Source organism: Chelon labrosus (assembly GCF_963514085.1).
Source record: "Chelon labrosus genome assembly, chromosome: 21".
Classification (NCBI taxonomy): Eukaryota; Metazoa; Chordata; class Actinopteri; order Mugiliformes; family Mugilidae; genus Chelon; species Chelon labrosus.
Genome location: NC_140354.1, coordinates 20,389,767 through 20,442,750, shown reverse-complemented (window position 1 = coordinate 20,442,750; position 52,984 = coordinate 20,389,767). Strand labels below are relative to the sequence as shown.

The following is a 52,984-nucleotide window of genomic DNA, read 5'->3' as shown; positions in this document are numbered from 1 at the left end:
TGTCTGGTAACATAATGTTGTTAGTGGGGGGGTCTTTGAGGGGAGGGGCCTCTGTGGATCATCCCACAGATACTTGATCAGTTTGGGATCTAGTAAATTTGGTGGCCAGGTCAACACCTTGTGCTGTTCTTCGTGTTTTTTTAAGTTGTTCCTAAAGTGTTTTTCATGTTTGCATCCTGCTGGGGATGGCTGCTGCCATCAAGGAGTGTCATTGCTATGGGGTGGGGGTGTCTGGTCTGGTCTAGGTGGGTGCTACATATCTAAGGGATCAAAAAGTGTCAATCAGCCATTTGATTAACTGCTGGTTTACCAGGAGTGGACCAGGCACCCCCACCCCTGCTGCGGTGGAGGTGCCTGGTCTGGTCTAGGTGGGTGCCACATGTCTAAGTAACATCCACACCAATGAATGCCAGGTCCAAAAGTTTCCCAGCAGAACACTGAATTGTCATAAGATGGTTTAAATGTTACTTACTTCTCCTGTTAGTGGTCATAATGTTGTGGCTGATCAGTAGAATGTTGTAGTTCCTCACAGTGACCACTAGGAGTCAGTGAAAACTCATGTTTGTAAAGATGCTTATTATTACTACCATTAGTAGTAGGAGTAGTATATTAACAATAGTTATAAGTAATTATCTTTTTGTAATCATTGAATTATAATTATTGTAATTAATTATATTGTTAATTAATATTAATAACAATCATCATCACTTTATATCTAAAATAAACTGTATATTTATATAACCGATTCAATTATAATACACTTTTGTCAATAATGATGAGGTGATATTTTATCGGTTTGGTGTTTTTACACATCATCTACACATTTCAAATAATAATTATACACTTATTAAACACGGTATAATTCCCACTGAGGACTTTAGAGGTGGAGTCTGTGAAGATTAATGATTCAGTTGCGTTTACATGAACCGGCTCCAACAGGTTAGACACCAGGACACATAACTATCCCTTAAAACATGTTTGTACTGAAGCTGCTTCCTGTCAAACGTTGAGTAATAACTATTCATGGTGGTGCAGCATCCATACAAATCCAGTCGGATCCAGTTTGAAATGAAAAGCAGATGGCCGGCCTCGGTTTATTACTGGTTGTTCACATCTTCACGTCCATGCTGCTTCAGACAATCATTTCCTTCATCAGCTCCACTGGGAACACGAGCGTCCAATCAGAGAAGTCCTCTCTAGTTAACGCCTGCTAACTGATCGATGCTCTGATGATGACAGATCCATCTAATGCTTCCTGTCAATCAGCCCCAGGAAGACACTTGAGTGGATTTAACTCCAGCAGAGACAAAAGCTGCGTTTCTCCGTGGGTTTGATTGCTGCGGCTCGGAGGTTTGGTCTGTATTTTTAGACGGGTGTTAGCGTGTCCCGAGGAACAAACAAATCTCTCCTGACTTCTGGTGCTAAAAATGTGACAAACCCTGTTGATGTTTTTGTTGAGTCCTCGGCTGAACCACCGCCGATAGAGGAGCTGCAGAGATGGAGTGGACAGAAATCTCCTGGGAACAGTTTTGATTAATAATTTTTTTATTTTCTTTTGTTCGTTTGTTTTCTTATTTTAGGTCAGAAAAGTCATCCAGCCTCTGTGGACATTTTAAATTTAAATAAGTGTTTGGTTTGGTCTTTAGTGGTGACGCTTCAAGGGATAATTTTAGGCTGCGTGAGGTTCTTATCATTACAAAAATGGATTTTATTAAATAAAACAATCAGCGTCAGTTTAAATATATGCTTTATTTAGACTATTAACCCCTCTTTATCTAGCTAACACATTGCTCTCTGCAAAACCACCAGACTCCATTAAGAAAATCCCAAATTTGACCTCACAGAGATCTTTGTTGCTGCTGTGTGTGACTTTGGTGCTTTAACATGTTAAATGTGAATCCTGACTAAACACGTTAACACACCAAAGTCACACAGTAACATAAACTATATATTTTTATCCAGTTTTATATATTTTACATATGTTATATATCTCCAATAATTTATACAGTATCTGTATATCTTATATCTGTATTTATAGCAGTATATTGTATATCAATAAAGATCAATAATCCATCCATCCTTCTATCTATCTATCTATCTATCTATCTATCTAGAAACTCCTGTTTTCTTCAATCTTAAATAGTCGTTTTTGTCAATGTACTCTGGCTCTGTAGAGAGTAAACTAAAGGCTTCGGTTCCCGGGTTGGAAAATGTTGTAAAGTGGTGACAACATATGTAAATATACTAATATATAAATTAGTTCCTGAGACGATGAGAAACAACTTGAACGCTGTTGCACAACTTGTTCTGCAACGTCTTGGGAAGTGGTTGACATCAGCTGTTAGAAATAAAACACTTGACCTCATGGTTACAATGTGGGAAGTCATTCACGTTAAAATATTTGGCGTTCATTGGGTAACATCGGTTGATAGCCGTGAGAACGAGGCTAACGGATTAGCATGCTAACAACCGAAATGGAAATGGAAGGTCAGTGGATTTGTGATGTAAATGTAGTTTCATTCACTTTCTGAGATAATTTCCAAATGAAATGAATCGAAAGACATCTTTACACCCACACACACAAAAAAAGCTGCAGATCATCCCACAAACAACTTAAACCTCCAAAACCCACAGAAAGACACAACGAAACTGATGTCGTAATGTTGTTCTGCAGCTTCCCTCCCTTCATGCCACACATTCCTTACTCAAATTTCCACAAAAACACTTCACGCAGCATCTTCTTGCCAGAGTGCGGACAGATGTTTTCCAGCACTGAGAGAATTTTCTCAGTCACACTAATAACCATTAAAATCCAAATTTAGACGTTTGTGTCAGCTTTGCAATGAGAGCACAATGTAAATCAGTTGCGAGAGTTACGAGATAGTCAGGAAATTATTTGGTTTTGTACTTCTATTTCTGTGTTCACTGACACAATTCATTCCTAAGCCCCCTACTCTATATTTAATGAGATAGTTCAGTTTGTTTAGCGTTGGGTTATATGAGCTATTTGGAGAAGCAGCACCGGCAAGAAAGCCGAGCTATGAACTGATGTAGTGCTCCTCTGATGGCGTCACTTATGGAGTTGGGAAGTTGTTTTTCCAACTTTGGTGCAATTGAGTTCAAGCAAGATGTATTGTCTTTGCAGAGAGCAATATAATGGTTTCAGTTTCCCATCAGAAAAATTTGTCTGACTGTCTTTACATTCACATTACAAGCTTTCCATTTCCGACATTAAGAACAGTTGTTAGCTAATCTGTTAGCCTCGTTCTCTCGCTGTTTTCTTCAATCTTAAATAATCGTTTTTGTCAATGGAGTCTGGTGGCTCTGAAGAGAGCAAACTAAACTCTTCGGTTCCCGGGTTGGAAAAGGTTGTAAAGTGGTATTAATATATGTAAATATACTAATATATAAGTTAGTTCCTGAGAAATTAGTGAGAAATAACTTGAACGCTGTTGCAAACAAGATAAAGTGGTGACAATATCCTAAATAAAGCATATTCAAACTGAAAATGACTGTTTTAGGTGAATCTTGTTTAAGTTTGCTAAAATAGATTTTTATGTTGACTCTGTCCACAATAGTTTGGTGCTGTTGTTCTCATCTCCTTCTCCAAACTGGAGGCGTTCTGACCACCAACTACTGTACAGGATTCACCCTGACTATGAATAAGTATTCAGAATTTCTTTTTGTGATTCAAAAACAATCGAGAACAAATGACAACAATATTGTTTTCATTTCCTTTCTTGTTTGTTTTTTAAAGTCCACAACTTTGGTGTCATTTGGAGTAATTCGGACAATATTTAGATCCGCGTATATCCATATAGTGGGAGTGACTGGGGCACCGAAGCGCAGCCTCTAAATAACGCATTATCTGCTGCGAAACTTGTTCATTTCACCAATATTTTGTCATGATACGCTAGTGCTATTCCCAGCTGAGTCCGGAGTTACCTGTTATCATCATCCAGGGTCTGTAGATTGACCTACTAACCTCTGACCTGGATGATGTCATCGGAGGCAGAGAGAGGAACAGCTGGCCAAAGAACAACAAACCGCTGCACGTCCACGAATAGGCAACAGGTAACTCCGGACTCAAAGGGGAATAGCACTAGCGTATCATGACAAAATATTGGTGAAATTAATGTGTTTCGCATCAGATAATGCGTTATTTAGAGGCTGCGTTTCGGTGCCCCAGTCACTCCCACTATATGGATATACGCGGATCTAAATATCATCCGAATGACTCCAAATGACGCCAAAGTTATATGGGTGAGTAAACGATCGTATTTTATGCCAGAAATAAGGTCCAGGTTGTAAAAAACGGTAATTCCCCTTTAATACGGACCTGATATTCTTTTCAGCTAGTCCTGATTTATTTTCGGTATGTGTTTTGGGCAAGCTTCACCTTGTAGCACCGCAGGGTTTAGCCTGAATCCTAAAAACACGTCTCAGCCCATAAATAGACTTTTAAATGTCTGTCCAAAAGTGAGAATTTGCCAAAAATATCCTCACGGCCAAGATCTAAAAGTACACAACGACTTGATTAATGGATATTGAGCTTTCGTTATGCTGAAACAGCTTTGCTTCACATTCTTCTGCTGACGGACGGTGTGAGAGGGGTTATAAAAATGTAATCTGCGGTCCAGCACAATAAACATGATTCTCCGGTGTATATTTTTACACAATCTCAACGTCCATTTCATCATCCCTGCTTCCTCTCTAAATGCTCTATAAAGAGTGGAGGGAGGTTTGTGTGGAGGAGAGGGTGTTTGCCGATTGACAGCTCCTGGGGGCAAAAAGGGGAGTTTAGTGCTTGTCTGCAGATATGAAGGAAGACATCTGGGGAGTGTCAGCCGTGGTGACGCTGCAGCCTTTTTCTGGCCTGGGTAATGGATGGGTTTGTCAGTCATCTGTCAGCATCTGACACACAAACACACACCGAGGCCTGTTTAGCAGCGCTGGCGATGTGTTCGCCTCAGTGTTTATATTGAAGGAGACAGTCGGTGCCATCAGGGGAGAATTCCTGGGGGAAAGTCCAAGTTTAGTCTTTGTCGCAGCTGTCACGGCTTCACCTAAATGGCTGCATGAGTCAACAAGCACACGGGACACGACGCACACAATGTCCGCTGCAGGTTTTTCAGGGTGGATGGCACATTAAGTCGCGACGAAAGCTCTGCGGTCGCAAGCTGCTCGATTTAGCACATCCCTGAAACAGACCACGAAATCAGGTTTCCTGTTTAATGATTCTCATTTAATTTATGGAAACAGAATTTCTAAAATACAAGACAAAGCATAAAATTTAGCATAACAAAAATAAATCCTCATACTAGATACCAGTGGTAGGTGGTCAATGACAGCAAAGCCTACTCTGCTGGACTAAACTTTATCAAAATCACTGATTTATATTTTAATGTTTTCCCGTTAATCTTATTAAATTATTGCCAACAGCCTATTCTTTTCATTTTATGACTTGTCTGTCTCTCAGCTGTGGTGATTCCTGCAGTGTAGCTTAGCATTAGAGCTTTTATCCAATCATATTTCAGCTGTCATGTGTTGCCGGAGTCAAACAAATCTGTCTGGGCCTTCACAATTAAAACTGAAACACATTGTAATGACGCTGTTCCTTTAACCAATCACATTTCAAGTTGGTATTCTTAGTCCTTCTCTGTGGCCTACAGTAGCATTGGCGTTTTCTCGTCCTCTGATTGGACGGTCAGAAAACCGCTGCGTTTAAGCCAAGCTAGCGGTTCGTGTTCATCTGTTGTGAGCAGCACAAGCAAAGTCCCCGTCCCTGTTAACATTTTGATAGCTATTTTTGATAGCTAGAGGAGAGGATATCAATTTGGTTGCAGATCTTATTAGAAAGACATTTTCACGGCGGACTTTGAAGGAAAAGCTGGATATTGTGAGGAAACGCCGCCCAACCCTGGAGCTAGCTCGCCACTGCTAGGTACGTAGGCTTCCCAACCAAAATTTCAACACCTCAAAGAGTGTGGCATCAAACCAGGGCACTACAAAACTGATTTGGTTGAAATATTCAATCAAAGTTTTCTACAATCTATTAAATTAGTCTTTGAGGTCCTGTTCAAATCTGATATAAACATCCATCCCAACTGATACGATTGCAAATGGAGAGCTTAGTCTCAGACACCCTTCAGACCTCGTATTAACATCCAACCTGGGCAAGCCAAACGCAGGTGATCAGCTTTAAGTACTCGATATTAAAATGCATCTCCACATGCGTCCCCAGTCGGCATTTTAGATCTAATCTCAGTTTGTCTGTCTGTAAATAACCAGCATCATCATGTGGTGAACAGAATATTGTAACAGCTTCTGTCTCTAATGGATCTCTGCCTACTGTTGTTTCAGAATAATGAACAGCTGGTTGTTGTGTGTTACTTTGGGATATGATAGATATTTTGGAACAAACTGTAAAACACACACATTAAGTTAGAATTTATTTATATAGAGAGATTATAATTGAACCCTGGGACATGATCACATCAATAATTAACCACATTAACCCTAACCTGATATGACAGAATCAGTGGACTCATTTTAGGCAATTTACAACAATTAGTTAATTCTTGATTTAATCATTATTGTGCTATTGTGTGCTCACACTACCAAATTAATGAATTAAGTCAAATCATCTTGGGTGTATTCACATCTGTACTTTAAAGCTGGCCACTTGTGTGATCCAATTACTCAAATAACCAGGTCTGAACAAGGCCTTAAACCACATCTGGAGCTGGTCCGGGCCACATTCCTTTGGTAATGTGAACACACAATGTGTCCTGGCCACACTGACATACCACCTACTGAGCTCGAGCAGAGTTTTGCCTCATTCGTTCAGAAAAAACACACATTACCTTAAAAAACGTCGGGTATCATCATTATACTTGACGGCGGTAACATTACTGTGGAAGTACAGACGCTTCCAGGGTTCAAGATCTAATCTGAGCTCACAAACATCAGGGCTAATCAGACATAATTAAATAAATGATAACCTAACGTGTGCTTCATGGTTCATTATGTTCCACAATTTGCATCATATCCCCGGGTCACTGCTCTCACATAACAAACAATGCTGTGTGTGGTTCTGAAACAACAGTAGGCGGCGCTATTTCGGAACCATTAACCCCCCAGAGTTTTCCCAAAATATGATACCCTCAAACAAAAGGAAATTCCAGACTCAAAATTTTCTTCATAGTTTCCTTTTGCTCCTGCCAATAAGAGTTGGTAGATTGCCAAAAGACACAGAAATGATCGGCCTCATTTACTCCACATTTTCTCAGGCATCTTACATCTTGATTTTGTGTTTTAATAGTTTTACGTCCATATTCCCTCATGCAATTCGTCCCCTAATAACCCAATGTTAGCCTCTTTCTCAAGTTTTCTTTAAAAATCATATTTAGAGACAGCTAAGACTGTGTGAGAGTTATAGCTCTGTGTCGTCTGGTTAAAAACGAAAAAGGCTTTGACCTGGTTTAATTGCTCTTGACACTCCAAAACACTCCCTACTGTGCGTCTCCTCCCACTCGGGTGGATTCAGTTTTACACAGAGCCGCCAAAATATCACACGGGCGTAAGGTGAGAAAGAGATCCGTGCGGAGGAAAAAGCCACTTAGTCCGTGCAAAGCGTCAAACATGCGTCACGCTAAGATGTGGAGAAAGCTGTGACTCAGTTCTTTTAGCGCGGAAAACACTTTCCGTGAGCCGGTCTCTCATATTTGTGACTTTTGGTGAACTGCATCGTGCAAACACTCCCTCGCCAGTTCATTAGGTACACCAGCAAACATGGAATCCATCTGATCTTCTTGAAGGTTCTGATTCAACTGTGGTATTATTTTGGAGGTTGTCATTTGTTGTATGGTTGAATTGTATCGTGTTATACATGTTCCTAATGTTTTGTGCCCTTGTAGTCACTGGATTAGGCTAAATAACAAACTCCATCCTCCAAAAATGATCATGAATTACCACCTTTTACCACCCGAACATACAGAACAGAACAAGATTTAGTGCAGGTCGGTTATATTATATATAATAAATATTGTATTCACTCGGTTTATCTGAGCACAGAGCAGGTTTATTCTCCTGGAGATATAATCTCTTCTACATCATTGAAATGGACAGAGGCATCCTGCGTTCCCCCCTGGCACAAGAAGGAAAAGACAGTGTGGGGTGGAGAAGGGCACAGCTCTCAGCTTTAATTAACCACAACTTGCTTCTCTTCTTTCTGACCCCTCCGTGATCCTCGCCGCTCTGAGAGAGAGGGTTCGTGTTTCCTGACTTCCCTTTGAATTCCACCAACAATGCACAGGTTTGTTTCAGGCTGACACAGCTGCTGCACACAACGTCTTCAAACTCTGAAACCATACAACACGTGTCTATACTCCAAAATAACTCACTTGTCTTCTGTGTAATATTACATTTGTTTAGTTGCGTATAAAGATGGAGAAACCCATAAGTCTTGGTCTGACTCCAACTAACTCTCAGCTTATTTTAAGACGATTAAAGAGGTTTAGCATGAGAAGAACTGAAGCTAAAGACAGTTAGCAACCTGTGTGGACGCCCACCTGTCGCTAAAAGAAGCAGCGCTCTCAATTTGTTTTCTAATATATGATTCAAAGATGTGAGTTATATCAAAACTCTCAACTATACAGTTGTCATAGGAGAAATTAGCTCTCGAGACCAAAACAATGGCTGTAAATGTGTTTATATCTGCTGTAAAGTCGGACATTTTAACCCTCTGAGGTCTATAAATTGGCCGTTTCTGACTACTTCTTGTTTACCTTTTGTATTTCATCTTAAATAACGTTTACCTCGCCTTGTTTGGTGTCATTCTTTTCAGCACAACCTCACATGTGTGACTTCACAGTTATTTTTTTCATTTTTGGACCTAAATCCATACTAAAAACATAAAATCAGAGTAGGAAAAAACACTTTTATAACTTAGAATGCAAAGCTAAACTGTAAATATCCAAAGCTTATGTAAAAATTTAGCAAACAACAAAGTTATTTAACTATTTACATTAAAATGCAGGAAATGCATCGGACATTTTTTGTACAACTATTTACAACCATGTGCAAATCTATCAGGCGTCACAATAAGTATGGAGTGACCCTCTTCCTTAGCAGGCATTGCCATATAATTTTGTGATTGGTTGATGTGATGCATTTTTCCACCAATGTGAAAGATGGTTTCAAGCACTTGAAGCCGGCTAGTGCTCTCCGCTTGCTAGCGTTTCTTCCTGCACTAAACGAGCAACAAACATGACGACAATATTCAGGAAAAAGCTAATTATTTTTAATAAGTCTAGTTTTACTTGGCCTATCAACACAATTTAAAAACTGGTATATAGTTTGAAGTTAGCACTTTCTACACAAGTTGAAATGGAGACTCGGTGAGACTGCGTCTTGCTGCTACATCATCTTAGACTGGTCTTGTGATTTGTCAACTCCAGAGAGTTAACATGGAGGTCAATGGAGACTGATTTGCTTTTGGAGCCTCTAGTGGACGTTAGAGGAACTGCAGTATTTGGTCACGCCCGCCTCATTGTCCAGGCCCAGAGGTTGCCGCTTGATGGTGATTGAATAAGTAAGTTAACATGCTAACGTGCTAAAGTGCAACGTTAAACATGCTACATAATGTTAGCGGTGTCGCTGTAAGCATGTTAGCATCCTGACGTTAGCTATTGTGTCAAAGAACTCACTCACACATTCATGCTACGTTGATACTACATCAATCTGTGACTTCATCAAGCAGTAAAACACGTTTCTGAAAGGCTAGCGATGTGTCTTTTTAGCTACAGGATCGTTGCAGCATAGCAGCTAGCTACAGATCGGACAGTAGCAAGCTTAGTGAACTCATATGTATCTTGAGCATGTCTGTAAAGGTTCTCAGTCGTTGAGGTCACCTAAAAACAAAAAACAAAGCTGAAACAAAGGCAGCTGGTCTTGGAAAGTTTCTCAAAGACTTAATTTCTTAAAGACTATAGTGGGTTTAAATAGGAACATCTGAGGGTGTTATCCGTCGGAAAACTCGGATACTTACCTGTAGTTGGAGGAAACTTTCTGGGGTATTTCTAATTATTATTAGGACGGTCTGCACAGTCGTAGGTTTTTGGGCTGCTTGTGGACGTCCGCTGAGGTTGAGCCTCGTGGACTCGTGGACCAGATTAAACAAATAATGATGCGGGAAGTCGACAAAGGAGGCAGAAAAAGGGCGAGGCAAAATCCCCCAAAACAAACCATGAAAATATACAACAGGCAAACTTAGAAGGGGTCAGGAACAGGTAGTGATCAAAACACAGAGACATGAGTCTTTGATTTTGGCAGCTGGATAGCGAACAACAAGAAGAGGGGATGAATTGGCCTTAAGTAGACATCTAAACGTTCATAAGGGAATTATTTTGCCATCTGTCTGGTGGACAGCTTGCACACAACATGTTTTTTAATGTTAAATAGATTACCGCATGTTTTTCTTTCTCATTTGCCCTAGATGAGTTCATTACAAATTGCATTCCTGGAAAATCCTACACTAACCTCACTGCCTTGTACCGGTTCCGTTAATAATGTTAACGACCTACACAATAATTAACCTCGCTCCAGCTACTACTTATTATACGCATTTCTCAGAGTGTGTGACAAAGACTGAGCAGGGTTGCCTCCGGCTAAAATTAGCATCTCGGAGGGGGGAATTAGCGGCATCTTACTCAACAATAGTGAATGTTTCATGAGTTGCATGTTCAGATTATAGGGCTCAGGATTGTCTTTATATGTTTAACAGCTGTTTAATTAGCATTTTAGCTTGAATAAAAGCTAATGAAACTGTCATACAACGTTGGCTGTTGACATCAGCGTCAAAGCAGTGTCGTCACGAGACTCTGCAGCAGATTTGAGGAAGAAAAGTTAAACATTAAATAGTTGGTGTGGATTTTATGCTGTTTCTTGGTATTTTAGTGAAAAGCTATGACCGACTCGTGTTCCTTGCACTCACAACCCGTACGCCGTGTTCCTTATAGCGATGGGGTTGAAGAGCAATAAAAAAACAAATCACTCAACGAAAAATGTGTCACAGATGCTCACTTCGCCATCCTCGCCGTCGCCTCACAGACTGACAGACAGTTTATTTAGAGAGGCTCACCGTCGTCGCACCTCGACAACGTGCCATCCATCTCATTGACTTCACAGTGTCAACAAACAAAAGCCAGGTGTGCCCAGTTTCCTGGTGTCTGATTTATGTCTTCCAAGAGAGCGCCTGAACATTTACGGCGGCATGTGTCCCACGCTCGGCTTTATCTTCCACTTAAAACGAATCAGAAGGATTTCCTGGAAGTGCAGCCGCGCCCCGGAGCCTTGCATGAACACCAATTTGACCTGGCATCCTTGTGCCGTCCAGGTTTATTTACTTGCGGCAGATAATTTATATGCTAGTTCTGCAATAGAGAGACGTATAAAAGATATAATAAAAAAAATACGTAACCCCGTAAAAAGCAAAGAAGCTCATTTGCACAAGAGACGCCTCAGATGCATCATCTGCAAGGACTTCAACTCTCGTTTCTTTCATGAGAACGAGCCTCAGTATCTCCGGGTCATAAATCCTAAACATTTAACAGTTTCTTTTTATCTTTAGTTTGTTCAACGATGGGTGTTGCTGGAAACAGCCGTACTTTCATCAAGGCAAATAGCTGCAAAAATGAAATAACTGTCCGTCAAAGACTTTAATGGGGTTTCCTTGAACAGACTGTTAGTTTTGTTTCACGGGAAAGCGTGGCACTTAGTCTTTGAGTTTTGAAGTGTTTTATCACATAAAGCAAAAGAAATGTAGTTTAGTCAGATAAAGCAAAAATACGAGAGAAAAAACTTAAAGGAAGAAGACGAGCTGCTTGGGTTGGCTAATGTCTGCTTTTGTGAATGGTTCACCCAACTGGGGCTATTCATTAATGCCTATATGAACAGATGCAGGGTGCTCGCCAGTGGGAGCCTGATGTATATTTGCTGATTTGGGTGTTTGTGGCTCAGGTTGATCTCCACTAAAGGTTAAGGGCTGTTGGAGGTTCATCCACTTGGAAAAACACTGAAGTTGCTCCCAATGGCAGACGAGCATCTTGCGTTGAAGCTCATTGAACATAAAACACGTTGAGTACCACTAAGGTGTAGAAATTATAAGTGCAGACTGTTTGCTAACTGTTTCGTCCAACCTTATTTATAACCGCTAATCCTGCAGAGGGTTGCTGGGGCGGGTGGAGTGCGTCCCAGCTGGCATTGGGTGAGGTGCACGCTAGACAAGTCATGGAAGCTGGAGCACCAAGATAACCCCCACATTGGCACAAAGAGAACATGCAAACATAGAAACACGATGTTACAGTGCTAACAACTGCACCACCATGCCGACCTATCTCATACATACGCTAAATAATTCCTCTACATCATGCATAGCACACATCTCCTCTTGACCAGTCTGGTGAGACCTCATATGCCTTTATCCTGCCCCTCAGAGACTGTGTAAATGACTGTTTAAATTTAAGTTGTGGGTTGAGGAAGAACACTGGGGACTGCAGGCCAACAGCAGTAAGCGTACCAGAACAACAAACCCATTCCAACTCCCAAGCGTTGCGGTTGGACTGCTTAAGGCTAATTCTGGCCTAAACTCAAACCCTGCCCTCTGGCCCGCAGATCCACACGGAATTGGGCGGATAAATTTAATACATAAACCCATGTGGACATGCAGATGCGGAGATCATTAATTGACCTAAGGAGGATGTTAGTGTGACCTTTGTAAGTAAAGCAGAATGTATTTTAACATATTTAGAATAATTTCTTCCCAGAAACAAATCACTGTCCCGAGAAAACGGAATTTCTCACGATGAGTTTGATTTCAAAACAGAAAAGTGGAAAGAGGAGTGGAATTGTGGCAGAGGGGCTGGCAGTCATTAGTTTTAGAGGAGTCGTGGGTGGTGCACAAGTAAAAATGTTAACCTCTTTATTATTCCCAAAACAATGGGAGACACTTGATAGATAAAACCTGTGAGACGAGGGTCATGTAAACGAGGTTAAGTTAGTCGAGTTACACGTTTCCTTAAAATGGAACATGAAAAGATGAGTGCACAAAATTCTTGGTGTGATAACATCAGCATGAATTGTGAGAACGTCGCTGCCAGGCAACTGTTGGTGTCTAGAAACTACAGTTAACAAGCTAACGACAACAACCTGGACCTTATTTCTGGCATAAAATTCAATCGTTTACTCACCCATATAACTTTGGTGTCATTAGGAGTCGTTTGGACGATATTTAGATCCAGTGGAGTGCCATGTATATCCATAAAGTGGGAGTGACTGGGGCACCGAAATGCAGCCTCTAAATAACGCATTATGTGCTGCCAAACTCATTCATTTCACCAATACTTTGTTATGATATGCTAGTGCTATTCCCTGTTGAGTCCGCAGCACTAACTTCACGGCAGTCACGTTTGAGAAGGCTTCACAAATGACCAAATATAATATTGCTTTAAAATGTAGCATATATAGCATTTACTTTTCCTTTACTTCTTTGCCAAAGACAGCTGTGTTTTGTTGTTTCTTCTGTCTACAAAAGCTAGCTCGACCACTGACTAGCTTCTGTAGCTAGCTAGGCTAAAGTTGGCTGGAAATTGGTGGAGTTACTCACACTGTTGGGATTACATGGGATGAAAATTGCTTCAGACCTTTAAAGAAAACGAAGACAAAACCTGACCGAGGTGTTAGCAGACATGTACAGTAGCCTACATCAAGTAGCTTTGTGGTGTTGTAATTTAGGGTCATTAAAGGGTCATCAATAAATTAAGCGAGGTAAATCATTCCTAGTTTTTTTTCTTTCTTGAGAATATTCACAAATAATCAAATTGAATATTGCTCAAAAGCTAGCTAGTCCACCAACTAGCTTGTGTTGATAGCTAGGCCACCAGCTAGCGTGTGTGGCTAGCTAGCTAGGCTAGGATATAGCTGGAGTTACTCTATCATTTGGGATGAACATGAAATATGTTTCAGACCTTTAAAAACCAAAGACAGAACCTGCCCGAATCGTTATCATACATGTGGTGTTGTGGTTTGGGTCATTTAGAGCGACAAGGAATTAAGAGAGATAAATCATTCCTAGTTTTTGTTGTTGAAAGTATTCACAAATTATCAAACTTAATATTGCTCACAAGTTAGCTAGCTTGTGTAGCTAGCTAGGCCGCCAGCTAGCTTGTGTAGCTAGCTAGGCCGCCAGCTAGCTTGTGAAGCTAGCTAGGCTAACATTGGGATTACGTGAGATGAAATATGTTTCAGACCCTTAAAAACCAAAGATAGAACCTGACCGAAGCATTAGCAAACATGTACAGTAGCCTACCTCAAATATAAGTATATAAGTAGTGATTTGTGGTGTTGTGGTTTAGGGTAATTTAGCACTACAATGAATTAAGCGAGGTAAATCATTCCAATGTTCGTTGTTGTTGTTGAAAATATTCACAAATTATCAAATTTAATATTGCTCATAAGATAGCTAGTCCATCGATTAGCTTGTGTTGCTAGCTAGGCCACCAGCTAGTGTGTGTAGCTAGCTAGGCCGATGTAGTTGGGATTACGTGACATGAAATATGTTTCAGACCTTTAAAAGCCAAAGACAAAACCTACTTTAAATGTTAGCAGACATGTACAGTACATTAAATATTAGCAGTGACTTGTGGTGTTTTGGTTTAAGGTCATTTAGTAAAAGAAAAGAAAATAAGAGAAGCAAATCATTCCTGACACTCTTGCCCAGATATAGAAACACATCTGAGGTTTGTTTGCATTTGATTATATTTCTTCATAAGTCACAGAGGTCATGTCCATGAGTGTGTATTTACTTTCATTATTTCATCCAGTAACAAAACAATACGTTTAATTTCCTCTGACCAAGTACATAGAAAAGTCTTAGCCTTTCATTGTTGATTTTTCTCAGAATCGTCCCAGAGTCCAAAAACAGTTCTCGTGTTATGTCTTCTATGCTTTGTTTGACGATAACACATTGTTTTTTTCCTCTTCTTTTAATATTTGACATTGACGTTTATGGAACAAAAGCAGCATGACCGCAAACACTGAGGTAAACAAAAGCTGCTGAAGTGTTTCTACCCCCACGGCCCGCCGCCAAAACAGGTTGTCAGTAAACACGCTTGGAATCAGGGCCGAGCAAGAAACTACAGTATATGTATTAAATGCAGCGGCGGTAGAAAGCCAGTAAATGATGGATGTTACAGATAGGAGTGGTGCGAGTTCATAGGCTTTATAGTGATAAGGTTGCTGCCATATTGATCTAATTTTAACTGAATTCACTTATAAACAACATCTTCTTAGCACGGACAAGAACAAGCATAAACTGAACGTCTGTCCAGATGTGCCAGATTTTATAGACCTTTTTTTGAAATGTCAAGTGAAGACGGGTCTTTTGGAAAATATTTACATCACATACTTTCAGTGCATAATGTTGTGGTGTTTTTAAAGAGTATCCAAAGTCTTCTGATTATCAGAAAAACTTCAGTGATTCATAAAGTGCAGAAAGCATGTTGCACCAAAAGAAATCTTAATGTTTATGGTCCTGGTTTTATATTATTCCTCATTCTATTAAAGTGAAACTACCTCAAAAACCAACAAAGCTTTTATAATAAACTGTTTTATACTGTACTGCGAACAATGAAACAATTAAGCAATTTCCTACTAGACAGCTCTGCAAAATCTCAGGCTTACTCACAGAGGAGGTATCCTGAGAAAAATATACCTTAACAGCCTCTTTTGCAGTTTGCATCCACTCCAGCAACAGCAACACTTCAGTTATGTAATTGATGGTCGGTGGCTAGTATAGCAACTGTGCAACATTCAACTACATCGTGTATAGACCTGATAAATCCATGTTCTGTTTAATTCTAAAATTTCCGTCTTTTTACCAGTTGTTTATGCAATTTGTTTTCTTAAACCAGCAGTTTATTGTGCTGGGTTCATGTTTTCATCTCTGGACTGATTCCCATACGTACCCCAAATTAAAGGGGAACTGCTGTTTTTTACAACCTGGACCTTATTTCTGGTATAAAATACGATTGTTTACTCACCCATATAACTTTTGTGTAATTCGTATTCCTTCGTCAAATATTTAGATCTGCGTATATGTAGTGGGAGTGACTGGGGCACCGAAACTCAGCCTCTAAATAACACATTATCTGCCGCGAAACTCATTCATTTCACCAATAAAGTCGTACGCTAGTGCTATTCCCTGTTGAGTCCGGAGTTACCTGTTATCTTGTCTTCTGACCTGGAAAATGTTGTTTCTGAGCGCCTGGTTTACCTGTAATTTGCTCCTGCTATGGTTCGTCCACAACCTCAGAGTTGGAAAAATATTCAGCCATGTTGCAAAAAAACTATGTCAGAAGATATAACACGTAACTCCGGACTCAACGGGGAATAGCACTAGCGTACCATAACACAATATTGGTGAAATGAACGAGTTTCGCAGCAGATAATGCGTTATTTAGAGGCTGTGTTTCGGTGCCCCAGTCACTCTCACTACTTGGATATACGCAGATCTAAATATCTCCCGATGGAATACAAATTACACAAAAGTTATATGGGTGAGTAAATGACCATATTTTATGCCAGAAATAAGGTCCACATTGTAAAAAACAGTAGTTCCCCTTTAAGGGCTAAAAAAAAGACCCTGAGAACTACGATCATTCCTTCAGTGTGCACACAAAAAAAGGAGGTACTTTCTCCGAAAGAGGAGCTACCAAAAATTATTGTTGTGGTCCAAAGAAATGTAGAATGTGAAAGAATAAACATCCACCGTGACATTTAGAAACTCTGCGAGTAGCGTTTTTAATTGACAAAAACTCTATAAGTCTACAAACAATGTTCGCGAATAGCTGGTGAACAGAATGGTTCATTTAGCAGAAGAAGAACCAGATATTTACCACAGGAGTTGGTGGAGACCAAAAACAGAGCTAAAAGTGAGTAAGTATTGGTCTTACGTTTAACAAGTGGTCATACATGTGGCCGCTTGGCAAACGTAAGACCAATACTTGGACTAATTGAATAATCATGTTGCTCTGTAGCTGCTAGGTGTTTAAAAAATCATCTGTTTCCTAACATGACCAAAAAAACAGCTGAAACAAGTGAACTTGAAGCAACTGGACTTGTAGCTTTTGTAGAAGCTACTCAGATCAGAGATGAAACATCTTCAAGAAACTCTACAAGTCCAGTTTCTCTTGATTCAGCTTGTTCTAACCCTAACCCTCTAACCCTAACCCTAACTGAGAACCTTCACAGACGTCTGTTAACGTTGTGTTCACAACAAAACCAGTTACTGATGGTTAGAGAGTTTGCCAGATTTATTTATTTCCTTTTGTTCACTTTGAAAAATGTTTGCTGTTCTTGCACAAATTCATTTTCACCACGTGGGTAAAGGTTACAGACATGAATACTGCCTTCAGTGTGCAATATATTAAAGAAAAACAATCCACAATTTGCACACTAGATTATGAACCTGGGAAACATGAAACAATAATAATAATAATAATAAAAATCCCACCACCACTAACAACAACAAGTAAAACGTCAGTCCACAGGGAAAACTCTAAACTGCTTGCTTTCATTTTGTTGGCATCAGCGTTTCAGATCTTTATTTAAATGTTTTGTTTCTGCAGAAAGTCATTTAATAGCCTGCTCTGGGGCTAAAATATACTTATTTACTCGGCTTTTGCAATAAAACAGCATTTTAAGTTCATTTACAAAAAATGTACTAAACGTGTTCATGTTGCGACGTTAACATTCAAGCGTTAAGCTGCCGTTTGTTTGGATCGACTGGAAATAAAATGCAATCTAAGACACTAATCTGCGTTTACACTGGTACATCTCAGCAGCAATAAACATAAACTCTCTGTTCATGGGATAGATGAGCACTTGAAACCGTTTCATGCAGGCACATGTCAGCAGCCCCACATGTAGGATCAATACAGTTGGAACGTGTATAAAATAATTCTTCCTTAATGTTTATAAGCTAACTATCATTTATTTTATATATGTCTGGGGAAAAAAAAAAAAAAAAAAAAAACTGAATTACCTATCGTTTCTAACACAAATAACAACAAATAAATCCACTTCACCTCTAAGGTATTTACATTTTCACAGGTCCTTTGAGCTTTTTTCAGTGAGCTCCGGCAAAAACATTGTTCATGTGGTCTTTGCTTAGCTTCAGTTCCAAGTATGGAGGTGCTGCAGTGTTGTCCAGAAAACTTCCTGGCAATGTTGCTGTCAAAGGTGATAGTCCAGCAATTATGTGCTCCTGTACTACGCCAGCTCCAGAAGTGTTTCAGGGAAAAGGTTTGAATCCAACCAGAGAAGAACACTCCTCGTTCATTCCCAGGGTGGCAAATACTGCTGTTTTGCCAAAACCTCTGTCGCACAAATAAGCATGTGGTCACTTTTGAAATCATCGCAACAGCAAAGAGATAAGACATCTGAGCTGACGTTGTTGGAAATAAAACTGCAGTTCGGACATCCAGTTTTTTGGAACGTGCACATCAGGCCTGGGTCGGACATGAAACCATAAATCACAGCCATGACACCACGTCCGAATGTTCTGTGCTACTCTTGTGAGACGATGGTGGATTTTTCCTAAATCTAGCCAAGTCAAAACGCTAAGTTCAAGTCCAAAAATATCCCGCATCCAGTAATAATCCTGTGTGAAACTCCGCCACCCCACAAAATCTGACGTCTGACGTCAAAATGTCCCTGTCCCAACTAAACCAAACTCAGTATACAAGTCATGAGCATCAATAATGTTTCAAAACACCTTCACAATAACCAACGGGACAAACTAAATACTGTAAATAAAAAGAATGTAAAAGTGAAGAACAGGCCGATCCCGAAGAAAGATGACTCACGTGGTAAGTTCAGCATATAATGCATTTCCATAGCACTAATTAATCACTCTGAGTTTCTCTTCCTTGAGGAATTGTTCCACTTTTCTGGAAATTAAGCTTCTTTTTCTTTCAGTGAATGTCAGAAGATCAATGTCTCTCTCATTATAGTCCATTAAAGCCACAGTGAGTTTAACATGAAGTGACTGAGTCGGTCATTAAAAACCAACTGAGTTCAACTCAACACTTTGTGCACAGATGTCCCTTAGTGCTGTGAAAATGTATATTTTGCTGAATTAATATTAAGAGCAAACGGGATCAAATTAAAACAAAAAAGAAATTTGAATAAAAGTCAAGGGTAAAGAAATATTACATTATTAACTATTAACTTTGTACAATGTGGTAAAACATAGAGAGAGCTGCAAGTTGCTGGTCCTCTCTGGAAATTCTTCAGTCTGTGAGGAATGATCAGCAATAAAGGCAGGAAAGTCAATAAAAAGCCTGGGGCTAAATTGTCCGAGTTCCATGTGACGGCGCATTTAGTTGGCGGCGCATCTACGGTGTGTCGGATTAAAAAACCCCCAGCGAACACTGGCCATTCGCCACATGGTTTGCAGTGAACGGCTCGCTGTCGGGGTTCCTAATAACCTCCTTCTGGACAGCCTGCGGAAACAATACCAGGCATTAGAGATGCAATAAAGACAGCGACAACAGAAAACTTTCAACGTAAGTTGTTGCTTTCATTTTCAATGACCCTGGAAATGTTATTACTGCGGGTTGAGTCAGTTCTTTCCCATCTGTTACATAAAGTGGGCTTTGCCTCTGGAGATATTTGAGCACTGTGGTGGTGGGGTTGGCACACTCACTTTCTGTTTATAATTTTATGATTTACTGATGTTTATCAGAATTGGAGACAATATAGGACAACATTTCCCCAAGAGGGGGTGATAATTGAGCATCACTTTTTACTGAGTCCTACATTACACTGAAGGGGTAAAGTTTTTCCACAAGCTTCCACAAATGATATCCGTGACACTGTGAATGTTTTCACGCATCTGCGGTGGTGGCATTACGACTTACGTACATTCTGTGGATTCTTGTGAATGCGATATATCAGGAATGCCTTGAGGGAATTTCTTAAAATTGGCCTCAACCATTCATTTGGATGCAGCAATGAACTGGTTATAATTTGGTGGTCAAAGGTCAATATATGAATCCTGTTTTGATGTCAGGAATGTCTCTTCAGGGAATTTTTTCAAATATGATTACGCACTGGTTATAATCAAAGGTCAAAAGTCATGACCCCAAAAAATGTTTCCTAATGTGATAATTTAGGAATGTCTTCAGATTAACTCCTGACAGTTTGATGGGCTGTCCGAGTTGTACGGGAGTAGAGACGGCTGCGTTGCTTTGAGATGACGTTTGTTGAAGGCAATCCAAAAACAGCAACACTCAGGTAGGCTTCTACTTTTTCACTGTAAATGTCTGCAGTCTGAACTTTGGTGGCATCTAGTTCACGTGTTAAAGACTGAGATGGTCTAGAAGGGCCATGTGCTTTGAAATCTTTATATTAGCACCAATGTCTCACAGCAAGGAGGTTCTGTGTTCTAATCCATCAGCTGACCGGGGCCTTTCAGTGTGGAGTTTACATGACCTTCATCTGCCTGCGAGAGTTCTGTCCAGGTAGTCCAGCTTTCTCCCACCTGCCAGAGACATGCTGGTTAGGTTCATTGGTGATTCTAAATTGGCTGTAGGTGTGAGTGTGAATGGTTTTCTGTCTCTCTGTGTTAGCCCTGAGATAGATTTTTAGATTACGGTTGGACTCTGGACTGGTATTGAACCAGAAAATAGTGTAAAATGATTTGGCTGAAATAACTTGAGAAACGAGGATCCTTTTTAGAGTTCCTGGCCCATTCATGGTACGAGAAATAGTAATTATCCAATCCAAACTAACTCTTACCCCAAAAAGGGACATCTGGACTGGACAGAACGAGTTTCGTTCCATCCAATTTTTCAGTTCTAAACGACTGGTGGGGAGTTGGGGTTTAAATAGGATCATCTGTGGGTGCTGCCAATCAGAAACTCATATGACTTGGGTCTATTAACAACCAAATACTTATTTACTTTTCCTTCCCTTTCTTTAGGGAAATCCATTTGCCCTTGTTTCAGATTTTTGGATATATCCAAAAAACTAGGGGACCTGGACTTGTTGAGCCTCTTTCTTTGCCACTCATTCAAGTAGCTTCTTCGGTCCAGTTACCCTTGTGTGGAGGGGGCGTGGTGCATCAGCTGCAGGAGAGAGGTGTGGAGAGGGCTCATGAGAGCAGCACCAGGTGAGAGTGATAAGTCTAACAGGATGCAGGTGTGCCAATCACTCTCACCTGGTGCTGCTCTCATGAGCCCTCTCCACACCTATCTCCTGCAGCTGATTCACCACGCCCCCTCCACATCTTGTTTAATTGTTTTTCGATATACCATGACCTGGATGACTGAGAACCTCCAGATACTCTTTATGCAATATGTCTGTGAAGGTTCTCAATCATCCAAGTCATGGTATATCCAACAAAGGTTCAAAAAAGGCAACTGGACTTGTAGAGTTTTTTGAGAAGAAGCTACTCGGTTGAGTGGTGAAACGTCTTCTCAAGTAGCTTCTTCAAGAAGCTACCCGGATGAGTGGTGAAACGTCTTCTCAAAAAACTCTACAAGTCCAGTTGCCTTTTTTGAACCTTTGTTGGATATACCATGACCTGGATGACTGAGAACCTCCAAATACTCTTTATGCAATATGAACACTAGATGTTGGTTTACCTTGGTATCCTTCTGTCTACCGCCTTTTGGGTCTGTGGTGATAACGCTGTTTGTAGGTTTGTAGAAGCAGAGCGCCTTCTGGAAGCTCTGCTTGAAGTTCTCGGACAGGAAGCCGTAGAGGATGGGGTTGGCGCAGGAGTTGACGTATGTGAGGATGACCAGGGAGAAGTAGATGGCGGCGCTGTTCTCGGGGATGGTGTGCACCAGGTTGACGATGTTGGTGGTGAAGAAGGGCAGCCAACACAGCACAAACACCAACACGATGATCACCACCATGCGCGTCACCTTGCGCTCTGACTTGCGCCGCTTGGTCAGGCCCGCACGTACGCCGGCTGACCTCACCTGGAAGCGAGACGATTGAGTTAAAGGTTTATAATGACGTAGGAAGAGCAAGAAAGCAGAAGAGAGAGCAAGAAAAGAGAGCAGAAATTAAATCTGTCCCATTACCTTGATGACAATGACCAGGTAGCAGAGGCAGATGACGACCAGAGGACCAAAGAAGCCCATGATACACGTGTAGAGGATGAAGACAATGGACCACAGATTTTTTGGGTCAGGCCAGCTCATGTTACAGGTGTTGAAATCCTCCTGTACATGCGAGAAGATGGTGACTGGCAGCACCATCAGAAAGGACACGACCCACACAACGCCGCTGAGAATCTTGGCCACCCGAGGCTTCCGCCATTTCGCACTGCGGATGGGATAAACCACGGCGAGGAAGCGGTCAATGCTCATCAAGGTCAGCGAGAAGGTGGAAGCAAACTGGCTCATGCTGTCGGCCGTCATGCAGACCTTGCAGAAGAAATTTCCGTACGGCCAGTAGTAGAGAGCGCTGTTGGTCCCGAGGAAGGGGATTCCCAGGATGTAGAGCTCATCCGCCACGGCCAGGTTGAGGATGTACAGGTTAGTCACCGTCTTCATCTTGGCGTAGCGGACCACCACGTAGATGGCCAGTGAGTTGCCCAGAAAGCCGACGACGAAGACGATGGTGTAGATGACTGCAGTGACCCAGCTGAAGGGTATCTGCGGGGGTATGTCGGACGTGTTGTTGCTGTTGGTGGTGGGGTCGATCTGGGAGGAAGACACGGTGACATTCTCAAATGGCCAGTTGTCCATGTTGGAGGACCTCCGTTGGGATTACAGCAGAAAATAGCTCTTGAGAGAAAAAGACACGTGCACAATTATTATACATAATGCTTAACTACAACTAATGCTAAAGAGAAAAACAACAGTTTAATATTCTGTGAATTCCCACTTCAGAGAATCCGTGCTAAGTCTAACTTCTGCACTCGGCAACATACAGTAAAGGGTGCTGTCTGGGCAGGATGCCCATATTTACCAGGAGAGAAGAGAAACTTTCCACTGAATTGCCTGGGCATGTGGCCAATGAGCCATTTCTCTTAATGGGAAACAGCTCTTTAGATGAGAATGACATTAGTTAACAAGTGTATTGTCACCGTATTGGGATCAGATGTCCATTACGGAGGGAGAGCGAAATCAGGCCGAGGGGTACGAAGCTCAAGATTTGGAGTGTTACAGGAGCGTGAAGCGTGATGAAGAGGAGCTTTGGGGAAAACATTTAAAAGATGTATTCAGACTGAGCTAAACATTCTGTCATAAAATCAAATAATTTGTGTTACTTGTCCATTAAAATGAGTACGAGTGCTGAGCATAGAATCTACTGAAAGGATAAAACTCCATCGTCAAGTCAGATGAGCATACACAAAATAAAAGTAGACATTCATAACGCAAGTATCCACATCAAATTTTACTTAAAACTGATGGTATTTGTCAATTTTAAGACATTTATCTCAATGAGGGCACAACGCCTGAATAGTCCTCTTTGCTTCATAAACACTGCATCTGTTTAAGAGTTAATAATTTGCATTCTGTGCATGAATTTGAAAGAAAACAAGAAATATCACGATGTTTAAGGCAGACGAGGCAAAGCGACGGGACCTGGAGAGTGTCTGGACTTTGGAGGCATCTATTCTGGCAGTTTATCAGCTGAGCGGTGGTTGGTGTAGTATTATGACCTGTTCATTTGTTATCGTAACTTCCCAAAAGCATGCATCTACTGTATTCAACTGTGCATGCACGGGAATGAGATGTTATAAATATGGGAATAACGAAGAGAAATGTTTGTCTGTAGTTTAATGGATAACATGCAGAAGACAAATATGTGTTCAGTCTGTTTGCAAGGAGGATAAAATCATAAAGCATTTATTTAGGAGATTATAATTTGCATTCTGCACTTTAATTTGAAAGAAAGAGTCAAAGTCCTTGACATATATTTAGTTTTGTATTTTATAATGAACCTCAAAACTGTATAAAGATCCCAAATCCACCAAACAGTGTATTATGCGTTTTCCTGGCTGATGGCTAATAATTGTCCTCGCCCGGTGCTTTGTGGGTGACCTAAAATAATAAATAATAGTCTCATAAGTGTCAGTTGCCGCAGGCTGCATCTCGAGGCGGCGAAAATGTGTTGCACAAATACATGGTTTGACGTGAGGAGTCACTGAACCGCGCTCCAAAACACGGGAGTGACGCGCAGCCCGCAGCTTGTTGTTGAGGAAACAAACACCAGTGTCCCCTTCAAGATGCATCCAGCGTGACATTTTTATCCTACAAACTTTAACAGAAACCCGTAGCCCACAGTCACGAGAGGCATTTTACGAGTTCACGTGAATTAAATTTGATTTTAATAAATAAAACATCAAGTCTCGTTTTTGGAAAGCTTTCAGTGCATTTTCAGGACAAATACTACAATAAACTGATTAAAATGCAGTTTACAAGTTTTATTTATGCTATTTGGAAAAGGTGGATTTAATTTACCTGTGCGCTCCTGTGCGCAAATCCACTATCCACCGAAGCGATGCGCGTCTCCGGAGTCCGTGCGCTTTTGGAAACGTTCACTTTCTCCGCTCTTTTCTCCCGCTGTCTGAAAGAGGAACCTCCTCACGGTTGTCTTCTCTTCATCTCGAGGCATTTTCCTCCATCCGAGAGTCAGAAATTAACTTGTGCCGTTGATTTTGCAAAAAAAATATAAAATGATAAAGAAAACTCGTGCGCATGAGGAGACGCCTCCCTGAGCTGATGGGAAGTCACTCGCGGGGGCTCGAGTATTTATGTGGGAGACGTCATCCCGCCTTTGGATCTGAAAGTCCCACCCATGGGTGGTTTTAAATCACCTCACAGCTCAGACCGGTTGTAGCTGCACTTTTCTTTTTTTTTTCCTTTGGCGCATCAGAGGCTTTTATATCCAGCCTTCCATCGGTCGTGATGCTTCTTTCCTCCTATGCCAGACTAGAACCGAGACGGAGCGATCCCCAGATCCAGACTGCAGAATAAATGACCTTGGCCTCAGGCACCTGATACACGCAGGGGAATAAGGGTGGAATGGAGGTCTGATGGTAATTGTCTGGGAAGGCTGCCTAGTTTCCAACCATTAGGTTCATGTTGCTGTCAACCGTTGGTGTGAAACACTCCGGTTATGTCATGTCACCGGTGGCTGCCTTCACACAGACGCTAGTGTTTCTCTTCTAATCAGAATAAAAATACCTCTTGATAGCACCTGGATCAGAACAGACTGATCGATCAGATGTAGAGAGGCGGTAGAACCCTAAAAAAGTGTTTGGGAAAAGATGAACCAAGATGAAATCCATGCACCTTTGGGTCCTGTGGGCCTTTGAGGGGAGGGATCATCCCACAGATAATTGATCAGTTTGGGGTCTAGTGAATCTGGAGACCAGGTCAACACTTAAGGGGATTTAAGCGGTATTTATTGAAAAAGGTCAATTAAGTAGAACTGGAATCAAGGCGAAAAGTATGCAAACCTTTTTTTTGTGTGTGTGTCTGTGTCAGGCTGCATCCTGCTGGGGATGGCTGCTGCTATCAAGGAGTGTCATTGCTATGGGGGGGGGGGGGGGGGGGGGGGTGCCTGGTCTGGTCTAGGTGGATGCTACATGTCTAAGTAACATCCACACCAATGAATGCCAGGTCCAGAAGTTTCCCAGCAGAACACTGTATTGTCACAAGATGGTTTAAATGTTATTGACGTCTCCTGTCTGTGGTCATAATGTTGTGGCTGGTTGGTGTACAGCTTGTATCGGCGAGCTCTCAGAACTGTAGCAGCATGCGACACAACACAGTCGTTGGCAAGGAAGCAATTAACGTCGAGCCGTATCAGAATTTATCTCAGATTTCACTGTGAATATAATTAGTGAACGGTGAAGGAACCCAGAGAGGAACGTTCTTCTCTGGAGCTTTAATCCAATCACCACCAGGCTTCACCTCTTTGCTCGACTGGATATCAGAACGAAGCTAATGGAGTTTCTGAAATTGGGTTATGGATCAATACGTGATACCTATATTGATCCACATCTTGCAACTACAATTAAAGTATAAACTCCTTAAACCTCCTTTAAAGGCTCTAGACCTGGATTATTCTTTACATAGTGACCCATGGGGTTTACTGAAGAGGCATCTCCAACCCCAACTTAAACATTAACACGGACACTAAATAAAACAATCTAATCCGATGTGCACAGATCAGCCACAACATTATGACCACTGACAGGAGAAGTGAATAACATTGACCATCTTGTGACAGTTCAGTGTTCTGCTGGGAAACTTCTGGACCTGGCATTCATTGGTGTGGATGTTACTTAGACATGTAGCACCCACCTAGACCAGACCAGACCACCCCCACCCCATAGCAATGACACTCCTTGATGGCAGCAGCCATCCCCAGCAGGATGCAGCAACAAAAACTTTAGGCTTTAGGAACAACTAAAAAAAACATGAAGAACAGCACAAGGTGTTGACCTGGCCTCCAAATTCACTAGATCCCAAACTGATCAAGTATCTGTGGGATGATCCACAGAGGCCCCTCCCCTCAAAGGCCCCCCCACTAACAACATTATGTTACTAGACACCACAGGACACCCTCAGAAGGCCCATGTCCATTCTCTGATGAGTCACCACAAGGGAGACCTGCACAATATTAGGAAGGTGGTCATAATGTTATTCCTGATCAGTGTAGCTGTACCCAGATCTTATTTTAAATTATTGGGGGAGTTAATATTCTGCTTTGCATTAATTGTCTATGGATGTCATTGTTGCTTTCAGACTTTAGATGAGTCATTCTGGCCTTTTTCTGCATCGAGGTTCGTATCAGAGCGGCGTCAGTCACTGTCCATCTGTGGCTGACGACCAAAACGCTGCCAGGGATCGATCGCCGTTTGTAACCCAGAGGAGCTCTCGACCCGGCTGGATCAATACCTCTGATTGTGAAGAGGAGGCCGAGGTTCGTGTGTGTGTTTGTGTAGAGACGAAGGCCAGAGCGGCGACTGTTTGGCTGTTTGGGTTGAGGGTCAGAAGATACGAAAAGACTTCAAGGACAGAAGATCATACTTATATGATGAAGCTTTGATTGAATCTTCTCGCTCTGATGCCTCACAGCAAGAAGGTTCTGGGTTCAAATCCGTCTGGGGCCTTTCTGTGTGGAGTTTGCATGTTCTCCCTGTGTCTGCGTGGGTTCTCTCCAGGTACTCCAGCTTCCTCCCACCGTCGAAAGACATGCTGGTTAGGTTCGTTGGTGATTCTAAATTGAATGGTTGTAAATGGTTCTCTCTGAGTTAGCCATGTAATAGACTGCATACCTGTCCAGGGTGTACCCCACCTCTCGCCCCAATGACAGCTGGGATAGGCTCCAGCAAAATACAAAGAAAAGCCGTCACTGAGAAGTGGTTTAAACCAGACCCGCCCCTCTTTGAGTTGGGTTGGTAGAAAATAATAATAATGAAACCTTCACAATGGAAAGAATCACTTTCTCCAAGAAGTTGCAGGAAACTAAATTTGATGAAATTTGGAGGAAGTGGAAGAAATATATTTACCCCATATTTATTTACCTTTACCTTTTACGCTTTTAATGTATAAAATGAAAGAATTAAAAAGAATAAATGATGGGAAATGATTGATTACCAGGAAATCTGATGCCGTTGAGCTGTGTCTCTGGACAGACTCCAGATGGTGCTGTTGACTAAAGTGGACTTGCAGTGACATGTCCTAGATTTAAGGATGCGGGGACATCAGTTAACAAGCTAACAGTGTGTTGTTGGTTTTTTTTTGTGGGTGTGTGGGTGTGTGTTTGACATATTTCTTTCGATGCTTTGACCACAGAGAACAAACATTTTTTTTAAAAAACGAGCTGCCAGGTTTGAGTCTGGATCCAAAATGTCAGAGTGGATGAGTGAAAGCGACTCAAATGTCAGTGTCTGCATGTTTAAAAGTCGAGTGAATGAGTTCTTAGAAATGTTTAGTACCGACGAGATTAATGCAGAACCTTTAAAAATTATGCAGTTTTAGTTTTTTTGCAGGTTTAGTTGAATTAAATAAGATGCAGTTGATCTTAACAGCTTTAGGGATTAGTGTCTGGATGCAGGAACATAAATGGTTTAAAAAACTCGCTGATTTATGAGCGTCAGAGTTTCCAAAGAACATCGAAAAAAGCGCACAACTCGTTCTCTGTCATTGCTGGAGAAGAAACGGCAGCCACAGAGAGGTTACAGGCATCAACATCATCGGCCGCCAACAATACGTCGCCCAAACACACACGTACATTATTAGCATGATTAAATCTTCCAGCTGGGCCCCGCTGTTTGCGCAGGGATAACTTTATTAGACTAATATGATTGTTGCTGGGTTGACATAGGTCTGGATTTTTGACTTTAAATCTCCGCCAGGCTGCTGTCAGAGCTCTAAAGTCAAACCTCATCCATTTGTTGTAAATATTTCAAACTTTAAAGCAAATACAGGTAGATTCCATCCTGGAAGCCAGAACGACTATGAATTATTTTGTGGAGGAAAGTTCAAGCTCAAGTTGAAGTGATTATGCTCCAGCAAAGATCTGCCGGGCCAATTAAACCTTTGGGGTCGGGGCTTAATGTAATGATGGAAAGAACAAAATGGCTCTTATTGGTTGGAGGACTATCCATCAGTTGAAACCCGACCCATAATAAAATCCAATAAAAACACGTCTATTTCTGTTGTAAAGTTGGATATTTTAATTTGAGGGTTCTATAGTGACCAAGTGGTCATTTGAGGAACTGCAGCTCCTTTTTTTTTTCTTTTTTTTTTTTTTTACCTACATTCATTCATTCATCTTCTGTAAATGCTTGTCCTGTGAAGGGTGGAGCCTATCCCAGCTGTCACTGGGCTAGAGGCGGGGTACAAGAATCACCAATGAAACTTGCTAGCTAACAGGGAGAACATGCAAACTCCACACTGAAAGGCCCCAGTCGGCCCATGGATTAGAACCCAGAACCTTCTTGCTGTGAGGCATCAGTGCTAACCACCACACCCCTGCCTTTGTACCTGCATGTTAACTTTTCAGAAGTTGCAGTTCCCACTTATCGCCATAGGTGTCGCCAGATCTGAGATATGTGAGACTGGCACCTTAACCCTTTATAGGGAACTCATTGAAATACAGGGAAATTCTAAATTTCAACATTTTCAAGTGAAATGTTTCAAAATTTTAATTTTGATGGAGAAAATCAAGATTAATGTAGTTACCATATATGGTTCCTTGTCCTTAAGTGGTAAACAAATGTAAACATGTATTTAGACCATTAGAACATAAGTGCGGATTCAGGCACTTTTCAACATTATCACATTAGACAACATAAGGGCACTTCTTGTTCGTGGTACTTAATAAAGCAGTTACACTCAACGTTCATGCAGAGGTGAACCTAGACCACATTTGACCCTGATTTAACCTGAGAATGTTTCCTTGATCTTTGCTGATTGGCTGAGTGAAAACCACATGCTTCTAAACCTCACTGAGAGGCACAAACAGAATTTAGTTACCAAATATGGTTCCTTGCCCCATAAAGGGTTAAGACTAGTACATGGTTTCCATAAGGGATGTCTCAATCAGGTTTTTTTGACCCCCGATCCAATACCGATCCAATTCTTAAATAACAAAATTTCATAAAGGCCTTTCTTTTATCTTATCGTTTTGTTTTTTTGTGGGGGTTTTTCCTACTACCACCTCATGAAACATCCACATAGCATAATTTACAAATTGCTGTCTGACTTCTTCTTCCACAGAGCAGACGTGTTTAGTCACCTGATTTTAGCAGCTTTGACATTAGCCGACCACCGCTAAAGCAGAAGAAGATGTTATGACGTTACAGGGACGTGGTTTTGGTTTATGTTCCCCTTGTGTCTGCGTGGGTTCTCTCCAGGTACTCCAGCTTCCTCTTACCGTCCAACGACATTCTTGTTAGATTCATTGGTGATTCTAAATTGAATGGTTGTCTGTCTCTCTGTGTTAGCCCTGTGATAGACTGGAGACCTGTCCAGGGTGTACCCCACCTCTCGCCCCCTGAATTCATTTTGCAGAAAATTAATGAATGAAAGGATCAGGCAAGACTGAAGCCTGAAACTGATATGATCCGATAATTTAAATAAAATGCCTGGATCAGCCCAGACACCGATCGGGACATCCCTAGTTTCCTTTCTTGAGATTCTGCACAGACTAGTCTGCATGTGTGAAGCAGCATGTGTCTGCTCACATATACCCCAAGTCCTAGAAGAGTGTGCAACTTGCAGAAGCCGCTGCTGGATTTGTTCCAGGTTTATTAAGGTTTATAGATCTAAAATGTAGCAGTGGATGCAAATTAAAGGCAGCGGTTTATAGGAAGGAGGCGTCATCTCATATCTCGTGTCGTTTTCCGCTGACAGTTTGGAAATAGTGGCACCTAACTGGTGATGACTCACGGTCCTCCAGCCCAACGAGGGGGTTGAGCTTCTCTGATTGCTGCTGCACAGTCAAATCAAAGGTCACTAATAAGAGGAGAAGATAATGACGATAAAAAAACAAAGGAAGAGCAAGTGTGAGTCCAAGTGACTCATACGCTATTGGGCTTACAGCTGTAGTTATCTGTTGTTTACGCTGCGGTGGATCGCAGCGTTCAGCCAAGGATCAAACTAGAATGACAGGAGTGAGGAAAGACCTCATCTCCTCAGATAGAAGTCAATTATATTATTAAATCAGTATTATAAAATCAGTCGTGTGAGTTTGTTGACATTGTAAAGTGACATAATGTCAGCGGTCAAAGCATTATTGATCTAAAATAAGATGCTAAAATAAGTAAGAAAGTAATTGTAAATATATTATAATATTAATATTATAAATATATTTAAATTAAATAATGAAAGTCAAATAATTTAATGATGGTTAAAAAACTAAAACAGACAATAAAATATTCCAAAAAAAACAATATATATGTTTGCATATATATATTAAATGTGTGCATATCAATTTCTCTCCTTATCCTAGTTAATGTAATAAAAATCTATATATTTAAAAATCATATTATATCAATTGTATATATATATTATTATTATATATATATATACAAAATTATTAAAAATATTTTAAAAATCATATTTAATATAAAAAATAAGTTTTTAATTATTTAAAATAAATATATACATATATATGTATACATTGTGCGCATAATTTTCTCTTCTTATTCTAGTTAATGACTTGAGATTGTCGACTGGCGTTCCTGCTGCGTTTTAAAAAGAGGGTGGAGAAACAGAGCTGCTCCTTCCTCCCACCATTTCTCATCATCAGTCTTGGACATACTTCTCTACAGGTTGTTCTGAACACATGAAATCCTCTATTATTCTCCAACTGCTGCTGCTGCCCAGATTTTCATTATTTCTCTTCACTGCAAATCAAAGCAAACCTTGTCTTTTGCAAAATGCCGTCCAGTCTGACATAAATATTCTGCTTTAATGTCTTTTAACAGACCTGACATGAGAAGGAAAGCAGCATTTCCACGCTTCAGTTGCTCTGTTTGACCCTCGTTCACTCACACAGATTGGTCTACCAGGCAGGACAATAGCGGCCGGATTACATGTGAGATTCGGGTGACGTCCTTTTAAGTTTCCAATCGGCTAAAAAAGTAAAGAATTAAACTGAGGTCGTGCTTTTGAGCTTTCCGCAGCATAACCGAGGAAGAAAGGACGGTGGATGGGAAAAACAGAAAGATAACACCTTTTGGACGAATCCAACTCCAGATGTTGCAGCTGCTTGTGGATTAAAAGATTTTCTTTTTCACTTTTCCCACGCCGTCAGGAATCCTCCCTCTGGTTCCTTCCAGGCCCATCTCACCTTCCATCAGCTGATGTGTTTGTTAGCGCTGTGCAATTTAATTTATTACAAAAACCAATAGTGTGTAACATGAGCGCCCTCTACTGGGCCCTTACAAACTTGGGTGGGAAACCCCATATACTGTTACCAGTTTTAAATTTCAATAAACTCTGCTGAAAATATGCAAATAAATTTGTTTTTCCTCCTTAAAATGTTATACCTACATGCAGAATATTAACTAGCACTTCCAAACTAACAATTTCATGTTCAGCTGTTGTATTTAGCTCACCGTGTTTTACGCGAACCTGCTAGCTTGACTGTAGCCACCACACTTATTGCTAACTGTCAGTTAGCTCAAATTCTTCCTTTTTGTGTTTTAGTGTTTAGTAACGCGGAGCTAATTGTCTTTTGTCGTATTTAACTAATGAGCTCACCACCTTTTTCGTGAACTTTTAGCTGTAATTGCTAACCGGCAGTAAGCAATTACAGCCTTTAGTATCCTTTAGTATTCTGTACCGTGGACCTTATTAGCACTCGTGGTAAATGGTGAGTTTGAGCCAAAGATAGCATCTTTTTGGTTTGATTTATTACCCAAAGCAAGAGAAAGTACAAACCCGCTAAATTACCTCCTCTAAAGCTCTAATATATCTTGTTTTGGAAGCTACAGATGATGTTTTGAGTATCAGCATAGCTAGCAAATATCTCCCGATAGTATAACGGCTGTCAGAGCTAAAACTTCTGGCTAACCACTTGAAAGGCAAAAATGGAGTTAGAGTTGAGAGATTACGTCTGCAGCTGCACAGTTTGTGCTTACTTAGAGGTGTAAAACCATTACAACGACTTTGTTAAAAGTATTAGCTTGACAAACGCGACATGCTAGCTAGTTTGCTTTCAGGATACGCCTCTTTTGCTCTCCAAACAAACCTGCATACAACAAAAAAATAAATAAATTAACTGAATAGAAACAGAAACCAGAAAGCTTCTTGTACAAAAATAATCTTTAGAATATTTGTGTGGAAAATGTTGACATTCACCATAATCTCATGCTTTCATTACGTCTTTACATTTTCTACATTAACTTACACAGTCATTAGCGTGCTAACTCTAGATGCCAACACATGCCTGGCAGCAGTGTTCTCCAGAGTTACAGCTAATGTTACTGCTTGAACGTCAAAAAGTTTGTGTACACAATGACATAACCACAAACTCATCAGTTCCATTCGATGGTATTACTTACAAACGTAAAACAACATTTTGTGACTGCGGCCAGACTATTTCTTCTTTTGATATATTTTCTGTACAATAAATTAAATTATTATATATTATAGTATTAGCCAAATGGTAGCATGAATATGAAAACACATGTAGACTCTCTTGCCACATGACCCAACATAATAAACTACAGTAGGAGCTCTGTGTTATTGGTTGTTTGATCAGTCTCTCCATCCAAAGTTCTACCTCCCGGCTATGTTTACCTTTTATTACACCTCTAATCATTAACTGTAACTATGACCAGCTCCTCGTTTGTGACTGTGCTAGCACTGGCAGAAAATATCCAAAAAGCATGATTGAAAAACATGACATGTTTTGTTCTCAGTTTATAGATGATAGCAGCATCTCACTCGCTGCTGGTAAAGAATACAAGGCGTACAGCGTAGATGGAGTCCAGGGTGTAAATGATAAAGTTGAAGACAGTCATGACGGTGACTACCAGCAGCTTATCGTGGCAGGGTTTGTCACAACCAGTTGATTTCCTGTAGTTTGGATTGAAGCTATACAGTGGCCAGATCACCATGGCTGTCATATACACCACCGCTGCCAAGATGTTATAGACGATCACAAGCTTGTCAAAGGGGAACGGAAACGACATGGTCAGCTGTACAAGGGTGAGCAGGATTATGACGAGGGAGAAGATGAAACACAAAGAGTACACGGACACACACCAGGACAACGCAGGAATGCCAACGTAATGCTTTGTATCCAGGGAGATGAAGATGAGGCAGGCGATGAAGGTCTCCAGCATCTTCATTATGCCGGGCACCGTGGAGAGGAAGCCAATGGTTTCCCCTCTCGGACGAAGGCGGTTTAAGACCACTTCGCCTATGTACACGCCAAAACAAACCCAAGACACCACGGAGGCGCTGATCTGCCTGGGGCAGGGGGAGCAGGGGCGGAAGCTGTGGTAGAAGCTGGGGTAGATGATGGAGGCCGACAGGTACATGAGGCCCGCCAACATTGCAAAGGCAGTGGTGAAGTCATCCCATGCGAACGGCACTTTAGAGCTGAGAGTGGTGAATTCCAGGATGAGGATGAGGAGGGTGGAGAAGCAGCAGAAGCACCAAGTGAACATGCACCACGCCCAGTAGGAAGACGGAACATGTCCCACCGATGCCACCAGGCTAAAACACAAACAAGACAGGACGACCTCTATAACTCGCAGGATGCCCAGAGGTTGGATGAGGGCTCGTAAGTCCACATTAATCATGTCTGCACCTTAAAAGAAATGTCCTGTTCAGTCTCCAAGTCATTGAATCTCAAACCAGAGCCGGTTGCATAAATCCATGTGAAAGCCCAAACGGTCGTGTTCCTCCAAACCGAAACACAAATGTAGTAGTGTGTTCAAACAGAGCACCTTGGGCTTATCTGTGCTGTTTATGGCCCCCTTGTCTCACTCCAATTGGACACTGCTCTGACGTTATCGCGTTCACCTCGTAACACTGACTGGACTCTGGTCCTTGGCGCAAGGGCAGTTCACTTCAGCAGCTATTGTCTAACACGGTGATGGAATTTAGGTCATATCCTCTACAGCAGATTGATTTTATCTTGTCCTTGTGTTTACTTGATTTATTGTCTGTGGGTACATTTATTTTTTTATTACAGCTCTAATCATTAACTGTAACTATCACCAGCTCCTTGTTTGTGACTGTGCTAGCATTGGCAGAAAATATACAGAAAGTATGATTAAAAAACATGACATGTTTTGTCCTCAGTGTATAGACGATAGCAAAAGCAGCATCTCACTCACTGCTAGTAAAGAATAAAAGGCGTACGGCGTAGATGGAGTCCAGGGTGTAAACGATAAAGTTGAAGACAGTCATGACGGTGACTACCACCTGCTTGTGACAGGGTTTGTCACAAATGACTCGTATGCTGTAGGTTGGACTGAAGCTATACAGTGGCCAGATCACCATGGCTGTCATATACACCACCGCTGCCAAGATGTTATAGACGATCACAATCTTGTCAAAGGAAACATTGAGGTCAGCTGTACGAGGCTGAGCAGGATTACGACGAGGGTGAAGATGAAACACAAAGAGTACACAGACACACACCAGGACAGTGCCGGGAAGCCGACGTAAAGCGTCGTCTCCAGGGACATGAAGATGAGGCAGGCGATGAAGGTCTCCAGCCTTTTCATTATGCCGGGCACCGTGGAGAGGAAGCCAATGATTTCCTCTCTCGGACGAAGGTGGTTTAAGACCACTTTGCCTGTGTACACGCCGAAACAAACCCAGGACACCACAGAGGCGCCGATCTGCCTGGGGCAGGTGGAGTAAGCGTAGAAGCTGGGGTAGATGATGGAGGCCTACAGGTACAGGTATGAGGCCTGCCAGCATCGCAAAGGCAGTGGTGAAGTCAACCCATGCGAACGGCACTTTAGAGCTGAGAGTGGTGAACTCCAGGATGAGGATGAGGAGGGTGAAGAAGCAGCAGAAGCACCAAGAGAACATGCACCACGCCCAGTAGGAAGATGTCCCACCGATGCCACCAGGCTAAAACACAAACAAGACAGGACGACCTCTATGACTCGCAGGACCCCACAGGCTGGATGAGGGTTCGTAAGTCCACAAGAACCATGGCTACACCTTTAAAGAAATGTCCTGTTCAGTCTCCAAGTCAGTCTTCTGCACTACTCGTATCCTTCTGTGCAGCAAAGCCTTGAATCTCAAACCGGATCTGGTTGAGGAAATCCATGTAAAAGCCCAAACAGTTGTGTTCCTTTTAACCGAAACACAAACACACAGCACTTATCTGTGCTGATTATGGCCTAATTATCTCACTCCGATTGGACACCGTCCTGACGTGTTCACTTCATAACACTGACTGGACTCTGGTCCTCGGCGCAAGCACAGTTCACTTCAGCAGCTATTGTCCAACACGGTGATGGGATGTAGGTCACATCCTCCGGGGGAGCTGTGGAGTAGTGGTTAGAGGTGCCGCTTGTGACCAAGGGGTCCCAGGTTCAGCTCCTGCTGTTTCCATGTCTGAATTCAATTAAGGGTTACTTGACTTATTGTTTCTGGGTTGACAAAGGCTAGAGCTTAGAAATGCTAAATTATGTCATTAATCATATATATCTTTACCAATAGTTCCTGGCTTCACAGAAGGCTGATGCAAACCATTTAACACCAACAAATAACGAAAAAGCAAATAGATTTAAAAGTGAAAACCCAAACACCTATAAACAAAATAGATGGACAATTCTCATTGTCATTTATCTTTTTTATTTCTTGGTTCTTGTCTTTGTAAACTCAACTACTGATAAAAGGTTACGCAAAAGAACCAAGTACGCTGGTATTTATTGCAGATATAATTAAGATACGCAAACCTGGTTTTAATGTTGACCAATTACCACTTTCACTTTTGCAAAGGAAGACTGAATGGACGAATGTGTGAGACGTTTTCTTTTAGTCAGTAATCGATAAACGCATTTTTTGTGACAGTGAGAGCTGGAAGAAGTCTTCAATTGACTTGTTATATTCAAACAAAATCCAAAAATGTTCACTGTAATAAAACGCTAAGAACAGGTGCAAATCTGCTCATCCGAGAAGCTGCAACCAGAGAATATTTGATGTTTTTATTGTATTTGCTTAAAAAAATAAAATAAAATTAAACTAAATTAAAAAGGAATATATTCAATGTGGAATCTCTTCTGCAGCTTTGATCACCATCAGAATGAAACTCTAAATGATACTCTTCAATCATTACCACAAAAGAATACGGTGTCTAAAGGTACACATTAACTACATCTCCCAGAATGCAACGTCCACTCGCAGGTGGCAATTGTGGTATGTTTGCCTTGAGATTACAGTCTTGATAAAAACCGATTGCACCACCTGCAGCTACATCGGACCACTTTTAATTGTAGGTGGATTTGGTGCTACGTTGCGTTTTCAACTCCGACAAACTGATTGGTCGAGCAAAGTTTGTGATTTATTTGAGTGTAATGGATTCGGAAATCTCTTTCACAAGTAATTGCTTTAATTTAATGTATTTACCTGTCATTTTTTCACCTCTCTTTCAGTCCTTGATAAATATGGGTGTGTTCTTAAACGCTAAAGCTTCTGTGTGTTTTGAAGAATGTACACTCTGACACACCTTTGCAAACACCCTTTGAGAATGAAATGGCATTTAACAACTGGACAGGCTATTGATTCAAGACTCTTTCAGGCATTCACTCAGTAGTAAGTTGTTAATGATGATGGTGGCAAAACAACCAGACGATAGACATCCAACACTCTTAATACTTTTTATTTATTCTTCACATAATGAAATGGGGAAGAATCAACACTAAATCAGTTCTGACTCGGTTGTATTGTGTAAAAATAAGAGAAATAAGAAGGGTCGGCTGTAAATCAAAGAGCAAGAAGGTTGAAAAGGGGAAGTAAATTTGGTTTTGCAAATATAAAATGCACCATAAGTTGTTGGGACCATCCTAAAAAACAACTTTGAAACAAACTGTGTTCAAAAAATACTTCAAAGACGAGACTGATTTTATGAACCTACGCCCTGCTGACGAAGAAGACCAGCCTACAAGAATAAACCGTATCCACAATGTAAGCAACAAGGTTGAACGCGGTCATGAAAGAGATAACGGCCAACTTGTTCCAGGCACATTGAAAGTGGCCTGAGCAGAGGTTTGGTCTGGGATTGTCTTTGAAGCTGTAGAACGGCCAGATCACCACAGCCGTGAGGTACATCAGCACCGCCAGAACATTGCAGGCCGTCAGGATTTTGTCAAACGGCGCGGGAAATAAAGTCAGCAAGCGGAAGATGGTGAAAATGATGATGACGATGGCGAAGATGAAGCAAATGGAGTAAACGGCGACACACCACTGGAGCCCTGGAACTTGCGAGTACGGGTTGTAGTCCAGGCAGATGAAGATGATGCAGGCCACAAAGGCCTCCAGGACCTTGAGGAGGCCCGGGACCGTGGACAGAAATCCGCTGATTTCTCCAGGTTTGGCTCGGGTCAGCCCGACCTCGACGGCATACAGGACGAAGGCCACGAAGGACGTAACCGTTGCAGCGATCTGTTTGCTGCAGGAGGAGCAGGTGAAGAGGACGGCATAGATGATGGAGCTAGCCAGCACCTGGAAAAGAGTCAGGATTGTTTTTTCTTCCACAAATGAACCATAAGTTCTAGATACGACTCCAACACCATGTAGTATAACCAGTGTTATATGTTGATTATTTTTATAATTTCTTACCTAGGCTAGGCCTCTTTTAGTTCTACTTTAGGCAGCTGCCAGTGTGCTGACAAACAGCAGCAGCATCTATACACCAAAACAAATGATACGCACCATTAACGTAGCCAGCATAGCAAACGCGGTGGTGAAATCATCCCAGGAGATAAGGCTCTTTGGGCTGAGCTCGAGGAATTCCAGGAAGAGTATGATCAAGGTGACGCAGAAGCAGAAGCACCAGGTGAACATGCACCACGTCCAGAAGGAGTCGGTGCTGTGGCCCACTGATGCCACCAGGCTGAAGGAGATACAGGTGAAGATCACCTCCAGGATCCTCACAATCCCCACCGGCGATATCAGTGTCCCGAAGTTCAGTGTAACCATGATGATTTAGATGCTGGGGTCAGTTTTACTGCAGTTCCAAGTGTCTCCCTCCTACGCTCCGATGCCTTTACCAGCTCCTCTACCCTTGATGATGTTGGTTTTCAGCCTCCTCCTCCTTTTGCCGTCGTCCGAATGTGACAGACCCAGAAAGCAAGGTGAATGTGCTGCCTCTGGCCACTCCCTCGTTCCCACCTGTTAGGACTGCACCAGGGCGTGACCAGATTCCAGTGATTGGTGGTCAGGGACCAGTAAAGCCTTCTTTGCTGGCCTTCATCAAAATCACTGATTTATATTTTAATATTTTCCCATTAATCTTATTAAATTATTCCCAATGGCCTATTCGTTTCATTTTATGCTTGTCTGTCTCTCAGCTGCAGTGCTTCTGCCAGGGTAACCTAGCATTAGAGCTTTTATCTGATCATATTTCAGCCATTGAGAACTCTGAATTGTTTCAGGTGAGTAAAAAGAATTATATTTTTATTTTTACTTTTATTTATATTTTCTGCCATTTTATTGGGTCAACATTGATGCTTCTGCTGGATTTTGGTCTACGGTCCAAAGTCCTGCATGATGTTGATGGTTTTTATAGCAGTGGCATCATAACGATTCAAATAAGGTTGGAGGTCATTGAAAGCCTAGGTACCGCCCCTGCCAGGGTATATACATCATGTGTAGGGGGGGCACCTGCTTATCAGCTGAGTAATAGGCTTGGTCAGTACAAGTAATTTAGATATTATTACAGCAATTAGGGCACAACAGGAACTACGCCTTCACACTCTGACCCTGTATTTGCTCACTTAGCGGCCGGCCCACCCATCACTGGTCTGAATCTGTTAATGTGTTACGAGAGGCTTAGGAGGAACTTGGTTGTGTCCCTACAGAAGCACATAATAATGAGCTGAACACGGAGGGAGAGTAATAGTTTTATCTTAACTGAACATATCCTTTAATATCCTTTAACAACAAGCGCTAGTAAATACTTCATTCAATAGACATTAGTGAGCAGTTTTATAAATGTAGGTGTAAATGATTCATTCTTAATTCATTAGCATCTCTGTAACGCGTGTTTAATAACTGTATTTTCATAGATAGATAGATAGATAGATTGATAGATAGATAGATAGATAGATAGATGTACAGGCACCATACATAATATATAACAAAAAAAACTTAAATAAACAATAAAAAATAGAAAAAGAAAAAGAAAAATCTATACACAATATTTACAAGAATTATAAAATAAGTGAATATTAAAAATTGAATTGCAATGAAATTAAATGACTTTACAACCAATAACCAAACCAATATATTAAATATTAAAGTATGTACAAACAAATTTTTAAGGGGTTCATAAGATCCTTTAGACAATGTAAGAAAACGATTAATAAACAATTTAAATGTACATTTATACACCTTATTATTTACACATGTGCTAATAGTAACTAACTGCGTCAGTAAATATGTATTCTTACTCTAATTAATGATTAATTCAGGTAGTTATAAACCACTATTTTTTTGTGAGCTCATCTAAAGCGAGGGCGATCTATGTCTGAGACTAAAAAGCTCGGTTGTTTTCTCGACATGTTGTCTCAAGAAGACAACACAGGGTGATATTTATTTCTAACTCTACAAAAACATCTGCAGTCTAGTAAAATCACCGTGAACTCCCACATGATGAATTAAAGTATTTAGGACCACGCGTACTAATGTCTATTAATGTAGGAGCGACGCTTTATAAATGATGGATGTGTTGAAGTGTTTACTTGTGCTTCATAGTGTGCAGTTTATTATTGTTACCAATGATGTACGAGCACATGTCCTCTTCTTTCTTTTCTGTGGCACCGAGCTCTTGTCCTCTGATTTCTTATCTACTACTAGTCATGCAATTCTGTGCTATTACTGTATAGCATGTTAACTGCTGTGTGTCCATCTCTCCCCTCCCCGATCCCATCCTCCCCTCCTCCTCCCTCTTCTTGTGAGTGTCAACCTGCCCAGTGTTCATGGCCTCCTTGCAAAGTTATCCACTCCCTACCTGAATGAACAATTCTCCAACCTGCCTATGATTCCTCCTATATTCTCAAACTGTCATGTAACATCATCAGCTGTATCTTGTATTTGTATCATGATCAGATTCTACATGTACGCTTTAGACAGATGTATGTTTATCTCATTTCTCCTGCTGTTCTCTTCTCTTTCTTTTCTGTCTCGACCCGGCCGGCCTTAGGCAGATGGGTCCCTCCATATGAGCTTAAGGTTCTGCTCAAGGTTTCTTCCTGTTAAAAGGGAGTTTTTCCTTGCCACCGTCGCCTTCAGGCTTGCTCTGGGGGTTTCAGACTTTGTAAAGCGCCTTAAGACAATTTATATTGTTATTGATGCTATATCAGTAAAACTGAATTGAATTGAATGTAAGTGATAAATTTTTGTGCACTCGATGACGTGAGTCCTAAACTCTCACGGTTTATCTCACGGAAGCAACATTATACATAAATCATAGTCAACACAGTGTACGATAATTACATTAACAATATTATTATTAATTTTATTAGACTGCGTTCCCAAAGTAGCCCTGACATGGACTTCACCTGGAAAGCGTAAACAAGGAAAAAAACCACCTGGCGGAAAACTGTGACCTCAGATCTGAAGACGGCAAACCTATCGTGGGGCGAGGCACAGCATGCTGCACCAGATAGGACCAAATGGGAGTGGCAGCCTTATGTTCCACCGGGAACAAAGAGGATTATGTAAGTAACTACTACCTCACTGTCTTGTCCAATACATTTTATAGTCTTAGCAATTATTTATTTGTAGAGTTTCCTCCACCACACTGTACATACAGAATGTCTTTATATTTCTATTTTTCTCTATGTTTCAGTGTTGTTATTTTTTCAATGGTTGAACACGCATTGGCTTTTATTTTGAGTGTTTGACTGTGAGTTTAGCATTTATTGGAAATCAAAAATCAAAGACGAGCTGAGCATCATCGTCTGCCTGATAAGGTGGAGCTAGAGCGGATCTAAGGAAGGCGAGGCATGTTGTTGGCAGACAGCTAGCGACCTCTAGCTGCCTGTTCAGCGTTGACGGTTTTACACCCAGTTGGGAAGTTTAGGTGTGGTTTGGGATGATTTTGTCGGTTATTCTACTTTTTTAAAGCTGGTTTAAAGCAAAACCAAAGTGCATTTACTCTTTCCAAGAGTGTGTTCGAGTAGAGAAACTCCATTTACCCATAGTAGTTGTGCTGGTTGGCTGCTGTAGTTTGTTTCTGGATTGGTTCTTTGCTTCGACTGCATTGTTTGTTTGTTTTTTATGACAGGCTGCTCTTGTGTAAATTATCTTGGTGGTTAAAGTACTGAACTAAATATCCATTTACTACTTCTGCAGTTTTTGAACAACTTCTGTGCTGGAAACCATCAGTTGCATCTGGCAACACTGAGCGTGTTCCTATGTTTGCTGGTGAGTATTTGCATGTGTTTTTGTCTATTTACATGTGTTTTTGTCTATTTGCATGTATTTTCTTGAGTCGCAGCTCGCTGAGCTCTCTTGGCCACGGTGGTTTCCAACTGCTCAGAGCGTAACCTTCATGGAAATCTAAATCTATATGTGCAGCGCTGCCATTTGCATCTGCTCCAGAGAGTCTTTGCAGAGTTCTAGTTTTGAAACACTACCAGACCAATCAACAATCACATGAAGCTAACTGCGACTGATCAAATATTGGCGCTGCTGTCATTTTCAAGTCAGAAAGTTGATGGATCTCGTCTCTAATCGATTACATCAGTGCGTCGTCGCAGACAAAATCTGCAGAAACCTCTAAATCTAATGGCAGAGGTGGCACATTCTCTATTCACATCCAGATACACCGCCAAGCCAAAAATAAGACAAAAAAGTTGCTACTTTTATTTAACTAAGCAAATAGGTACGAGCCTCCTATTGGATAATTACTGCATGGGTGATTATCTTTCAGCTGGCAACAAGTTATTTAAGCCCAACTGATGCAATGAGTAGCTTCTCATTTCTTAAACAACCATGTCTAAAGACACATCCTGTGGTCGTGGAAAAGATGTTAGTCTGTTTGAGAAGGGTCAAATCATTGGCATGCATCAAGCAGAGAAAACATCTAAGGAGATTGAAGAAACTACTAAAACTGGGTTAAGAACTGTCCAACGCATTATTAAAAACTGGAAGGATAGTGGAGAACCATCGCATCAGATGAAGTGATGCACCCATCATGCCTAGTGTCTACTGTACAAGCCTGTGGGGGCAGTGCTATGATCTGGGGTTGCTGCAGTTGCTCAGGTCTAGGTTCAGCAACATTATGTTGCCCAAAGAATGAGGTCAGCTGACTACCTGAATATACTGAATGACCAGGTTATTCCATCAATGGATCATATTCCAAGATGACAATGTCAGGATTCATGGGGTTCAGATTGTGAAAGAGTGGTTCAGGGAGCATGAGACATCATGTTCACACATGGATTGGCCACCACAGAGTCCAGACCTTAACCCCGTTGAGAATCTTTGGGATGTGCTGGAGAAGGCTTTGTGCAATGGTCAGACTCTCCCATCATCAATACAAGATCTTGGTGAAAAATGAATGCAACACTAGATGGAAATAAATCTGGTGACATTGTAGAAGCTTATCGGAACAATGCCACAGAGAATGTGTGCTGTAATCAATGCTAAAGGAGGTCCAACGAAATATTAGAGTGTGGGACCTTTTATTTGGCCAGGCGGTGTATATGTTTATAGAGGTTATATTATCAGCAACTTACGTATATTACCATTATCACGGGAATGCCTCCAAAAACAGTCAAATACATAAACACTGCATTACACTCATAGTGGAGTTACTGGCACAACAGAGTCACAGAGCCATTTCTGTGGCTTTAGATTCATTTTACTAACTTTAATTAAACAAATAATTTCATCTTAATACAAAACAAAAATATTCAAAAGACAATATAAACAGTAATGCTTGGTGAGAAAAGGCTAGTTCTAGGAAATGTGGCTCATGTTGGAGCAGGATGATGCACGGCCGACACGATTGCCTGAAAAAAGTGATTACATCCACGTTTGTTGGTTCGTGTCCCTTGTTTAATAAATTACAAACATTTGGCGTCCCGTCATGCACAATGTGTTTTTACGTATTTTCATATTAAAGAGGGAAAGAGGCAAGCTGAAGGCGAGTGGAATGAAAGCGGTTTGTAATGTGTATATATATTTATATATATTTGGTGTCACAAGAATTTTCTGTGGCAAGTAAAGCTATTAAGATAAACATGTTTCCAGGATAGTTTCACATTCGCTTGTACACGTGGACGAGATTGCCGCAGGATGGACAGCGGTGCTCCACGTCTTTACAGGAGTCCAAGCAGAATGGGATACAACAGCAAAGGAAACATCTGCAGGTAGGTGGAGACAAAAAGGGTTTCAGGTAACGTTTGTCTACTACTATAACAGCTTCAGGTCTTTAGTTTCCATTAAAATACTCATTTAAAGTATTTTTTTTTTTACCCAAAGAAGGTGAGGCCTCCGCAGATGGCCCATGTCAACAGGCCTGGTGTGTACTCTGTGATGGTTGTCACTGTTTGGTGGCAGTGGGGGCACACCGTTTGTCCAGGGGCCTCCCCTAGTGTCGGCGTTATCACCACGTGAGTCACTGAGGATGAGAAAATGGACAACATATTATAAATTCACTCAGCTTGTAGCTACGGTAAACCCACTTATCAGTATTTGAGCACCGATGCCTTGACGGGAAATGAAAACCACCCTAGTTGTGTTTGGTTTCACGTGAAATCCTGATCTGTGGTGGAATGTGTGAAGGTTCTCAGTCATCCAAGACTAAAAACAAGTTTTCTTGAAGTTTTTTAAGTTTTCTTGAAGGTGTTTCATCCAAGTTTTCAGTTTTAAAAGACTGGTGGGGAGTTTAGGTTTTAATAGGAACATCTGTAAGTGGTGTCAACCTGAAACTCACAAGACTAGGATCTGGTAACAGCCACAAACAGAAGATATTGTTCAGATTATCCTGGGTCGTTAATCCACCTGTCATGCCTCAAAATAGCTTCAGATGTGAATGGTTATCTGGGATAGACTGGCGACCCGTCCTCTCGCCCAATGACAGCTGGGATAGGAGGTTACAGAAACTTAATGAATGAATGTTCTTCATAGGACATCCTGACCTCTGGTGGACGCACGCAGACCCATTAAACCTCAATCATCTCAATCATAAAAATCATCATTATTACAGGTGAGTATCTGCTTGTTTCCGGACTCTAGTCGTGATACATTCAGGTGGACAACACCTACAGATGTTCCTCGACTCACCACCTGTCATTTCCAGCTGAAGACTTAGCTTTGCTTTTTTAGATAGTCTGACAGTTATTTCCTCATATGACATCCTGACCTCTGGGTGGACACACACAGACACATTAAACCTCAAATATCCGTTAAGGTTCTCAGTTATCCAGGTCATGGTATGTCCAAAAAACAAAAGCTGAAAGAAGCTTTTTCAGTTCTAGAAACACTGGTGGGGAGTTGGAGTTGGGAGTTGACAGCCAGAATCTAAAGATTATCCTGGGTGATTAATCTAAAAACGGCTTCAGTTGTAGGTGAACTGTCTCCCTGTGAAATGTGTTGAGCTTTGCACTTAGGACTTAGGCATCAGTTATCACAGGCGACTGTAGTCGTGATACTTTCAGGTGGAAAACACCTACAGATGTCCCTATTAAACCCCACCTGTCATTTACAGCTTGAAGGACATGTCCCAAGGTGCCTTTGCTTTAAGCTTTGTGTTTTTTAGATAGTCTGACATTGTGATTAAACCTCAAATATCTGTGAAGGTTCTCAGTCGTCCAGGTCATGGTACATCCACAACACAAAAGCTGAAAGAAGCTTTGTCAGTTCTAGAAACACTGGTGGGGAGTTGGAGTTTAAATAGGAAAATCTGTGGGTGTTGTCCACATGCAAATTGCTCGACTAGAATTCAGACCAGCTTGGGTCGTGTCCTGTGGTTCTCTAACAAACGGAAGAACTCAAGGCGTGAACGAGGCTGAAAATGCTTGGGGACAGATGTTGAGACTGTTAATGGCCAACAGATAGTTTGTTGTCCTCAAAAGAGTGTCCCCACATGTCCTACATGAGTATCTGGTTGGTTACTCAAAGTTAACAAACAAAGTTAAAAGAAGAGTATCCTGCCAGATGTGACCATAAGATGTCGCCTTGTGTCCTTCTTTTAACTTTGTTTTTTGGATCGTTGGCGCAACATGTGGCTTTGTCACAATTCACAATCAGCAGTGGGAGTTCTTTGTACAGATGCATGTTTGTGTGTAAAAACAAATCTGGAACGAGGGCATCGTGACTTGTTGGGTTTCTCAAAGTCTTCAGTTCTAAGAGACTGGAAGAGAGTTCGGGGGTTTTGATAGGAACATCTATGAGTATCTAGGATCCGTTAACGACCAGATACTCACCTGATGGTGATGGTTTGAAAGGGGAGTAAAGGATGACATCTATGTTATGATCTTGTTATTGTCCAGAGACTCCAGCCTCCACCATTCAAACCCCAAATCCCCACCAGTCTCTCAGAACGGAAGACTTGGGTGAAACGTCCTCCAGAAAACCGACAAGTCATGATCCAGCCCCGTTTTTAGACACAAACAGGCATCTATACAAAGCACTCCCACCGCTGACTGTGAATTACTAGGCCACATGTTGTGCCAGCTATTTCTGCCGCTGCCAGATGTGACCATTAGACATCGTCTGCTGTCTGCAATGACACCGACTGGGCGAGGCTGCCAATAAATGCAGCCGCTGTAATCTGACGAGGGTCATCTGTAACGAGAGCTTTATGTTTCCATTAGCTAGTCTATGGTCTCTGTCAGGGGGTTTAAATTACAGAGGAGGCCAAATGCATTAGCGGCTGTGGAAGTAATAATGGTAAAGTGTAGGAAGAGCTCAGACTGTGGCGTCAAACTGTCACTGGTGACGAATGTGAGAATAACACGTCCTTCATGTGAGAGCCTTGCAGTCCGTCTGAGCTGCATCTATCACAGAAATGTTGCAGCAAAGCACAAAATGTGGCTGTACACAGAACGGACGCTAAACAATAGCTTCTTGTCAAGCAACAAATGGACCTATTCTTCTATTCTGTTCACCGGCAGACCAGAATTTTTTTTTTTTTTACCCACTGACCGCAATTCCTTTCTCTTTGCAAAAATGGAACGGAAACAGTATCTGGTCACAGATGTGCGAATTCAGCTTTAACATGTGATATCTTGTGAGCGATGGTTTCGACAATGCATGCATCACATATAGAATATAGCCTCACCTGTGACAGGTGCAACCTGGCCTGGAGGAACACCTGCAAGAGGAAACATACAACTAATCATAACAGGGAAGGATCTTTGCATCAAACTTTGCATGAAAAAAAGCACCCATCATTTCCATGGGGAGCAGAAAAGTGGCACAAAGACTTAAGCAGTGAGAACAGACCTCCTTGGTATCCAGGAGCTGGTCCAGGGTTAAAGCCCGGCGGAGGGTACATCCCAGGAGGAGGTGCTGCAGGATTGTAGGGCTGCTGAGCGGCCATCCCCATCTGAGGTGGTATACCTCCATACTGCATGGGCGGGCCAGGGTATGGTGGAGCTGGGCCTTGCGCTGGCATTCCTTTTTCCATCTTCAAAAGTTTTTACTGTGTGGGAGAAATCATTGTGTTGAAGTTAATCGACCTTTTCGGGTGGATCTAGCAGACAGTTTTGCAGAAGGACTGGTTTTGCAATTTACAGCCTAAAACGTCCACCTGCAAGTCATAAAGCCACTTTATTCATCTTTACACCTTAAATCAAACAGGTTGCTTTGCATGCCCTTTTCATTACCTTTCATTCCCTTCCTTGTTAACAGACCAGTCACATGGAAGTTTGTGAATTTTTTTTTGCATTATCATTAACCTCTGTGAAGGCGCTCTGTCATCTAAAAAAAAACCCAAGCTGAGCAGCAACTTGATTTAGTGGCTAAACTTGTTCTTGTTTCAGCTTGTTTGGTTTTTTTTGACATATGAGGTGAGAGAGAACAAAACTTTAGAGTGAAACAAAAAAAAGTCCCACAAAATAAATTGGAAAACCACAGTTCACAGCTTGAACAAGACACAAATTGTGCAGCCAATTTAATAAATAAAGTTTTAGGTTTGGGTGTCAACAAATATTATAAATATGCAGAAGGGCTAATGGAAGTGAGTGCTTTATCAAATGCAAATTACCCTATTGCCATATTTGTATGTTGATGCCTGATATGTAAAGTAACCTAAAAATACATCAAGTGGAAAAATAACATAAAACAAGAGGTTTTACAGACGAATGTGGAGGCAAAAATAAGTTTAGAGCAAGCTTTTTCCAGACAATCATATCTGCTTATTTACTGATTTACGTAGGAGGAAGTGAAGAAATAACACATCCCCAGGGGCCCCCTAAATACAGAATCGCATCCTGTTTTCAAACCGACACACCTGTGTATTCATGGTCCTATATCACGACGCTGAAGGAAAAGAAAGTGATATAATTTTTAGTTCTGTGTCAACTGTGTCATTCTGATGCACGTCCAACCGCTTCCTCGTAGGGAGGAGCTGGTTAACACCAGCAGCAAGCTTCTTTACCAGGTGGTCAGCTGCATGTCACATGGTACGTGCAAAAACGACGAAATGAGGGTAGAGAAAGTAGCCCACAACAGAAAAATAGCAGACACTAAACAATGACCAGAAACCTGTTCTGCTTCCCCTGCAGTGTCAGTTTTCTGTAACTTAATACGTTTAAACGTAAAGCACCCAGAGTTTTGCATATATTGCATTTCATGGTTGTTAGTCACTTAAAGGCACTTCCACTTCGAGGGGGGGCTGAATTATTTCCTGTGTGAAAGATCAAGACTCAAGATTTGTCCAATATTCCATTTGTGCTTTAATGACTAGAACAAGAACATTGTGAAAAATAACCTTTAGTAAAGACAAGTAAGCTAATGTTTGTACCACTGTTGGTAGTCGTAGTTTTATCTGCAATGGTGTGTCATGATTTACAGACGATCTTATGTTTTATATGTATGATCTGAAATCCTAAGATATATTAAAAGTAAGAAGTTTGTGAAAGCATGAGTCTAAAAGTTAAAGATAAAGTTTTGTCAAGACAGTCCAATATAAGTAAAACTTGGTTTTTACCTCTTTACGGCTGTTGGTAGTTTTATCTGCAGCGGAGTGTCATGATTTACAGACGATCTTACATTTTTTATGTGAAATGCGTGAGTCCAAAGGTTTAATTATATAATTTCATCAAGAAAGGGACTGTCCAATATAAGTAAATATTTGTTTTTACCACTTTATGGCTGTTGGTAGGCTAAGTTTTATCTGCAACAGTGCATCATGATTTACAGACGATCTTAGGTTTCATATGTACAATCTGAAACAGACAAATTTAAAGTAAGAAGTTTGTGAAAGCATGAGTCCAAAAGTTAAAGATAAACTTTTGTCATGACAGTCTGATATAAGTTAATCTTGGTTTGTACAGCTTTGCGGTTGTTGGTAGGCGTAGTTTTATCTGCAGCGGTGTGTCATGTGTGTCAGACGATCTTGTGTTTTATATGTACTATCTGAAATGCTAAGATGTATTAAAAGTAAGAAGTTTGTGAAAGCATGAGTCTAAAAGTTAAAGATAAAGTTTTGTCAAGACAGTCCAATATAAGTAAAACTTGGTTTTTACCTCTTTACGGCTGTTGGTAGTTTTATCTCCAGCGGTGTGTCATGATTTAGAGACGGTCTTACGTTTTATATCTGAAATGCGTGAGTCCAAAGGTTTAAATATATAATTTCATCAAGAAAGGGACCATCCAATATAACTAAATATTTGTTTGTACCACTTTATGGCTGTTGGTACGCCAAGTTTTATCTGCAACAGTGCATCATGATTTATATGTACAATCTGAAACAGACAAATTTAAAGTAAGAAGTTTGTGAAAGCATGAGTCCAAAAGTTGAAGATAAACTTTTGTCATGACAGTCTGATATAAGTTAATCTTGGTGTGTACAGCTTTGCGGTTGTTGGTAGGCGTAGTTTTATCTACAGCAGTGTGTCATGTGTGTCAGACGATCTTATGTTTTATATCTGAAATGCATGAGTCCAAAGGTTTAAATATAAAATTTCATCAAGAAAGGGATCGTCCAATATAACTAAATGTTTGTTTTTACCACTTTACGGCTGTTGGTAGGCAAAGTTTTATTTGCTACGGTGTCATGATTTTATACGTACGATCTGAGTCCAAAGGTTTAAATATAAAATTTGGTCCAGAATGGGATAGTCCAATATAAGTTAATCTTTGTTTTCGCCACTTTATGGGCTGTTGGTAGCCATAGATTTATCTGCAACGGTGTGTCGTGTTTTACAGACGATCTTATGTTTTATATGTGCAATCTGAAATGCTGAGACGAATTAAAAGTAAGTATGTTTGTGAAAGCATGAGTCCAAAAGTTAAAGATAAACTTTTGTCAAGACAGTCCAATATAAGTAAATCATGGTTTTTACCTCTTTACAGCTGTTGGTAGTTTTATCTGCAATGGTGTGTCAGATGATCTTATGTTTTATATCTGAAATGCATGAGTCCAAAGGTTTAAAAATAAAATTTCCTCAAGAACGGGACAGCACAATATAAGTTAATCTTTCTTTTCACCACTTTACGGCTGTTGGTAGCCGTAGTTTTCCCTATCTGTCTGAACACTAAACTGGAAATAACGCTGCAGACAAATAGAACAGACGATTTCATGTTTTACATGTAGAATCTGAAATGCTAAAACCCCCAAGAGGAAAAGTTAGAAGTTGCGCAAGTGGACCATTTTACGGGATTAGTTATTTGCCAACTCTGACATTGCATATATTGTAGATATTATAAGCCTTAATGCTGTTAACATGAAAGTACTCCCAGTGAGGCTTTGGCAGATAAGTGGGTCACCGTATCAAATCATAAAAGTTGCTTTAATTGCCTGCTTCCAGAAAGCATGAGTCCAGTACAAAAAAATTATCTTCAGTTAGAAGCAGTCTTTATAAGTAAACAATTCCAAGTTTTTTACCATTTTACGGCTGCTGGTAGTTGCAGTTTTTTCTGCAGCGGTGTCGTGTTTTACGGATGATCTCATGTTTTATATGTAGGATCTGAAATGCTAAAACCCCCAAGAGTCAAAGTTAGAAGTTGTGTGAGTGGGCCAATTTCCTGGATTAGTCATTTGCCAACCTTGACACTGCATATATTATAGATATCATAGGCCTTAATGCTGTTAACCGAAAGTACTCCGAGGGCTAAAGACGCTTGGTCAGATAAGTAGGTCATCATATCATATCGCAAGTTGCTTTAATTGCCTGTTTCCAGAAAGTATGATCTACAGATTGGCATTGGAGACAGTCTAAGTCCAAGTTTTAACCACTTTACGGCTGCTGGTAGTTAGTTAGCTGCGTCATGTTTTACTGACAATCTTGTGTTTTATATGTAGGATCTGAAATGCTAAAACCCCCAAGAGTAAACGTAAGAAGTGGCATGAATATTGAAACACACTGGAAGTAATTTCCTGTGTTGCTCATTTGTTCAGTGGGCGAGGAGTGTATTTACTTTCTCAAAGCTCTTCAATAAATGTTTAGTTTGTCGTGACGTGAATCACAAGTACTTTCTTAGTCTTTACATCTGTGTTACGTAGATGAACGTGGAGCCACAGCAGCCTGCCCCGGTCCTTTTTGCTTTTTCTTTCCCTTTTAACTCGGCCATCTTGATATAAATCCATCCTAAATCAATTCAGAGCAGAAGCAGCAGCAGCAGGCTTCATGCACTGGTGTAGGAGTCTGATTAAGCAGAACCACTGCCACTCCCTGTTTAACATAGTGGCTTTACAGGTCGTACAAGACCACAAACATCTGAACAAAAACAACCTTTTAGTCATGTAGCTGCTATTCTGGCATTTCGCAAAAAGAATAAATAACAGAAAAAAATGTAAATTACCACTGACCTGTGTGTGACTTTCGATTCACAAGAAGACAAGAGAGTTTTTTTCCCCTGGAGCTGGCTGGCCCAGACTGATGAGAAAACACAGTGGAGGCTGTGATAAGGAAGAACACGCTGTTAGACACAGCGGCTATAAATGGTTGTAAAAGTTACACAGCTAAAAAAAAAAAAAAAAAAATGGTGTGTATTCCTTACAGCAGCACTGGAGTGACTGAAGGTCCTTATCTGTTGTTATGCAACCCCACTCCCTTCTCTCCTCCCATTACACCATGTGACTGGGTGGAGGTTAGGTTAAAAAAAAAGGTTAAAACTATTTGTTTCAATGATGGCTTGTACGTCTAATAGCAGTATGACCACAAAACGTATAACAGTACAAAAGAGAAAGAGAAAAAGAGGGAGAGTTTATTTGCTAAGAATAAACTTCCTCATTGATCACTTTGTCCACAGAGTTGCACTGAAGAGCAACAGTGCCGTGACTCAGACTTTTAACTGCCAACGTATTCTTTTTTTTAATTCCCGTCAGCCCAGTACTGGTTTCCTGCGTGGGCTGCAGCCACTAATGAAAAGCATGTGAGACTATAAACAATAGACCCTCCCCCCCCCCCCCCCTTTGTTTACATTCCATCTGTAATACGACCTGGGAGTGACCATACTATACTACACTTATTTTGTAGTATTTATACTTAAATACGTGCTTTATACCATATTTATATTATGTATATGTAGTATATATACTGTAATGTAAAATGCAGTCATTTGAGATGCCCCACCTCCCATTCTCTCTCCAAGACCCTTTCGAGTCTTTCATCATTTGCAAGTCGATGATGTCAAGACCCACAATACCAGCAGAAGACAAAGGAGTGTGAAACCTAGGAGGCATTTCCTCGGGTATAAATGTCTGTGTTTTTCCTTCACCATTACCGTTTGGGTAGGGGCTGACCTTTTCTTGCCATGACAGGAAACTTGTCGGCCGGCAGAAGTTTCTATTTCATTATTCACCAACAGCAAATAGCAAAGAATTTCCACAACAATACATAAATACTTGCTTTATATTATATTTATATTATGTATATGTAGTATATATACATAAATACTTGCTTTATACTATACCTATATTACTTATATATAGTATTTATACTTAAATACTTGCTTTATACCATGCTTATATTACTTATATATAATATATATACATATGATATAATGATATAACCGCGGTTATATGAGCCAAAACTTTGGCCGGCCAT

At 41.0% G+C, this 52,984-nt stretch overlaps 4 protein-coding genes and 1 pseudogene across 10 annotated transcripts; all 5 read right to left on the bottom strand.

Moving 5' to 3' along the window:
• Positions 1-15,907: 15,907 nt before the first annotated feature.
• On the bottom strand, positions 15,908-24,785 carry LOC311506721 (somatostatin receptor type 5-like). Of its 3 annotated transcripts, XM_084570793.1 has the most exons (5): positions 24,549-24,567; positions 23,168-23,274; positions 22,158-22,865; positions 21,711-22,052; positions 15,908-19,565 (listed from the first exon to the last, which is right to left on the bottom strand). In XM_084570793.1, exons 3-5 carry the CDS (start codon positions 22,824-22,826, stop codon positions 19,473-19,475), a joined length of 1,104 nt encoding a protein of 367 aa, XP_084426919.1. In that variant the 5' UTR covers positions 22,827-22,865; positions 23,168-23,274; positions 24,549-24,567; the 3' UTR covers positions 15,908-19,472. The 3 variants fall into 3 exon arrangements, with proteins under 3 accessions (XP_084426919.1, XP_084426918.1, XP_084426920.1); XM_084570792.1 differs by lacking the exon at positions 23,168-23,274 and having other exon boundaries at positions 24,549-24,785; XM_084570794.1 differs by lacking the exons at positions 23,168-23,274; positions 24,549-24,567 and having other exon boundaries at positions 22,158-22,891.
• Positions 24,786-33,286: 8,501 nt separating this feature from the next.
• On the bottom strand, positions 33,287-34,366 carry LOC311507191 (myeloid-associated differentiation marker-like; the record flags this gene model as incomplete). The annotated part of the gene is made up of 1 exon (XM_084571448.1): positions 33,287-34,366. The coding sequence occupies one exon, from the start codon at positions 34,364-34,366 to the stop codon at positions 33,500-33,502; it is 867 nt and encodes a 288-aa protein (XP_084427574.1). The 3' UTR covers positions 33,287-33,499.
• Positions 34,367-34,898: 532 nt separating this feature from the next.
• LOC311506734 (myeloid-associated differentiation marker homolog) lies at positions 34,899-35,856 on the bottom strand (annotated as a pseudogene). The gene is made up of 2 exons: positions 35,834-35,856; positions 34,899-35,654 (listed from the first exon to the last, which is right to left on the bottom strand). The product of its transcript is annotated as a myeloid-associated differentiation marker homolog (transcript).
• A 1,408-nt stretch (positions 35,857-37,264) lies between these two features.
• LOC311507192 (myeloid-associated differentiation marker homolog) lies at positions 37,265-38,732 on the bottom strand (the record flags this gene model as incomplete). Its single annotated transcript, XM_084571449.1, has 2 exons — positions 37,265-38,255; positions 38,466-38,732. The coding sequence occupies 2 exons, from the start codon at positions 38,730-38,732 to the stop codon at positions 37,665-37,667; spliced, it is 858 nt and encodes a 285-aa protein (XP_084427575.1). The 3' UTR covers positions 37,265-37,664.
• Positions 38,733-43,617: 4,885 nt separating this feature from the next.
• Positions 43,618-51,946, bottom strand: LOC311507143 (lipopolysaccharide-induced tumor necrosis factor-alpha factor homolog). 4 transcript variants are annotated; one of them, XM_084571382.1, is made up of 7 exons: positions 51,745-51,946; positions 50,279-50,340; positions 49,460-49,530; positions 47,214-47,412; positions 47,050-47,082; positions 44,241-44,385; positions 43,618-44,128 (listed from the first exon to the last, which is right to left on the bottom strand). In XM_084571382.1, the coding sequence occupies exons 4-7, from the start codon at positions 47,395-47,397 to the stop codon at positions 44,023-44,025; spliced, it is 468 nt and encodes a 155-aa protein (XP_084427508.1). In that variant the 5' UTR covers positions 47,398-47,412; positions 49,460-49,530; positions 50,279-50,340; positions 51,745-51,946; the 3' UTR covers positions 43,618-44,022. The 4 variants fall into 4 exon arrangements, with proteins under 4 accessions (XP_084427508.1, XP_084427507.1, XP_084427506.1 ...); XM_084571381.1 differs by lacking the exon at positions 49,460-49,530; XM_084571380.1 differs by lacking the exons at positions 49,460-49,530; positions 50,279-50,340.
• Between the last annotated feature and the right edge of the window lie 1,038 nt (positions 51,947-52,984).

Excerpts from the sequence above, each read along its gene's own strand:
- LOC311506721 (XM_084570792.1), bottom strand. The coding sequence starts at position 22,826 with ATGGACAACTGGCCATTTGAGAATGTCACCGTGTCTTCCTCCCAGATC. Across the intron at positions 22,053-22,157 it reads ACCTGGTCATTGTCATCAAG|GTGAGGTCAGCCGGCGTACG; the intron begins GTAATGGGACAG and ends TCTCGCTTCCAG. Across the intron at positions 19,566-21,710 it reads GTAGACAGAAGGATACCAAG|GCTGTCCAGAAGGAGGTTAT; the intron begins GTAAACCAACAT and ends TTGTTTCCGCAG.
- LOC311507143 (XM_084571382.1), bottom strand. The coding sequence starts at position 47,397 with ATGGAAAAAGGAATGCCAGCGCAAGGCCCAGCTCCACCATACCCTGGC. Across the intron at positions 44,386-47,049 it reads CCAGGTTGCACCTGTCACAG|TGACTCACGTGGTGATAACG; the intron begins GTGAGGCTATAT and ends TCTCATCCTCAG. Across the intron at positions 44,129-44,240 it reads GGAGGCCTCACCTTCTTTGG|ATGTTTCCTTTGCTGTTGTA; the intron begins GTAAAAAAAAAA and ends ACCTACCTGCAG.